We start from the raw sequence: 72089 nt of genomic DNA, 5'->3' as shown, positions 1-72089 counted from the left end.
GCTAGATCTACTGTCTCTATTATATTATGACAGACCAGCTAGATCTACTGTCTCTATTATGTTACGACAGACCAGCTAGATCTACCATCTCTATTATATTATGACAGACCAGCTAGATCTACTGTCTCTATTATATTATGACAGACCAGCTAGATCTACTGTCTCTATTATATTATGACAGACCAGCTAGATCTACTGTCTCTATTATATTATGACAGACCAGCTAGATCTACTGTCTCTATTATATTATGACAGACCAGCTAGATCTACTGTCACTATTATATTACGACAGACCAGCTAGATCTACCATCTCTATTATATTATGACAGACCAGCTAGATCTACTGTCTCTATTATATTATGACAGACCAGCTAGATCTACTGTCTCTATTATATTATGACAGACCAGCTAGATCTACTGTCTCTATTATATTACGACAGACCAGCTAGATCTACCATCTCTATTATATTATGACAGACCAGCTAGATCTACTGTCTTTATTATACTATGACAGACCAGCTAGATCTACTGTCTTTATTATACCATGACAGACCAGCTAGATCTACTGTCTTTATTATACTATGACAGACCAGCTAGATCTACTGTCTCTATAATATGACAGACCAGCTAGATCTACTGTCTCTATTATATTATGACAGACCAGCTATATCTACTGGACCTATTATATTATGACAGACCAGCTAGATCTACTGGCTCTATTATATTATGACAGACCAGCTAGATCTACTGTTTCTATTATATTATCACATTACTGCTCGATCTATCTCTATCTCTATTATATTCTGACAGACCAGCTAGATCTACTGTCTCTATTATATTATGACAGACCAGCTAGATCTATTGTCTCAATTAAATTATGACAGACCAGCTAGATCTACTGTCTCTATTATATTATGACAGACCAGCTAGATCTACCATCTCTATTATATTATGACAGACCAGCTAGTTCTACTGTCTCTATTACATTATGACAGACCAGCTAGATCTATTGTCTTTATATAATATTATGACAGACCAGCTAGATCTACTGTCTCTATTATATTATAACAGACCAGCTCGAACTGTCTTTATTATATTATGACAGACCAGCTAGATCTATTGTCTCTATTATATTATGACAGACCAGCTATATTTATTGTCTCTATTATATTATGACAGACCAGCTATATCTACTGGACCTATTATATTATGACAGACCAGCTAGATCTACTGGCTCTATTATATTATGACAGACCAGCTAGATCTACTGTTTCTATTATATTATCACATTACTGCTCAATCTATTGTCTCTATTATATTATGACAGACCAGCTAGATCTACTGTCTCTATTATATTATGACAGACGAGCTAGATCTACCAGTCTCTATTATATTATGACAGACCAGCTTGATCTACTGTCTCTATTATATTATGACAGACCAGCTAGATCTACCATCTCTATTATATTATGACAGACCAGCTAGATCTACTGTCTCTATTATATTATGACAGACCAGCTAGATCTACCATCTCTATTATATTATGACAGACCAGCTAGATCTACCATCTCAATTAAATTATGACAGACCAGCAAGATCTACTGTCTCTATTATATTATGACAGACCAGCTAGATCTACCATCTCTATTATATTATGACAGACCAGCTAGATCTACTGTCTCTATTATATTATGACAGACCAGCTAGATCTACCATCTCTATTAAATTATGACAGACCAGCTAGATCTATTGTCTATAGACACATGCATACATACATACTGTAACGGCTGTTGGTGGAAGAAGGTGAGGACCAAAGTGTTCGTCATTTATTAAATAGAACAGAACACTAAATACAAAGTAACAAAAAGAACAACCGAAACAGCTCCGTCAAGTGCAAACCAGAAAGCAACTACCCACAAAACCCATGTGGGCAAGAGCTACCTAAGTATGGTTCTCAATCAGAGACAACGATAGACAGCTGTCCCTGATTGAGAACCATACCCGGCCCAAAACAAAGAAACAAAGAAATAGAAAAAGGAACACAGAAAGCCCACCCTAGCCTCTCTATGGCCAGGGTGTGACAGGGTGGGCCTTCTTACGGCGGCGGCTCAGGTGGGGGCGTGGACCGCGCTCCACCTCAGTCTTGGCCCACTTAGGTGGCCCTCTGAGGCGGGGACCCCGGACTGAAGACCCTCCCACTTTTATGACACAAAGTCATTACATTTACATTTTTACATTTAAGTCATTTAGCAGACGCTCTTATCCAGAGCGACTTACAAATTGGTGCATTCACCTTATGACATCCAGTGGAACAGCCACTTTACAATAGTGCATCTAAATCATTTAGGGGGGTGAGAAGGATTACTTATCCTATCCTAGGTATTCCTTAAAGAGGTGGGGTTTCAGGTGTCTCCGGAAGGTGGTGATTGACTCCGCTGTCCTGGCGTCGTGAGGGAGTTTGTTCCACCATTGGGGGCCAGAGCAGCGAACAGTTTTGACTGGGCTGAGCGGGAACTGTACTTCCTCAGTGGTAGGGAGGCGAGCAGGCCAGAGGTGGATGAACAGTGCCCTTGTTTGGGTGTAGGGCCTGATCAGAGCCTGGAGGTACTGAGGTGCCGTTCCCCTCACAGCTCCGTAGGCAAGCACCATGGTCTTGTAGCGGATGTGAGCTTCAACTGGAAGCCAGTGGAGAGAGCGGAGGAGCGGGGTGACGTGAGAGAACTTGGGAAGGTTGAACACCAGACGGGCTGCGGCGTTCTGGATGAGTTGTAGGGGTTTAATGGCACAGGCAGGGAGCCCAGCCAACAGCGAGTTGCAGTAATCCAGACGGGAGATGACAAGTGCCTGGATTAGGACCTGCGCCGCTTCCTATGTGAGGCAGGGTCGTACTCTGTGGATGTTGTAGAGCATGAACCTACAGGAACGGGCCACCGCCTTGATGTTAGTTGAGAAAGACAGGGTGTTGTACAGGATCACGCCAAGGTTCTTAGCGCTCTGGGAGGAGGACACAATGGAGTTGTCAACCGTGATGGCGAGATCATGGAATGGGCAGTCCTTCCCGGGAGGAAGAGCAGCTCCGTCTTGCCGAGGTTCAGCTTGAGGTGGTGATCCGTCATCCACACTGATATGTCTGCCAGACATGCAGAGATGCGATTCGCCACCTGGTCATCAGAAGGGGAAAGGAGAAGATTAATTGTGTGTCGTCTGCATAGCAATGATAGGAGAGACCATGTGAGGTTATGACAGAGCCAAGTGACTTGGTGTATAGCGAGAATAGGAGAGGGCCTAGAACAGAGCCCTGGGGACACCAGTGGTGAGAGCGCGTGGTGAGGAGACAGATTCTCGCCACGCCACCTGGTAGGAGCGACCTGTCAGGTAGGACACAATCCAAGTGTGGGCCGCGCCGGAGATGCCCAACTCGGAGAGGGTGGAGAGGAGGATCTGATGGTTCACAGTATCGAAGGCAGCCGATTAGGTCTAGAAGGATGAGAGCAGAGGAGAGAGAGTTAGCTTTAGCGGTGCGGAGCGCCTCTGTGATACAGAGAAGAGCAGTCTCAGTTGAATGACTAGTCTTGAAAGCTGACTGATTTGGATCAAGAAGGTCATTCTGAGAGAGATAGCAGGAGAGCTGGCCAAGGACGGCACGTTCAAGAGTTTTGGAGAGAAAAGAAAGAAGGGATACTGGTCTGTAGTTGTTGACATCGGAGGGATCGAGTGTAGGTTTTTTCAGAAGGGGTGCAACTCTCGCTCTCTTGAAGACGGAAGGGACGTAGCCAGCGGTCAGGGATGAGTTGATGAGCGAGGTGAGGTAAGGGAGAAGGTCTCCGGAAATGGTCTGGAGAAGAGAGGAGGGGATAGGGTCTGTTGGGCGGCCGGCCGTCACAAGACGCGAGATTTCATCTGGAGAGAGAGGGGAGAAGGAGGTCAGAGCACAGGGTAGGGCAGTGTGAGCAGAACCAGCGGTGTCGTTTGACTTAGCAAACGAGGATCGGATGTCGTCGACCTTCTTTTCAAAATGGTTGACAAAGTCATCTGCAGAGAGGGACGAGGGGGGGAGGGGGAGGAGGATTCAGGAGGGAGGAGAAGGTGGCAAAGAGCTTCCTAGGGTTAGAGGCAGATGCTTGGAATTTAGAGTGGTAGAAAGTGGCTTTAGCAGCAGAGACAGAGGAGGAAAATGTAGAGAGGAGGGAGTGAAAGGATGCCAGGTCCGCAGGGAGGCGAGTTTTCCTCCATTTCCGCTCGGCTGCCCGGAGCCCTGTTCTGTGAGCTCGCAATGAGTCGTCGAGCCACGGAGCGGGAGGGGAGGACCGAGCCGGCCTGGAGGATAGGGGACATAGAGAGTCAAAGGATGCAGAAAGGGAGGAGAGGAGGGTTGAGGAGGCAGAATCAGGAGATAGGATGGAGAAGGTTTGAGCAGGATGGAAGAGGAGAGAGTAGCGGGGGAGAGAGAGCGAAGGTTGGGACGGCGCGATACCATCCGAGTAGGGGCAGTGTGGGAAGTGTTGGATGAGAGCGAGAGGGAAAAGGATACAAGGTAGTGGTCGGAGACCTGGAGGGGAGTTGCAATGAGGTTAGTGGAAGAACAGCATATAGTAAAGATGAGGTCGAGCGTATTGCCTGCCTTGTGAGTAGGGGGAAGGTGAGAGGGTGAGGTCAAAAGAGGAGAGGAGTGAAAAGAAGGAGGCAGAGAGGAATGAGTCAAAGGTAGACGTGGGGAGGTTAAAGTCGCCCAGAACTGTGAGAGGTGAGCCGTCCTCAGGAAAGGAGCTTATCAAGGCATCAAGCTCATTGATGAACTCTCCGAGGGAACCTGGAGGGCGATAAATGATAAGGATGTTAAGCTTGAAAGGGCTGGTAACTGTGACAGCATGGAATTCAAAGGAGGCGATAGACAGATGGGTAAGGGGAGAAAGAGAGAATGACCACTTGGGAGAGATGAGGATCCCGGTGCCACCACCCCGCTGACCAGAAGCTCTCGGGGTGTGCGAGAACACGTGGGCGGACGAAGAGAGAGCAGTAGGAGTAGCAGTGTTATCTGTGGTGATCCATGTTTCCGTCAGTGCCAAGAAGTCGAGGGACTGGAGGGAGGCATAGGCTGAGATGAACTCTGCCTTGTTGGCCGCAGATCGGCAGTTCCAGAGGCTACCGGAGACCTGGAACTCCACGTGGGTCGTGCGCTGGGACCACCAGATTAGGCTGGCCGCGGCCACGCGGTGTGGAGCGTTTGTATGGTCTGTGCAGAGAGGAGAGAACAGGGATAGACAGACACATAGTTGACAGGCTACAGAAGAGGCTACGCTAATGCAAGGAGATTGGAATGACAAGTGGACTACACGTCTCGAATGTTCAGAAAGTTAAGCTTACGTAGCAAGAATCTTATTGACTAAAATGATTAAAATGATACAGTACTGCTGAAGTAGGCTAGCTGGCAGTGGCTGCGTTGTTGACACTACACTAATCAAGTCGTTCTGTTGAGTGTAATAGTTTCTACAGTGCAGCTATTCGGGGGCTAGCTGGCTAGCTCGCAGTGTTGATTACGTTACGTTGCGTTAAAAGAACGACAATAGCTGGCTAGCTAACCTAGAAAATCGCTCTAGACTACACAATTATCTTTGATACAAAGACGGCTATGTAGCTAGCTATGTAGCTAGCTACGATCAAACAAATCAAACCGTTGTGCTGTAATGAAATGAAATGAAAATGTGATACTACCTGTGGAGCGAAGCGGAATGCGACCGGGTTGTTGAGTGGGAAGTTATATTCGGTAGACGTTGGCTAGCTGTTGGCTAGCTAGCAGTGTCTCCTACGTTAAGGACGACAAATAGCTGGCTAGCTAACCTCGGTAAATTAAGATAATCACTCTAAGACTACACACTCTAAACTACACAATTATCTTGGATACGAAGACAGCAAAGACAACTATGTAGCTAGCTAACACTACACTAATCAAGTCGTTCAGTTGAGTGTAATAGTTTCTACAGTGCTGCTATTCGGTAGACGGTGGACGTTAGCTAGCTGGCTAGCTGCTGGGCAGTAGACTACGTTAGGACGACGAAATACGATAATTACGCAATTATCTTTTATACAAAGACGGCTATGTAGCTAGCTAAGAAGAAATTGCTAAGATTAGACAAATCAAACCGTTGTACTATAATGAAATGTAATGAAAAGTAATGAAAAGTAATACTACCTGCGGACCGAAGTGCGAATGCGACCGCTCGCTCCAACCCGGAAGTCCAGGCATAAGTCATAAAAGGTTCACTGGACTGGTCTAGCAGAGTGTATGAATAGTGTATCAAACTAGTGGTTTTAAGCCTCTGGCCTCCACTCTCTTTGTAACATATTGTATGTTCTGTACACAAGGCAGTGCATTTTCCCAACATGTAAGAAACATGGGGGGAAAGACAAGAAACGTTCATTTAGTGTTTTGATAATCAGGCCATTCAGTAACTGTCAACTTTCTCTAAATAATTGAGGGTTTTAACCATGTGTCAAGAATCAATGGTTGTATATATTCAAAAATGGGCCGACTGCAGCTTTAAGATAATGGCATAAAACGAAATCCTGACCACCTTACACAATGAAATACAAGAACAGATCTTGCTGACTTACACAAGACGTAGGACACTTTCTGCAGAATGGTATGTTAGGAAGGAGAAAGACAATACTGGACTTTTCAAACTGGAATGAGCAAAGACATAACAGGTACAGTACATGGGACTATACTATTGGTCCATTAAAGTATGGAATTATTTAAAATAGTACTTTAGCCCAGTTGTGTGTCGGTAAATGGAGTGGTACTCCAAGAAGTAAGGAGCGGAGATACTCACGTTGCAGGGTTGGGTAGGTAGCCAGGTGTAGCACTGCCTCGTTTACCTGAGAGAGAAGCAGGGAATAATGTCAACAAATGCCTCATCAGTGACAAAGCGCTGTTGTGTGTCTTTTTCGTTAGGGAAATCAAGTCATGTGTTACATGTGTGTTACATGTGTGTTACATGTGTGTTACATTAGTATGGTGTATAGTGAGGTGATGTGTTGAGAAGTGGGGGTGGGGGGTATAAAATGTGAGTATTCTCACATTGGAATATAGACAATCAGAATAATGCCTCAAATATATCATTTCAGATTTAGCCTACATAGATTTTTAGATACTCACCTTTAAACAAAAGAGTTGTGGACAAAATGATGCTGCAATGACACAATAACATGACTAAAATGTAAGTTTCTCTCGTGCACTGAACATCTACTAATGTGACTTCCAAGACAAAATAGTTTTGCTATTACATGTTAATTTGCCTGCATGTATTTAACCATCACTACTTTTTAAGTGTTTTATTCCACCTTTATTTAACCAGGTAGGCTAGTTGAGAACACCTTTATTTAACCAGGTAGGCTAGTTGAGAACACCTTTATTTAACCAGGTAGGCTAGTTGAGAACACCTTTATTTAACCAGGTAGGCTAGTTGAGAACACCTTTATTTAACCAGGTAGGCTAGTTGAGAACACCTTTATTTAACCAGGTAGGCTAGTTGAGAACACCTTTATTTAACCAGGTAGGCTAGTTGAGAACACCTTTATTTAACCAGGTAGGCTAGGTGAGAACACCTTTATTTAACCAGGTAGGCTAGTTGAGAACACCTTTATTTAACCAGGTAGGCTAGTTGAGAACACCTTTATTTAACCAGGTAGGCTAGTTGAGAACACCTTTATTTAACCAGGTAGGCCAGTTGAGAACACCTTTATTTAACCAGGTAGGCTAGTTGAGAACACCTTTATTTAACCAGGTAGGCTAGTTGAGAACACCTTTATTTAACCAGGTAGGCTAGTTGAGAACACCTTTATTTAACCAGGTAGGCTAGTTGAGAACACCTTTATTTAACCAGGTAGGCTAGTTGAGAACACCTTTATTTAACCAGGTAGGCTAGTTGAGAACACCTTTATTTAACCAGGTAGGCTAGGTGAGAACACCTTTATTTAACCAGGTAGGCTAGTTGAGAACACCTTTATTTAACCAGGTAGGCTAGTTGAGAACACCTTTATTTAACCAGGTAGGCTAGTTGAGAACACCTTTATTTAACCAGGTAGGCTAGTTGAGAACACCTTTATTTAACCAGGTAGGCTAGTTGAGAACACCTTTATTTAACCAGGTAGGCTAGTTGAGAACACCTTTATTTAACCAGGTAGGCTAGTTGAGAACACCTTTATTTAACCAGGTAGGCTAGTTGAGAACACCTTTATTTAACCAGGTAGGCTAGTTGAGAACACCTTTATTTAACCAGGTAGGCTAGTTGAGAACACCTTTATTTAACCAGGTAGGCTAGTTGAGAACACCTTTATTTAACCAGGTAGGCTAGTTGAGAACAGGGTAGGCTAGTTGAGAACACCTTTATTTAACCAGGTAGGCTAGTTGAGAACACCTTTATTTAACCAGGTAGGCTAGTTGAGAACACCTTTATTTAACCAGGTAGGCTAGTTGAGAACACCTTTATTTAACCAGGTAGGCTAGTTGAGAACACCTTTATTTAACCAGGTAGGCTAGTTGAGAACACCTTTATTTAACCAGGTAGGCCAGTTGAGAACACCTTTATTTAACCAGGTAGGCTAGTTGAGAACACCTTTATTTAACCAGGTAGGCTAGTTGAGAACACCTTTATTTAACCAGGTAGGCTAGTTGAGAACACCTTTATTTAACCAGGTAGGCTAGTTGAGAACACCTTTATTTAACCAGGTAGGCTAGTTGAGAACACCTTTATTTAACCAGGTAGGCTAGTTGAGAACACCTTTATTTAACCAGGTAGGCTAGTTGAGAACACCTTTATTTAACCAGGTAGGCTAGTTGAGAACACCTTTATTTAACCAGGTAGGCTAGTTGAGAACACCTTTATTTAACCAGGTAGGCTAGTTGAGAACACCTTTATTTAACCAGGTAGGCTAGTTGAGAACACCTTTATTTAACCAGGTAGGCCAGTTGAGAACACCTTTATTTAACCAGGTAGGCTAGTTGAGAACACCTTTATTTAACCAGGTAGGCTAGTTGAGAACACCTTTATTTAACCAGGTAGGCTAGTTGAGAACACCTTTATTTAACCAGGTAAGCTAGTTGAGAACACCTTTATTTAACCAGGTAGGCTAGTTGAGAACACCTTTATTTAACCAGGTAGGCTAGTTGAGAACACCTTTATTTAACCAGGTAGGCTAGTTGAGAACACCTTTATTTAACCAGGTAGGCTAGTTGAGAACACCTTTATTTAACCAGGTAGGCTAGTTGAGAACACCTTTATTTAACCAGGTAGGCTAGTTGAGAACACCTTTATTTAACCAGGTAGGCTAGTTGAGAACACCTTTATTTAACCAGGTAGGCTAGTTGAGAACACCTTTATTTAACCAGGTAGGCTAGTTGAGAACACCTTTATTTAACCAGGTAGGCTAGTTGAGAACACCTTTATTTAACCAGGTAGGCTAGTTGAGAACAAGTTCTCATTTGCAACTGCGACCTGGCCAAGATAAAGCGTAGCAGTGTGACACAACACAGAGTTACACATGGAGTAAACAAACATACAGTCAATACAGTCAATACAATCTATATACAGCATCAACAACTGATTTATATAGAATGGTCAACGGTATCTATTAGTATCTCTAATGATCCCAGTGTTTATAGAAAACATATTTTAAACTGCCATTGAAAAAGGACCTCTTCCTGATTTACTAATGCCAGTTCACTAAGACTTGGATGGCTGGTCATGTGACATGGACAAAATGGCCGCTGCCCATCAACATTTTAGCTAATTAGCTCTTAACAAATATTTATAACTTTCATTCAACCAATCTATTGCCATCCATTACATAACACTTCAAAAATGATGCCTCATTTTGAATTAATAGTACTTAACCTACATGGTATTAGTGATATCAGACCTCATGTCACTTTCACCGAAAATAAATGTTTCTCAAGTTTTGTTCTTCGAAGCTAGCTAGCTAATTTGGCAAACAATGTCTGATAGTTAGTGTTGGATTCTGTGTTTTACATTATAGCCATTACCATATATATGATTAAATATGATCTGATGTTGGTTGTGTGAGGTGTCTACATTTGTGCACTGGAGTAATCATTATGAGATTAAACAACTGCTTGCTACTTGCCTGTTTGTGTGTGACAAGAACTGAGTAACATGGTGTGACCTGCATGTTGCAAAACTGTAGATAACAGCCCAGCAGATGCTTTGTCCTTGTGTTTGTATGTAACCATATTGAGCACATGATGTGACTTGCTGTATCTTACAAAGTTGTGATAGGGAGGGGTGGTCATCACGAGGTTTAACTGAGATGGAAAAATACTGAACAACACAATAGCAGGAACTGAGAAACTGTTATAACTAGGGGGTGATACCAGAACAGTAGGGAGGACTCCAAGAAGCGCCAAGAGGCGGGGACCCACCTGAGCGCCTGCGATAGGCTGGGCAAGTTTAAACCACGCCCAGTCTCTACTGTGATAGGCCAACAGACGGGTTGGCCTATGTCCGTCACAGTATAAGAACACTGTTTACATACATCCTGTCAGTTCTCTGTTCTGCCCTGCGTGGTATTACAGAGAGCCCGTATATACGAAAGTTGCATTTGCCATTTATTACTTAGCTAACAAAAAATACATAGTATAAAATCGGTGACTCATTGTTATATTTATCCTGATACCAGATTCGAATTTTTGCAACTCTAACATTAGCTAGCGACCTGGCTCATAAAATGTTTCTACATAGCTACATATCAATTGTATGCTCCCTAAGCACGTCTATATAACATATGTTATGGTTCCGATTTGTTTGTGACTCCTTACCTGTCAAATTGCAATTGTGGCACTGTTGTGTAAAGCTGACTGAACAACAAGGGCCGATTGACCAGTTTGCGTGAACGTTGCTATGGTAACCAACGAAGTCACACGACTGTTTATGCGAGATCTGTGTAAATGGGGGAAGTGATTGCATGTTAAATGGTACAGATAATTTATAACTTTAGTATTTAGTACAGGCAAACATTTTTAAGTCATTGTTGCACTGTTGCCTGCTCCTTAAGGATTTTACAGCCAACTGCCTTCTGCTTAATTGCAGTCTTAAAACATTTTCTGTGGGGTGCTTATGCAAATTTACAGTACATGCATTGGCCTACATGCCATACTCTTTCCGTAACAGCATAGACAATAAGACTATATATCTTTTTTTTGTAATCAGAGTAACATGATAGTATTACCCATATTTTCATTATTATCCTCTTCATTCAGTTTGATGGCACCAAGAAGAACATTACATTTCTGGCATTTCCATAGTGGGTTAACTGCCTGTTCAGGGGTAGAACAACAGATTTGTACTTTGTCAGCTCAGGGATTTGAACTTGCAACCTTTTGGGTCCTAGTCCAACACTCTAACCGCTAGGCTACCCTGCTGCCCCAATGTGAAATGATTTATACTTTTACTTTTAATAGTATATTTTATCAATTGCCTTTACTTTTGATACTTCGGTATATTTAAAACCAAATAATTTTAGACTAGCTGTATTTTACTGGGTGACTTTCCCTTTTACTTGAGTCGTTTTCTATTAAAAGGTACCTTTACTTTTACTCAAGTATGATAATTGGGTACTTTTTACAACATTGCATTTCCGAGACCAACACGGAGGCCATTATCCATTACTTTTCAGACAGATGACCGAGACCAACACGGAGGCCATTATCCATTACTTTTCAGACAGATGACCGAGACCAACACGGAGGCCATTATCCATTACTTTTCAGACAGATGACCGAGACCAACACGGAGGCCATTATCCATTACTTTTCAGACAGATGACCGAGACCAACACGGAGGCCATTATCCATTACTTTTCAGACAGATGACCGAGACCAACACGGAGGCCATTATCCATTATGCATTATTGTTGAATTCACCATTAACTACTACTTGTTGTTGCACATGCCTGCTTGGCACTTCAATCCACTAGATGTCGCCATATACACAAAAATGTATGAATAAAACAATGTTGTAGGCCTGATGTGCATGACAATGTGGCTAGCTAACATACATCATGTTGTAATATCGCTAGAACCTCAGGGGCATTACCAACGTACTTTAGAAGGCAAGCAGCACCCTGCTCAGCTCAACAGGGGCGATCTACCTCCACTGCTGGTGGAAGACATTGTTACTGTTGGGGATGTATCAACTATGATGACATATTCATAACAGATCTCATCATATTACAGTAATATTTTATTTTATTTTATTTTTTCAGGGACAGTGCACATTTATCAATGTTTCAGTAAAAGTGCCGGTTTTAGCCAGCCAGTTAATTTTCAACTGCAGTCCCTGGGCAGGTTATTAAAAACAATTACAATACAGACAATCAATGAGCAGTGAGCACACACAGAACAACATCGGACAAGCAAGACCTAGCATGCAGACAGAGCAACATAGAACAAGCAACACGTAGCATACAGACAGAGCAACATAGAACAAGCAAGACATAGCATACAGACAGAGCAACATAGGACAAGCAAGACATAGCATGCAGACAGAGCAACATAGGACAAGCAAGACATAGCATGCAGACAGAGCAACATAGGACAAGCAAGACATAGCATACAGACAGAGCAACATAGAACAAGCAAGACATAGCATACAGACAGAGCAACATAGGACAAGCAAGACATAGCATACAGACAGAGCAACATAGAACAAGCAAGACGTAGCATACAGACAGATCAACATAGGACAAGCAAGACATAGCATACAGACAGAGCAACATAGAACAAGCAAGACGTAGCATACAGACAGAGCAACATAGGACAAGCAAGACGTAGCATACAGACAGAGCAACATAGAACAAGCAAGACATAGCATACAGACAGAGCAACATATAACAAGCAAGACGTAGCATACAGACAGAGCAACATAGAACAAGCAAGACGTAGCATGCAGACAGAGCAACATAGAACAAGCAAGACGTAGCATACAGACAGAGCAACATAGAACAAGCAAGACGTAGCATGCAGACAGAGCAACATAGAACAAGCAAGACATAGCATGCAGGCATGCAGAGAGAGCAACATAGAACAAGCAAGACGTAGCATACAGACAGAGCAACATAGGACAAGCAAGACATAGCATACAGACAGAGCAACATAGGACAAGCAAGACATAGCATACAGACAGAGCAACATAGGACAAGCAAGACATAGCATACAGACAGAGCAACATAGAACAAAAAGCAACAAAACAAAATCCATTAAAGCAAAGTGTTTCCACACCTCACAAGCTACAGACAACAGCCAACATCCAGCAACACACAGCTAGGGACCATGTTCACAAATCTGATTGACCTTTAGCCATGTCTTCATGCATTTTGTGAAAGTGTGATATGTGATGCAGTTATGTGTGTCTGATGGCAGTGTATTCCAGACATGGGAAGCTCTCACAGAGAAAACGGGTTTACTAAAGGTGCTTTTCCTTAAGGGAACTATACAGTCACCTCTCATTGCAGACCTTGTGGATCAATTTAATGTCAATTGCTATATATATCCTGATGTTCTGATATGAAAATGCAAGTGTTTGCCAAGAGTATATGCTGCAATATGATACTGCTGTTAAACAATGTACTTATTTAAATACATTAAGGTAACATGTATAATGTATTGCTCATTAAGGGTTAGCTAACCCTAACCCTACCCCATTAAGGTAACATGTATAATGTATTGCTCATTAGTAACATGTATAATGTATTGCTCATTAAGGGTTAGCTAACCCTAACCCTACCCCATTAAGGTAACATGTATAATGTATTGCTCATTAAGGGTTAGCTAACCCTAACCCTACCCCATTAAGGTAACAAGTATAATGTATTGCTGGGTTAGCTAACCCTAACCCTAACCCATTAAGGTAACATGTATAATGTATTGCTCATTAAGGGTTAGCTACCCTAACCCTAACCCATTAAGGTAACATGTATAATGTATTGCTCATTAAGGGTTAGCTAACCCTAACCCTACCCCATTAAGGTAACAAGAAACTTGAAAAACAATTGTTACCAGACACGTGTTGATTTCTAATATTTGATGAGACAACACTCTTAGTTGTTTCTTTCATATCTCAGATAGATGTCGTTGTGTGTTTGATTGTTTTATGGTTGAGGTATGTAATTGTGTAGTTGAGGTCAGGAGTTGTGTGGATACGGTCAGTAGTTAAATGTGTGATCAGAAGTTGTGTAGTTTGTGTTAAGCAATTGTGTGGTTGTTGTCACTAGATATGTTAAGCAGTTGTGTGGTTGTTGTCACTAGATATGTTAAGCAATTGTGTGGTTGTTGTCACTAGATATGTTAAGCAGTTGTGTGGTTGCTGTCAGAGGTCGTGTGGTTGTGGATACTAGATGTGGTCAGAAGTTGTGCGGTTGAGGTCAGAAGTTGTGGTCAGTAGTTACGCCAGGGTAGTGGGTTCGATTCCCGGGACCACCCATACGTAGAATGTATGCACACATGACTGTAAGTCGCTTTGGATAAAAGCGTCAGCTAAATGGCATATATTATTATTATTATTATTATTAGTTATGTGGTTCAGTAGTTATGTGGTCAGTAGTTGTGTGGATATAGTCAGTAGTTAAATGTGTGATTAGAAGTTGTGTGGTCAGAAGTTGTGTAGTCGTGGTATGTAATTGTGTGGTTGTTGTCACTAGATAAGGTAAGCAGTTGTGTGGTTGTTGTCAGGAGTTGTAAAGGTGTGGTATGTAATAGTGTTCGTGGTCAAAACAGCAGCTGTTTGGGAAAGTTTCAAAAACATGTGGTAATGCAGTTACAAAAACAGCTGTACCGTAAATTCAGTGTTGAATATTTTGATTGTGGGAACAGCTATGAATAGCAGAGAAGTAGACGAATATTCCATACGCTCTAACTAATTGTCTAACTTGTTGCGCCAGTGGTCAAAACGGATGTTGTTTGCCAAAATGTTACAGAAAATGATGTTGATTCGGTTACTTAAACTGCTGTAACTTTTGATCCGAATGTTATTGTTTGTCCAAATGCCATATTTGAGTAGCAGACAAGTAGACAAAGCTTTTTTTTTTTTGTCTAAGTGGTTGAAAGTGGAATTATTAGCTGATGATTTCACTTACACACAGAATGTCAGTTGGAAGTGATGACGTCATAATAGGGCGCAGTAGAATCGTGTCAAATCCCATGTTAACGGATGGAGTGAGAAAAGTGAAATAACGTAAAAAGTTTAGCAGATATCAAATGTTGTGTACAAGCAACTCGATCCAGACCATTCCGCACGTTGTGAAGTTGGAACGGCGTTTCTAGCATATGTCGAGTATCTAAGCTGCCCCGCCAAACATACATTTTCATGATTTTCTTAACGTTTTTATTTTAACTTTTTAAAAATACTAATATTAATGGACCTTAATACAAAAACATAAACAACAACAAAAAAGATGCAACATTTTATTTGAGCTTTTGGTGCCTTAAATATACTTATTTAGGAAAAATCAATGATAGAGAGGGTCATGATTCATATTTTTTTATTTGATTCAAATTGAGTCAAACATTGAGTCAACACGTCTAGTGTTAAAATAGTCGTCCAACTGTGTGATGGGATGTCAAGTGTATCACTTCGAAACATTGATCATTGGTGTCAGGCCATCTGGTGGATTGGGCTGTCACTTGACTGTTCCTAAGGATTGCCTAAAACCAGTCCCCTGCTCCCACAGACGCTTGTGTTCCAACAGCTGCAGCTGAAGGAAGGGATTCACAGTTTTATCGATGTTCTCTGTTATGGACTAACTTTTCTTGTCCTTGACTGTTTTTTACAATTTGTGTTGTCTTTACATTTGAGAGTGTACTAATAAGAAGCAGATCAGTTACTGGTTCATTTAATGACCACATCAGATTTAAGTCTGTTTATAGTCATCTGGTGCCTCAAATGGCAGCAGACCTGCCAACAAAGCAAAGCTCGCTGAAATCTGTAAAGATATACAATATATTATTTTGACCCAAAAAAAGATTTGCAAAGCTGCTGAAAAACGCACCAGCTGCCCATTGGATACAAGTGTTTCTCCTTGTAAATGTATGACATTAATATTACATTTAGCCCTCCATTGACTTCACACTGCACGCTGAAAGGTTAGGACCTCAAAATCTATACTGTGGACCACAGAGAGATCTTGTGCAGGCCAGCACATTATTTTGACCTTATTAGTCGACCAGGATGTCCTGGCATTGCTGACATTGGCCCCTGTAATAGATCTGCAGCCAGATATGTGACCTGGAAAATAAGCAGAGCTCGTCTGTTGAGTGGATCCATGCCAGAGCATGTGACATTAATTATCATTTTCACATTTAGTTTTAGATTTTAACTGGCTGTTAGCTGTATTGGTATCGTGTAACAAATCCTGACATGAGCCAAGGCATTGGATGTCAGACAAACTCCTGTCTGTGGTGATAAAACTATTTGGCTAGCACAGACGGAGTCATTTAAAGCACTCTTAAATGTATTGGATCAAGTGTTACTGTCCAATCCTCCACCCAAGTCCCTGCCAAAATACTTCAAATATATGCAATGACAGTTTTATAGTGACAGTTTACTCAACTGCTTAATGACATCTGGCAATTATCAGTATATCAATCCCCCCCAGAATAAGTTTGGAGCTTAGAGAAACATGTCCCTCAAATACAAAAATGCAGATCGTATATCATGCAAGATCTTTGAACATTAAAATAACTTGTCATAAACTCTTAGTCTGCATGGTGTGAATGTCTCTCCACCCACAAACATGTAAATATCTTCTGTATTTGATAAATAACTACACATTGAACTGAAATGTAATGAGCTGTTAAACAGTTTAAAGACCCTGTTTCACCAGGGTGATAAATCAAACTAAGCAAAGTATAAGGTAAGGGCCAACTCCTTCAGAAGTATGAGGTAAGGGCCAACTCCTTCAGAAGTATAAGGTAAGGGCCAACCCCTTCAGAAGTATAAGGTAAGGGCCAACTCCTTCAGAAGTATAAGGTAAGGGCCAACTCCTTCAGAAGTATGAGGTAAGGGCCAACTCCTTCAGAAGTATGAGGTAAGGGCCAACTCCTTCAGAAGTATGAGGTAAGGGCCAACTCCTTCAGAAGTATAAGGTAAGGGCCAACTCCTTCAGAAGTATGGTAAGGTTCAGAAGTAGCCAACTCCTTCAGAAGTATGAGGTAAGGGCCAACTCCTTCAGAAGTATGAGGTAAGGGCCAACTCCTTCAGAAGTATGAGGTAAGGGCCAACTCCTTCAGAAGTATGAGGTAAGGGCCAACTCCTTCAGAAGTATGAGGTAAGGGCCAACCCCTTCAGAAGTATAAGGTAACTCCTTCAGGGCCAACTCCTTCAGAAGTATGAGGTAAGGGCCAACTCCTTCAGAAGTATAAGGTAAGGGCCAACTCCTTCAGAAGTATGAGGTAAGGGCCAACTCCTTCAGAAGTATGAGGTAAGGGCCAACTCCTTCAGAAGTATGAGGTAAGAGCCAACTCCTTCAGAAGTATGAGGTAAGGGCCAGAAGTATGAGGTAGCCAACTCCTTCAGAAGTATGAGGTAAGGGCCAACTCCTTCAGAAGTATAAGGTAAGGGCCAACTCCTTCAGAAGTATAAGGTAAGGGCCAACTCCTTCAGAAGTATAAGGTAAGGGCCAACTCCTTCAGAAGTATGAGGTAAGAGCCAACTCCTTCAGAAGTATAAGGTAAGGGCCAACTCCTTCAGAAGTATGAGGTAAGGGCCAACTCCTTCAGAAGTATAAGGTAAGGGCCAACTCCTTCAGAAGTATGAGGTAAGGGCCAACTCCTTCAGAAGTATGAGGTAAGGGCCAACTCCTTCAGAAGTATGAGGTAAGGGCCAACTCCTTCAGAAGTATAAGGTAAGGGCCAACTCCTTCAGAAGTATGAGGTAAGGGCCAACTCCTTCAGAAGTATGAGGTAAGGGCCAACTCCTTCAGAAGTATAAGGTAAGGGCCAACTCCTTCAGAAGTATGAGGTAAGGGCCAACTCCTTCAGAAGTATGAGGTAAGGGCCAACTCCTTCAGAAGTATGAGGTAAGAGCCAACTCCTTCAGAAGTATGAGGTAAGGGCCAACTCCTTCAGAAGTATGAGGTAAGAGCCAACTCCTTCAGAATTATGAGGTAAGGGCCAACTCCTTCAGAAGTATAAGGTAAGGGCCAACTCCGTCAGAAGTATAAGGTAACGGCCAACTCCTTCAGAAGTATGAGATAAGAGCCAACTCCTTCAGAAGTATGAGGTAAGGACCAACTCCTTCAGAAGTATAAGGTAAGGGCCAACCCCTTCAGAAGTATGAGGTAAGGACCAACTCCTTCAGAAGTATGAGGTAAGGGCCAACTCCTTCAGAAGTATGAGGTAAGGGCCAACTCCTTCAGAAGTATGAGGTAAGGGCCAACTCCTTCAGAAGTATAAGGTAAGGGCCAACTCCTTCAGAAGTATGAGGTAAGGGCCAACTCCTTCAGAAGTATGAGGTAAGGGCCAACTCCTTCAGAAGTATGAGGTAAGGGCCAACCCCTTCAGAAGTATGAGGTAAGGACCAACTCCTTCAGAAGTATAAGGTAAGGGCCAACTCCTTCAGAAGTATGAGGTAAGGGCCAACTCCTTCAGAAGTATGAGGTAAGGGCCAACTCCTTCAGAAGTATAAGGTAAGGGCCAACTCCTTCAGAAGTATGAGGTAAGAGCCAACTCTTAGTTCCAGCCTCCTGCTCAACTAGTGCATCCGGCATTTCCCCCCTATGGGACTTCTTATACTGATGTGCTGGGTGGACACTGCATCTGAAACAAACAGGGTGTATTCATTGAGATGAAATGTTCTGAACATTGCTGAAAGAAATGTATTGAATAGATGTCACGATTCCCTATTCTAGGGTAAAGTATTGTTCCCTGGGGTACAAAAATCTCAAAATACAAATAATGTACCAAATAATGTACATGGTACAGTTTGGTAACTTTTAGGGTACATGTGTGGATAAAGAGTATAATGGTACATTTTTAAACCCAATATTTTAAATATCATGGTACAATCATCACACTCGCTCTCAAAAGGTGGAGGTACAATTCTGTTTCCCAGACTACAAACATATTTTGTGCACCCTCAATACCCTCAATACAATAATGCAGCTTTGTCACTGTGGTGTTACCCTAAAATGGCACATTTGTACCATTATCATATTTCCCAGCATGCTCTATTGCAGGTTGATTTAAAAAAATATATATATCTGTGTTTTTCTAAGCTTAATCCAATAATTTTAATTGGATTTATTGCACCCGTTGCTGAAATGATTGTTCCAGTTAAAATGGCTTTAGGTTGTCTCCTTTATCAATGTCCCTAACCCTGACAGTCATTCTGAATGCAAGTTGTGAGTGGCTGGATTAGCAATTACACATCACTTTGCAAGCCAGCATAATGTTACTTGCAGGCCTGATTTGGCATGTAAACCATGAGTGTCATGCCACTGTATTAGTGTAAAACTAGGCCTCAAAAATAATATATATAATATTATCATAATATGTCCTAACAGACAGTCATATCTGTTCTTCACAATACATTTCTGTCGAACATACTGTAGGGTTTTACCCTATTGAACATGAATATAGCATAGAATATTTGAACAACCATTTGAGGTTTTAAAACAGAAAATATATAATAGATCAATTTAGAGTCGTTCTATGTCACTTCAGCAATGACCCACACCATCTCAGAATGTTCTGAAATGGTTTCTGTAGTTAGAAACAGATAAGATTAGCATTTCTGCAAAAGTATTTTGTTGAAATGTAATTTGATCTTTGAGAAATGTAACTAATTGATTGCACCCAAATTGTCCCTTTCCATTTATAGGATTCACATATTAGATAAAAAATATATATATTTAAAAAAGCCACCCACGGACACCCCCACACCCGATGCCCCTCCCAATAAATCACCCAGTATAAACCTGATGCCCCTCCCACTAAAACAATGAGTTTGTAGGTCCTCTGATGGGAGGGTCCTTTCAATTGAAGCTTGTTAATAATAATAATAATACACTGGACCCTTATGATCACTCAGCAAAGCATGCCTCTCCTTAATGTCAATATGCCTTGTCCTTTGCTGTTCTGGTTAGTGTTTATTGTCTTATTTCACTGTAGAGCCTCTAGCCCTGCTCAATATACCTTATTCAACATTTCAGTCCCACCACCCACACATGCGATGACATCACCTGGTTTAAATGATGTTTCTAGAGACAATATCTCCCTCATCATCACTCAATGCCTAGGTTTACCTCCACTGTATTCACATCCTACCATACCTTTGTCTGTACATTATGCCTTGAATCTATGCTATCGAGCCCAGAAACCTGCTCCTTTTACTCTCTGTTCTGGACGTGCTATACGACCAGTCCTTATAGCCTTTAGCCATACCCTTATCCTACTCCTCCTCTGTTCCTCTGGTGATGTAGAGGTTAATCCAGGCCCTACAGTGCAAAGCTCCACTCCTATCCCCCAGGCGATTTCATTTGTTGACTTCTGTAACCGTAAAAGCCTTGGTTTTATGCATGTTAACATTAGAAGCCTCCTTCCTAAGTTTGTTTTATTCACTGCTTTAGCATACTCTGCCAAACCGGATGTCTTAGCCGTGTCTGAATCCTGGCTTAGGAAGACCACCAAAAACCTTGAAATCTCCATCCCTAACTACAACATTTTCAGACAAGATAGAATGGCCAAAGGGGGCGGTGTTGCAATCTACTGCAGAGATAGAACTCTGCAGGCTGTCTTACTATCCCGGTCTGTACCCAAACAATTTGAACTTCTACCTTTAAAAATCCACCTTTCTAGAAACAAGTCTCTCACCGTTGCCGCTTGCAAAAGACCACCTTCTGCCTCCAGCTGTGCTCTGGACACCATATGTGAACTTATTGCCCCCCATTAATCTTCAGAGCTCGTGCTGCTAGGTGACTTAAACTGGGACATGCATAAAACCCCGGCCATCCTACAATCTAAGCTTGATGCCCTCAATCTCACACAAATTATCAATTAACCCACCAGGTACTACCCCAAATCTGTAAACACGGGAACCCTCATAGGTATCATCCTAACCAACTTGCCCTCCAAATACACCTCTGCTGTTTTCAACCAAGATCTCAGCGATCACTGCCTCATTGCATGCATCCGTAATGGGCTTGCGGTCAAACAACCTCCCCTCATCACTGTCAAACGCTCTCTAAAACACTTCAGCGAGCAGGCATTTCTAATTGACCTGGCCCGGGTATCCTGGAAGGATATTGACCTCATCCCGTCAGTAGAGGATGCCTGGTTATTCTTTAAAAGTGCCTTCCTCACCATCTTAAATAAGCATGCCCCATTCAAGAAATTTAGAACCAGGAACAGATATAGCCCTTGGTTCACTCCAGACCTGACTGCCCTTGACCAGCACAAAAACATAATGTGGATTAGTGGATCTGCATTAGCATCGAACAGCCCCAGTGATATGCAACTTTTTGGGGAAGTTGGGAACCAATATACAGGCAGTTAGGAAAGCCAAGGCTAGCTTTTTCAAGCAGACATTTGCTTCCTGTAACACAAACTCAAAAAAGTTCTGGGACACTGTAAAGTCCATGGAGAATAAGAGCACCTCCTCCCAGCTTCCCACTATACTGAGGCTAGGAAACTCTGTCACCACCGATAAATACACTATAATTGAGAATTTCAATAAGCATTTTTCTACGGCTGGCCATGCTTTCCACGTGGCTACCCCGACCCCGGTCAACACCCACCACAGCCCAAGCCTCCCCATTGTCCCCAAATCCAGTTAGCTGATGTTCTGAAAAAGCTGCAAAATCTGGACCCCTACAAATCAGCCGGGCTAGACAATATGGACCGTTCTTTCATAAATTGTTGCAACCCCTATTACTAAGCTTTCGTTCATCTGACCTGTCTTCCCCCTCTTCAAAGGGGGAGACACTGTCATCTCAGATTCCCAAAGACTGGAAAGCAGCTCAGCGGTCATCCCCCGCTCTTCAAAGGGAGACACTCTTGACCCAAACTGCTACAGATCTATCCTACCCTGCCTTTTCTAAGGTCTTCGAGACTCAACAGCCTTGGTTTCTGAAATGTTAACAAACAGATTACCTGACCATTTCGAATCTCAACAGCCTTGTTTCTGACCTTCTCCAGCTATGCAATCTGGTTTTCACGGCAGACTGCCTTGGTTTCTGAAATGATTGCCATGGAGCTGTTCATGGGTGCACCTCAGCTCAACAGCCTTGGTTTCAAATGATTGCCATCGATAAGAGGCATTAAATTGTGATCCTAGACCGCCTTATTCATTGACCAGACCAAGGCTTTCGACTCGGCAGACTCAACAGCCTTGGTTTCTGAAATGATTGCCTCATTACCTGGTTCACCAACTACTTCTCCATCGATAGATTTCAGTGTGTCAAACTCGGAGGCCATCGCTTGTGCTGACCTGGCCAAGGCCTCTGGGCAGACTCTTGGTTTCTCAAGGATTGTGTGGTTTTCCACAGATAGATTTCAGTGTGTCAAATCGGAGGGCTTGCTGTCCAGGCCTCTGGCAGTCTCTATGGGTGTGCCACAGGGTTCAATTATTGGGCCGACTCTCTTCTCTGTATACATCAGTGATGTCGCTCTTACTGCTGGTGAGTCTCTGATCCACCTCTACGCAGACGACACCATTCTGTATACTTCTGGCCCCTCTTTGGACACTGTATTAACTACCCTCCAGACGAGCTTTAACCTCTTGATCTTAGCCATCCCGGATCCGGGATCGTGACTACACCCTCAGGCTCATTACCATAACGCAACATTAACGATTTCTAAAAATCGCAAATGAAATGAAATGAAATGAATATGCCTGTTCTCAAGCTTAGCCTTGTCTTAACAACACTGTCATCTCAGATTTTCAAAATATGCTTTTGAACCATAGAAAATCAATCATTTGTGTAAGAGTATTGATAGCTAGCATACCATTTAGCGTAGCATTTAGCACGCAACATTTTCACAAAAACCAGAAAAGCAATCAAATAAAATGATTTACCTTTGAAGAACTTCGAATGTTTTCAATGAGGAGACTCTCAGTTACATAGCAGATTTTCCTGAAAGATTCTTTTCCGAATTAACTCCATAATATCGACCGAAACATGGCAAACGTTGTTTGAATCAATCCTCAAGGTGTTTTGTCACATATCTCTTCATTAATATGCCGTTCGTGGAAGCATGCTTTCGTCTCAGAATCCCATGGAAAAATACCAGCAGCTGAGTTTTGCGCACCAATTTCCACGCAGGACACTGTGCGGACACTTGGCAAATGTAGTCTCTTATGGTCAATCTTCCAATGATATGCTTGCAAATACGTCACAATGCTGCAGACCCCTTGGGGAAACGATGGAAAGGGCAGGCTCATTCCTGTCGCATTCAGAGCCATATAAGGAGATAATGAAAAACAGAGCCTCAGAAATCCTGTTCATTTCCTGGTTGCAGTTTCATCTTGGTTTTGCCTGAAGCTTCTGTTCTAGGGCACTCACAGTGAATATCTTTGCAGTTCTGGAAACGTCAGAGTGTTTTCTTTCCAAAGCTATCAATTCCATGCATAGTCGAGCATCTTTTTGTGACAAAATATTGCGCTTAAAACGGGCACGTCTTTTTATCCAAAAATTAAATACTGCCCCTAGAGTATGAAGAGGTTAATGCCATACAACTCTCATTCCATGGCCTCCAACTGCTCTTAAATGCAAGTAAAACTAAATCTTCAACCGATCGTTGCCAGCATCACTACTCTGGACGGTTCTGACTTAGATTATGTGGACAACTACAAATACCTAGGTGTCTGGTTAGACTGCAAACTCTCCTTCCAGACTCACATCAAATATCTCCAATTCAAAATTAAATCTAGAATTGGCTTCCTATTTCACAACAAAGCATCCTTCACTCATGCTGCCAAACATACCCTCATAAAACTGACCATCCTACCGATCCTCGACTTTGGCGATGTCATTTACAAAATAGCCTCCAACACTCTACTCAACAAATTGGATACAGTCTATCATAGTGCCATCCGTGTAGTCACCAAAGCCCCATATACTACCCACCACTGCGACCTGTATGCTCTCATTGGCTGGCCCTCGCTTCATACTCGTCGCCAAACCCACTGGCTCCAGGTCACCTACAAGTCCCTGCTAGGTAAAGCCCCGCTTATCTCAGCTCGCTGGTCACCATAGCAGCACCCACCCGTAGCACGCGCTCCAGCAGGTATATCTCACTGGTCACCCCATAGCCATTTCCTCTTTTGGCCGCCTTTCCTTCCAGTTTTCTGCTGCCAATGACTGGAACAAACTGCAAAAATCACTGAAACTGGAGACACTTACCTCCCTCACTAGCTTTAAGCACCAGCTGTCAGAGCAGCTCAAATATCATTGCATCCATCTGTAAATAGCCCAACCAACTACCTCATCCCCTACTGTATTTATTGATTTATCTTGCTCCTTTGCACTCCTTTGTATTTCTACTTAATTAATCTACTGCACATCTACCATTCCAGTGTTTAATTGCTATATTGTAATTATTTTGCCACCATGGCCTATTTATTGCCTTACCTCCCTTGTTTATCTCATTTGCAAACATTGTATATAGATTTGTTTTTCTACTGTATTATTGAATGTATGATTGTTTACTCCATGTGTAACTCTGTGTTGTTCTCAACAACCCCCAGTTGGTGACGGTAGGTAACGACATCTCCACCCCGCTGATCCTCAGCACTGGGGCCCCACAAGGGTGCGTTCTGAACCCTCTCCTGTACTCCCTGTTCACCCACAACTGCGTGGCCATGCACGCCTCCAACTCAATCATCAAGTTTGCGGATGACACTACAGTGGTAGGCTTGATTAGGGTGAGGGCCCTCGGAGTGTGGTGTCAGGAAAATAACCTCACACTCAACGTCAACAAAACAAAGGAGATGATTGTGGACTTCAGGAAACAGCAGAGGGAGCACCCCCCTATCCACATCAACGGGACAGTAGTGGAGAGGGTAGTACTTTTCAAGTTCCTCGGCGTACACATCACAGACAAACTGAATTGGTCCACCCACACAGACAGCATTGTGAAGAAGGCGCAGCAGCGCCTCTTCAACCTCAGGAGGCTGAAGAAATTTGGCTTGTCACCAAAAGCACTAACAAACTTCTACAGATATGCACAATCGAGAGCATCCTGGCAGGCTGTATCACCGCCTGGTATGGAAACTGCTCTGCCCACAACCGTAAGGCTCTCCAGAGGGTAGTGAGGTCTGCACAACGCATCACCGGGGGGAACTACCTGCCCTCCAGGACACCTACACCACCCGATGTCACAGGAAGGCCATAAAGATCATCAAGGACAGGAACCACCCGAGCCGCTGCCTGTTCACCCCGCTATCATCCAGAAGGCGAGGTCAGTACAGGTGCATCAAAGCAGGGACCGGGAGACTGAAAAACAGCTTCTATCTCAAGGCCGTCAGACTGTTAAACAGCCACCACTAACATTGAGTGGCTGCTGCCAACACACTGACTCAACTCCAGCCACTTTAACAATGGAAATTGATGGAAATTGATGTAAAAATGTATCACTAGCCATTTTAAACAATGCAACTTAATATAATGTTTACATAGCCTACATTTCTCATCTCATATGTATATGTATATACTGTACTCATGTAAACTGATGCATCTTGCCATCTTTATGTAATACATGTATCACTGGCCACTTTATGTTTATATACCCTACATTACTCATCTCCTATGTATATACTGTACTCGATACCATCTACTGCATCTTGCCTATGCCGTTCTGTACCATCACTCATTCATATATATTTATGTGCATATTCTTTATCCCTTTACACTTGTGTGTATAAGGTAGTAGTTGTGGAATTGTTAGGTTAGATTACTCGTTGGCTATTACTGCATTGTCGGAACTAGAAGCACAAGCATTTTGCTACGCTCGCGTTCCATTTTTTCTCAAATGCTAAAACACTAAAACCCATTGGCTGAACAAAGTTCCCAGTTGCCTCGACTCATTTAGCTAATTACACAGTCTGTTGTCAATACCTTAAACCATTTCACATGGTAAAACACAATTTGCAGATCTCACTTAGACTTTTCAGCAAAACTCATTCTCATTCTCAAAACACATTCTGCACTCTAATGCACATGTCATCCATACTGGTAACCACAAGTGGCAACAATCAAATACAAATAGAGAACACATGTCATTGATTGAACACAACCACTCAACATGGATTTAACCTGTTTCAAATGATGCGACATAACCAATATAAGCCCGTTCAGAGAGCAAACAGGTTGTTGAAGGTGGGAAGGAGAAAGTCTGAGAATGGATACTGTAGTACAGTGCATTGTAGGCTGTATACTGTAGTACAGTGCATTGTAGGCTGTATACTGTAGTACAGTGCATTGTAGGCTGTATACTGTACAATGGATGAATTGTATGGCCCTGAACATTGTGCTTTCCATTTATTAACAGTACTGACTGCTCAATAGATTTTGACTGGTTGCAGGTTCATGTCAACAAAGAACAAGAATTACAGTATCACAGAGACAAAGGACAAGTTTTACAGGATCACAGAGACAAAGAACAAGAATTAAAGTATCACAGAGACAAAGGACAAGAGTATTACAGGATCACAGAGACAAAGAACAAGAATTACAGTATCACAAGACAAAGGACAAGTTTGTGAGATGCAGGGTAATGTACTGTAAAAATAGGGGTACAAGGAGGAGGAAATGAACAAAAAACAAACTTACAAAAGAGCAAAGCAGAGTAATAATTTCTGATCAATTTTGAGCTACTATGATAGAACATGTTTTCGTTCATCAAAAGACAATGATGGAAAAATATGAATATTTTTTAGATTAAAAATGTACTTCTCCCTGAGAATTGTATGTTTTGAACAATGTGTTTTCTATTCTTCGGTGTATTGTTTACTGACTGCTTGAGAGTGTCTATCATTTGGATCACTTTGTTTATGATTTGAGAGCAGTGTTTGATTTTGAACACAGGTAAAACTGTTTGGACTGTTTGGAGGCGAATGTTTCATTTTGCAGAGGAGTCAGAGGTGATGTAAATAGTGCTTGAAGATGAGGTTTTGTATTTAATGTTTTCAGGAAATGGAGCAACGTTTCAGAAATTGTGTTTTAGCAAATTGAGAAAAACTGTAATATCTGCTAACCATGTGTATGTGACAAATACAATTTGATTTGATTTGAACTTGCCTAGCTGGTTAAATAAAGGTGAAATAAATAAATAATAATAATAATTCCTTACATACAGGTGGTTCATAGGAAGCTTTGCCAAGATGTCTACTATTCCTCACCTCCTCTCCATCATCTTGGTGAACTCTCTCCTCATGAGGAATCCACGGCTGAGAGCCTGGACCATGCCGACCAGAGAGGCCAGCTTCTCATCTCTCATCTCCTCCAGGACCCCCAGCAGACCGGCTTTGAAGAACCCCTGGGCCACAGGTAAACATGGTCAATGGAACCACAGTCAGATGGTAACAGATATAAAGGGTTGGATCAACAGAGGGGAACAACACCACGGACCATGGGATAGTGTGTTCAGTTGAAAGGTATTGGGCAGGGGTAGATGATTTAATGTAAACTGATACAGAACTGCAGCCATACCACTGTAACACATGTGGTAGGAGAATCAGAATTTGCTGAGTAACATAGATCATCTGCATAATATGCGTATATGATTGAACTCTTATTTGAATGTATCCCTTCGGACTCTGGTGTTGGCAGATGCACGTCCTCTCTCAGTCACCTGGGGTCCAGAGAGGGGAGACGTCAGGCTTGTCTACCACATGTCCCTGTTGCTATGCAGAATATCAGAAAGAGAATAGGGCAAAGGAGGTCAGGCGGAAACATTGTTTCCATAAGTGAATATATGAGTAACGGGGAACCAATCAGTTGTCTCCATAGTGTCTGTGCGTCAGTCACCCCCTCCTTTTAGCAAGGTGGAGACTAAGTAACGAAAGGTGTAGTATTACTGAACAAACAAGTTCTTTGTACTGGAGGCCAAGTGCTGGCTGTGTGGGGATGGTGTTTGGAACCATGTCATCTCTGAGGTTGGACCTATCCTGAGACGATATATAACCCAGAGGCTCACTCAGTGGGCTTTCTCTATCCATTTTTGTGTGGTTATTGTGACCAGCTCCCTTATCAGTTAAGTTATTTTAATAAAGTTAATATCCTTATTGGTGAGTGAACCTATTTGAATGCCCTGACACATTCGGCTCACCTTAAACCAGAGACCAGAGACCAGAGACCAGATTCAAAATGGGATATCAAGACTGCCCAAATGTGCCTAATTGTTTTATTCATACATTTTTAAGTTCACTCTCCTCTCTCCTGTGGCACTCTCCTCAAACAATAGCATGGTATACTTTCACTCTAATAGCTACTGTAAATTGGACAGTGCAGTTAGATTAACAAGAATGTAAGCTTTCTGCCCATATCAGATATGTTTGTCCTGGGAATTATTTTTGTTTCTTACAACCTCATGCTAATCACATTAACCTACGTTAGCTCAATCGTCCCGCGGACGGGACACTGACCCTGAATAAGTTAACACTTTTTTTGGTTACTACATGATTCCATATGTCCTATTTCATAGTTTTGATGTCTTCACTATTATTCTACAATGTAAAAAATAGTTTAAAAAAATAAACAAAAACCCTTGAATGCGTATGTGTTTTAAAACTTTTGACCCATAGTGTATAATATTTAACTCAATATTTCTTGTACCTGGAGTCTTTGACTCGTTGGGGATCAGGCAGCGCACAAAGTGAGGATGAGTGCTCCTCAAGTTGGTCATCAGTTTGCCCAAGTTCTCCTGTAAGAGGATTACAAACCAATTTTTAAATAAACAATTTGGGATAATCAATGCACCTTTTGAAGGACTGAATAAACACATTTCAAAAGATCACCCTGAACTGCGAGGACACAGTCTGCATGGAACCACCCTTCTTCTTGCCTCCTTTCTTGCTTGTATCTGTTAAAAAGAGATTCGTATAAACAAGACAATCTCGGGTTAACTTCACATGTATCTTAAAGGTCCAATGCAGCTGGGTTTTTTTTAAATCTCAAAATCTTTTCTGAAAAAAAAAATCATTTCTGGGTAACAATTATGTACCTTACTGTAATTGTTTTCAATTAACATGGATTGGCAGAGAAATTGGAAAGATCTTTCTTATTGGTCTATTAACTCATGTACTGCCTGGTGATGTCATCAGGCACGCCACAAACTCCATCCCACCAAATCAGGCTCTTTTTAAAAAGCTTTTTCACTAAAAGGGCATTGTTATAATTTTTGGAATTTCACAGTATTATTCTAACCTATATAACACGGTTTTAACTGCACTAGACATTGAATGCAAATGCTGCCAATATTAACCCAGTGAATAACCCTGAGAAACATTCCAAGACTTTAAATCATCAGCACTTGAAATAATAACAAAGCAGCGCCCCGGTTTTGGCAAAAAGCTGAAGAAATGTAATCAACCACAAATTCAAAGACGGAGCTTCAGCAAGCGCTGACCATCCATTAAATAACAATTATAGTTTTAACCAGATTTTTAGGCTATATAGTGTTTGTTTATATTCATTTAACATTGTATTCATTTAGCACAGGGTTTCCCAATGGGCACATAAGTCCAAAAATTGATGTAGCAACTGGGGATTGCCCCTTTAAAGAAATGTACGTCTGAGTTGTGACTGGAACTTAATTAAATCTGTTGATGTGATGGCAGCAACATACAAGGCAGACAACAGTTCACTGAGGAAATTCCGTACAGCTGAAGAACAGAGTCGTTCAGGGGGTCCTTGTTTTTGTCCAGCCAGCCAGTAATGTTGTAGTCCACAGTGCCGGCATAGTGCACCAGGGAGAAGTGGGCCTCTGCCTTGCCTTTGGCACGCTTGGGCTTCTCAAACGCCTGGTTTTTGCCAAGATGCTGGTCATAAAGCTTGTTCTTGAAAGTATTGTCTAAAGACTTGGGGAACATGCACTCCTCTTCAAGGATGCAGAAGATATCCATTGGCTTTGGCGCACCTTAAATGACATTTTGGGCAAAAAGGTGAACTCGACTCCATCATTCCTTGAATCAGATAGATTATTCATCACAAAACTCATTGATAATTCCAACTTTAATATTTTTTTTATTGGGAAAATTAGCAAACTTAGGCATGACAATGACAAATTCTGAACCTACACATCCATACGTAATTTACCAAATTATGAAAGGCAAGTGTTGAAATGTTGAATTCCGTAAAGTGAGTGTGGAAGAGGTGAAAGTCAAGAATAGAAAGGGTGGAATGGGTGGCCAGTAATAAACTGGTCCTGAACATCTCTAAAACTCTGAGCATTGTATTTGGTATAATTCTTTCCCTAAGTTCTACATCTCAGCTGAATCTGGTAATGAATTGTGTGGCTGTTGAACATGTTGAGGAGACTAAATTACTTAAGGCGTTACCTTAGATTGTAAACTGTCATGGTCAAAACATATAGATTCAGTGGTTGTAAAGATGGGGGAGGTCAAATGCTCTACTTTTTTGACACCACACTTCAAAAAGCAAGTTTTGCAGGCTCTAGTTTAGTCTAATCTTGATTATTGCCCAGTCGTGTGTGGTCCAGTGCTGTAAGGAAAATGTCATGTCCAGTGGCTAAGAGTTGAGTTAAGACTTTTGGCTAAGAGTTGAGGAGAGACTGACTACATCACTTATTTTTATAAGAAACGTGTTGAAAATCCCAAATTGTTTGCAGTCAACTTACACACAGCTCTGACACACACACTTACCCCACCAGACATGCCACCAGGGGTCTTTTCACACTCCCCAAATCCAGAACAAATTCAAGGAAGCGTACAGTATTATATAGAGCCCTTATTGCATGGAACTTCCTTCCCATCTCATATTGCTCAAATAAACAGCAAATCTGGTTTCAGAAAACAGATTAAGCAACACCTCACAGCACAACGCCTCTCCCCCATTTGATCTAGATAGTTTGTGCATTGATATGTAGGCTACATGTGCCTTTTTAAATATGTATGTTGTTCTGTCCTTGAGCTGTTCTTGTCTATTGATGTTCTGTATTGTCATTCTGTAGAAATGTTTGTGTGGACCCCAGGAAGAGTAGCTGCTGCTTTTGCAACAGATAATGGGGATCCTAATAAAATACCAAATAGCAAAGCACCCTTTACTCACTCAACTTCTTTGAGTGAGATGGTTGAATTACAGAGCAGCAATAAGCTGTTTAAGGGCTAGCCATTGATCATGACTCTCAGTTCAATTACTTTACTCTTCACATTTAACACGCATCACAAGAAAAAAGTTAAATTGATTCACACCTTGATAGGGTTAGGGCTAGTTTTCCCACACGGCCATATCTCCATGTTACAGAGCTTGTTAATGGAAAACAGACAAGAGGTGCCCACTTGTGCTAATTAGCTATCTAACATGCGCCGAATACATGTGTAAATATAAACAGTTGACTGTTATACTCAGTAGACACTAGCTAGCTAAGTTCGCTGTTGACAAACAGACAGACTAAGTTACTAGCTAGCTAGCTGAGACTCTGCCAGTTAGCTAGCAAACTGACACGACATTCTGTGCAGTAACCAGGGCATAAAATTAACATTCACCACCCGTCAAATGCGGATCAATTTAGGTATTGGCGGGTAAGAATGTCTATTTCACCAGCCACATTGGCGGGTGGTCAATTTGCGGGGCTCTACAGTATGAGCATTATATTTGCAAATACAAATAGACAAAAGTCAAGTATGAGCACATGTGAGTTAGGGTTAGGCTGTAGTAGCTGTTTTCAAACTATTTCTGCTATATGGTTTCATAGCTGCTAATTGCTCAAAGAAATACAAATCTTATATCTCACCTCTGATAGATTCATTTCAGGAGGCGCAGGCATAAAAGTTTGTCTAATTTACTTAAGTCCAACATTTTTTTGCTATTTATACTGATGCGTATATATATACGGAACATGTAAAGTGTTGGTCCCATGTTTCATGAGCTGAAATAAAAGATCCCAGAAATGTTCCACACAAAAAGCTTATTTCTCTAAAATGTTGTGCACAACTTTGTTTTTACTTGTGTTTTTTGTGCATTAATTGTTTTTGTCTTTGTTACCCTTGTGTTGATGCTGTTCCTGTCTCATTCCATGTCCATTTTTTAAATGTATTAAATGTTTGACTCCCCGTAACCAGGATGGGCTCATTGAGATTTGAAATCTCTTTTTCAAGAGCTTCCTGGCCAAGATTGGCAGCACTAAATCATTACACAATTACAGACAGACAACATGAAAACTACAGGTAATCTAGTAAAAAAAACATAGATTTCACAAGAGTATAACAAAATCATAACCAGCAAATTAAAAACATTGACAGGTCAAGGAATCCTTCATCAATGATTTGAAACGGCCTAGTCAGATCCCAAATTTCACAGACACACACACACACGACAGGACTCGAGTAGCTTCGTTATCACGGTAGCTTCACATTTTTAAAGGGGCAGCTGAACATTTTGTTTCTGATATTTTGATTAAAAGACTTGGGGTAACCAAAACGTCAATGAAATGTAGCAATATACCACATTACTTCTTAATATGGCGTAGCAGTAAGTCGTCCTGTCGTATCGTGTCCCCTGTATATATCGTTTCTTTTTCGTTTTTACATATTTTTCTTCGCATATCTCTTTAAAAACATTTTGATAAACCTAAGCTTCCAAATACTCTCCTATAACCCACCTCACCCAATGTAGCTATTTTTCCTAAAGTATTTATATTTACTTCGGAACCGGAACCCCTCAACTGAAGCTAGCTAGCTAACCACCAGCTATGCTAGCGGTCTTCAGCTAACCGGTCATCAGCTAACCTTTAGCTCGGAAAGCTCTCGCCAGTTCGAACAACGCGACTCTAACCAGAGCATAACGGACCTATTTATTTTTCATCCCCGGATTCCCTCCGCAAACGGAACATTTTTCAGCTGGATCTTCACAACTAGCTATCTAGCTAAACCGCAACCCCGGATGATTACTCCTGGCTAGCGTTTCCACCCACTTAGCTTGAAGCTAGCCTGGCCAGAGCACCTGTGCTACCACCGTAGCATACTCCTGGGCTACAATACCCGGGCCCACGACCGGTCTATCCATGTCACCGCATGAAGAGGAATAAACAGACTCACCCCATCGCAACGTCCCCCGAAGGCTAACTCTCTAGCCCTTGCTATCTCCTTGCTTGCTAATTCGGCCTGCTAACTGCTAGCTTGTTTAGCTCCGGTCCGCTAACTGCTACCTTGTTTTGCCCCGGCCTACGAACTGTTAGCTTGTTAGCACAGGCCTGCTAACCGTCTGAATCGCCGCGTCCCAAACACTCACTCGACCCATATTTACTTTCTATCTCTTTTAGATTTTTTATTTGTTTATACCTTCTGGAAACCTGCCTCACCCAATGTGATACGGAACCGCTATTATTTTTAATTTCTAGAACACACTCAAGAACCTCCAGAAGCTAACCAGCTAACTAGCTACAAGCTATTTAGTCATTGTTAGTTTTTTTTTTACCTGGATAACACTCGCCAGTCCAGCTTCCCTACCCCTGATACCTCCTTTGTCCCACCTCCCACACATGCGGTGACCTCACCCATTACAACCAGCATGTCCAGAGATACAACCTCTCTCATCATCACCCAGTGCCTGGGCTTACCTCCGCTGTACCCGCACCCCACCATACCCCTGTCTGCGCATTATGCCCTGAATATATTCTACCATGCCCAGAAACCTGCTCCTCTTATTCTCTGTCCCCAACGCTCTAGGCGACCAGTTTTGATAGCCTTTAGCCGCACCCTCATACTACTCCTTCTCTGTTCCGCGGGTGATGTGGAGGTAAACCCAGGCCCTGCATGTCCCCAGGCACCCTCATTTGTTGACTTCTGTGATCGAAAAAGCCTTGGTTTCATGCATATCAACATCAGAAGCCTCCTCCCTAAGTTTGTTTTACTCACTGCTTTAGCACACTCTGCTAACCCTGATGTCCTTGCGGTGTCTGAATCCTGGCTCAGGAAGGCTACCAAAAATTCAGAGATTTCCATACCCAACTATAACATCTTCCGTCAAGATAGAACTGCCAAAGGGGGAGGAGTTGCAGTCTATAGCTCCAACTCCAAAAAGTTCTGGGACACTGTGAAGTCCATGGAGAACAAGAGCACCTCCTCCCAGCTGCCCACTGCACTGAGGCTAGGGAACACGGTCACCACCGATAAATCCATGATTGGCGACTCCAACCTCGGCCAACAGCTCCGCCCCCCCGCAGCTCCTCGCCCAAGCCTCTCCAGGTTCTCCTTTACCCAAATCCAGATAGCAGATGTTCTGAAAGAGCTGCAAAACCTGGACCCATACAAATCAGCTGGGCTTGACAATCTGGACCCTCTATTTCTGAAACTATCCGCCGCCATTGTCGCAACCCCTATTACCAGCCTGTTCAACCTCTCTTTCATATCATCTGAGATCCCCAAGGATTGGAAAGCTGCCACAGTCATCCCCCTCTTCAAGGGGGAGACACCCTGGACCCAAACTGTTACAGACCTATATCCATCCTGCCCTGCCTATCTAAGGTCTTCGAAAGCCAAGTCAACAAACAGGTCACTGACCATCTCGAATCCCACCGTACCTTCTCCGCTGTGCAATCTTGTTTCCGAGCCGGTCACGGGTGCACCTCAGCCACACTCAAGGTACTAAACGATATCATAACCGCCATCGATAAAAGACAGTACTGTGCAGCCGTCTTCATCGACCTTGCCAAGGCTTTCGACTTTGTCAATCACCATATTCTTATCGGCAGACTCAGTAGCCTCTGTTTTTCGGATGACTGCCTTGCCTGGTTCACCAATTACTTTGCAGACAGAGTTCAGTGTGTCAAATCGGAGGGTATGCTGTCCGGTCCTCTGGAAGTCTCTATGGGGGTGCCACAGGGTTCAATTCTCGGGCCGACTATTTTCTCTGTATATATCAATGATGTTGCTCTTGCTGCGGGCGATTCCCTGATCCACCTCTACGCAGACGACACCATTCTATATACTTTCGGCCCGTCATTGGACACTGTGCTATCTAACCTCCAAACGAGCTTCAATGCCATACAACACTCCTTCCGTGGCCTCCAACTGCTCTTAAACGCTAGTAAAACCAAATGCATGCTTTTCAACCGATCGCTGCCTGCACCCGCATGCCCGACTAGCATCACCACCCTGGATGGTTCCGACCTTGAATATGTGGACATCTATAAGTACCTAGGTGTCTGGCTAGACTGCAAACTCTCCTTCCAGATTCGTTATTAAACATCTCCAATCGAAAATCAAATCAAGAGTCGGCTTTCTATTCCGCAACAAAGCCTCCTTCACTCACGCCGCCAAGCTTACCCTAGTAAAACTGACTATCCTACCGATCCTCGACTTCGGCGATGTCATCTACAAAATGGCTTACAACACTCTACTCAGCAAACTGGATGCAGTTTATCACAGTGCCATCCGTTTTTGTCACTAAAGCACCTTATACCACCCACCACTGCGACTTGTATGCTCTAGTCGGCTGGCCCTCGCTACATATTCGTCGCCAGACCCACTGGCTCCAGGTCATCTACAAGTCCATGCTAGATAAAGCTCCGCCTTATCTCAGTTCACTGGTCACGATGGCAACACCCATCCGTAGCACGCGCTCCAGCAGGTGTATCTCACTGATCATTCCTAAAGCCAACACCTCATTTGGCCGCCTTTCGTTCCAGTACTCTGCTGCCTGTGACTGGAATGAATTGCAAAAATCGCTGAAGTTGGAGACTTTTATCTCCCTCACCAACTTCAAACATGAGCTATCTGAGCAGCTAACCGATCGCTGCAGCTGCACATAGTCTATTGGTAAATAGCCCACCCATTTTCACCTACCTCATCCCCGTACTGTTTTTATTTATTTACTTTTCTGCTCTTTTGCACACCAATATCTCTACCTGTACATGACCATCTGATCATTTATCACTCCAGTGTTAATCTGCAAAATTGTCATTATTCCCCTACCTCCTCATGCCTTTTGCACACATTGTATATAGACTCCCCTTTTTTTCTACTGTGTTATTGACTTGTTAATTGTTTACTCCATGTGTAACTCTGTGTTGTCTGTTCACACTGCTATGCTTTATCTTGGCCAGGTCGCAGTTGCAAATGAGAACTTGTTATCAACTAGCCTACCTGGTTAAATAAAGGTGAAATAAAAAAATTAAAAAAAGAAATAACAAAAATAATACATTTCCTGTTTTAGAAACATTACAAAGCACGGTCATCTGTTTTTTGACTAGTAAGTAATCTGAGTGGCTGGTAGATTTTTATTTATTTTAATCTTCCTGCCACAGTGGCTGGTGGACCAAAAAGTTCCTTTTAGCAGTAACCTACAGTATACAATAGTTTGTTTATGAGGGTTTAATATGTATCTTGCTAGATATGTCTAGCTACTTTGATAAGTTATCATTGCTAATAATGGACCAAATGGTCTGTCTGCTTGTGATAACGTTACCTACCTAGCTAACGTTAGCTAGCTAACTAGCTACTGTGTGCATCTATAGCTAACAATTTTACAACACTAGCGAGAAATAGCACCACATAGCCCGTAGCGTCTCTGGAACTACAGTATTCATTGCTGAAAGTCGTGAATTTCATGAAACACCTGAAGTTATTTAATCCCACAACTCCACTCGATTCTGCGTTCAGCTTTTTTTTTTATTTGTTATGATTTTTTAAATTTATTCTGCCTTCAGCTAACACGCGAGATTGCACAATATTGACGTCAGAAGCTTCTTCTTCTGTGGTGTTCATTGAGTGTGTCAACCAACTTTAATGGCTCATTACCGCCAACTACTTGGCTAGTGTACTCACCAGTAGTCAAGAGTCAAGGTCAAAGGCTGAGTTTATTTTCTAAACACGGATGATAACATGTATTTACTCACACACATGTTTTACTAAACTAATGCTGTTGATCATGTAGTGGTTCTACTGAGTTCATGTTGACGAGGGTTGATCAGTGATCCGGGTAGATCAGTGTGGACAACATTGTTATCAGAGCACATCTCCTTGATACCTCCGATTTGTAGAAGAAAGGTCCTGATATGGAGACAGCAGCCTATCTATCAGTAGGAGAAAGGTCCTGATATGGAGAGCAGCTTACTCAGCAGTTTAGGTCCAACAGTCCTTTGGATTAGGAGGAAGTGTGTGCTGGAGAGCAAAGGAGTATTGGAGTCACAGAAGACAGAGAGAGAACGATTGGTAATGTACTCTCTAGTTTAACTGACTGGTAATGTACTCTCTAGTTTAACTGACTGGTAATGTACTCTCTAGTTTAACTGAATGGTAATGTACTCTCTAGTTTAACTGAATGGTAATGTACTCTCTAGTTTAACTGACTGGTAATGTACTCTCTAGTTTAACTGACTGGTAATGTACTCTCTAGTTTAACTGACTGGTAATGTACTCTCTAGTTTAACTGAATGGTAATGTACTCTCTAGTTTAACTGACTGGTAATGTACTCTCTAGTTTAACTGACTGGTAATGTACTCTCTAGTTTAACTGACTGGTAATGTACTCTGGTCTGTAGTTTAACTGACTGGTAATGTACTCTAGTTTAACTGACTGGTAGTACTTAGTTTAACTGACTGGTAATGTACTGGTAATGTACTCTAGTTTAACTAGTTTAAACTGACTGGTCATGTACTCTCTAGTTTAACTGACTGGTAATGTACTCTCTAGTTTAACTGACTGGTAATGTACTCTAGTTTAACTGAGTTTAACTGTTTAACTGGTAATGTACTCTCTAGTTTAACTGACTGGTAATGTACTCTCTAGTTTAACTGACTGGTAATGTACTCTCTAGTTTAACTCTGGTCATGTAGTTTAACTGACTGGTAATGTACTCTCTAGTTTAACTGACTGGTAATGTACTCTCTAGTTTAACTGACTGGTAATGTACTCTCTAGTTTAACTGACTGGTAATGTACTAGTTTAACTGACTGGTAGTACTTAAACTGACTGGTAATGTACTCTGGTAAGTTTAACTGAACTGACTGTAATGTACTCTCTAGTTTAACTGACTGGTAATGTTTAACTGACTGGTCTAGTTTAACTGACTGGTAATGTACTCTCTAGTTTAACTGACTGGTAATGTACTCTCTAGTTTAACTGACTGGTAATGTACTCTAGTTTAACTGACTGGTCATGTACTCTCTGAGTTTAACTGACTGGTAATGTACTCTGGCTGGCAGTTTAAACTGACTGGTCATGTACTCTCTAGTTTAACTGACTGGTAATGTACTCTAGTTTAACTGACTGGTAATGTACTCTCTAGTTTAACTGACTGGTAATGTAACTGACTGGTAATGTACTCTCTAGTTTAACTGACTGGTAATGTACTCTCTAGTTTAACTGACTGGTAATGTACTCTCTAGTTTAACTGACTGGTAATGTACTCTCTAGTTTAACTGACTGGTAATGTACTCTCTAGTTTAACTGACTGGTAATGTACTCTCTAGTTTAACTGACTGGTCATGTACTCTCTAGTTTAACTGACTGGTCATGTACTCTCTAGTTTAACTGACTGGTAATGTACTCTCTAGTTTAACTGACTGGTAATGTACTCTCTAGTTTAACTGACTGGTAATGTACTCTCTAGTTTAACTGACTGGTAATGTACTCTCTAGTTTAACTGACTGGTAATGTACTCTCTAGTTTAACTGACTGGTAATGTACTCTCTAGTTTAACTGACTGGTCATGTACTCTCTAGTTTAACTGACTGGTAATACTGTATACTCTCTAACTTAACTGGAATAATAACAATAACAATAATAGTAATAATAATAATACATTGTAAATATACAAAGAGGTCCAAAAATATTTGGACCGTTTTGGCCCTGTACTTTGGATTTGAAACAACTGAGGTTAAAGGCCCAGTGCTGTCAAAAACTTGAATTTCTTTTGTATTATATATACAGGGCATTCAGAAAGTATTCAGACCCCTTGACTTTTTCTACATTTTGATACCTTACAGCCTTATTCTAAAATGGATTAAATAGTTTTCCCCCCTCATCAATCTACACACAATACCCCATAATGACATCACAATACCCCATAATGACATCACAATACCCCATAATGACATCACAATACCCCATAATGACAAAGCAAAAAGAGGTTTTTAGAAATGTTTGCAAATCTATTGTCGTGACGTGGCCTTTTCTGGGTATAGATCATGGCATCCCTCTCTCCCTCCTACACCCATGTTCTATTATCTCAGGTCGTAAATTCCTGGAGGAGACTCTCTCCCCCTGGCCATGCATAAAGAGAGACACATAGAGAGAACAAAGGAGTTCACATGGTGAACTCCTAAATCCCAAAATGGGAATTTGATACAAAGGTCCACTTGTGAGAAGGTGGAGATGGTTCTCTCTAGTGGACACTTAAGGAATTGGTATGACGAGTGTATTTCATTTGGTGACCTCAGAGAGGACAGGAAACACATAACTATATCTCTGAATATGTTTTTTATAATATATTAATATAATAATATTTCTCCATTATGGGGTTTGCATCTAATTCTTGTAGAAAATGAATGAGTAAAGATGAAACTATTTGTGAAATGATGTAAGGTGATATTAAACCTTTAATGAAAGATAATTGTATTCCATTCAAAGTTTAACTAAGTCATTGGCCCGCCCTCGTGAGCATAGACATGACCTGGCGTCATAGACCCGCCTTTTCTATTGTTATGAATAAAAACCCCTCCTGAGGAAATCCTCTTTAGCCCACTTGTACCTCGATGGACACTGAGGGGGCACAGGTTGAGTTTAGACCACAAAAATCTCCGTTTAAGCTAAGGTTGCAATGGCTGTTGAATTCCTAACCATACCATGTGGAGCATTGGCTCCACGGCGGGAAATGGTTGAACTCTGAGACTATCGATCCTGACAGAATAAGAGAAAATCTTAGATACTGATTACTAGTCTGCAGCTATAAATTATGTCAACCTGGGATGCGAAGACCGACACCGCCGAAACATCTAATCTATGAGAACATTTCTGAATGGTACTCTGAAGTATCCATTCTAACCAGGAAACTGACTCCAACAACTGACGATTCCAACAGAGATCACGACGACACAGTGGGCGTAAATATACGTTGATTGCAGTTATTCCCGAATGAGTGAGCGTTCATGTGCAAAGGATTAGCATCTCAATTAATATAATTATCAACTGTGTGTAGTGAGCCCTCTGTTCTTTCCCGCCTGTTTTCAGTCCACACCCACTTCCCTCTGTCCACCAAGCCGTCATATCAGCTTAGCCCACTAGGGAACCTCCCCTATCATTTCCTTGTAACCATATCTACTGTTTGTTTATGCATTTCTGTGATTGTTTAGTTAGTTAGTAAATAAATGATTAAGACAATTGGTGTATGGATGATTCATAGTAAAGGCTGGGTTCGTGCAGATAACCAACAATATACGATGTTTGGAATGAGACTAACGTGAGGTAAAGAATCATTCATTAATTAGAAGACTAATTGATCAGATATTAAAAGTATAACTTTGTAATCTGAAGATGTTCCTTGGTGCCCCGACTTCCTAGTTAATTGCATTTACATGATTAGTTTAATCACGTAATAATAATTACAGAGAATTGATTTGATAAAATAACAGTCTTAAATTTAATGATGCCAAAGACACGACCGTATAATAAAATAATTTAATAAAAAAATATCACATTTACATAACTTTTCAGACCCTTTACTCAGTAGTTTGTTGAAGCACCTTTGGCAGCGATTACAGCCTTGAGTCTTCTTGGGTATGACGCTACAAGCCCGGCACACTTGTATTTGGGGAGTTTCACCCATCCTTCTCTTCAGATCCTCTGTCAGGTTGGATGGGGAGAGTCGCTGCACAGCTATTTTCAAGTCTCTCCAGAGATGTCCGATCGGGTTCAAGTCCGGGCTCTGGCTGGGCCACTCAAGGACATTCAGAAATTTGTGCCGAAGCCACACCTGCGTTGTCTTGGCTGTGTGCTGAGGGTCGTAGTCCTGTTGGAAGGTGAACCCTTGCCCAGGCCTAAGGTCCTGAGCGCTCTGGAGCAGGTTTTCATCAAGGATCGCTTTGTACTATGCTCCAATCATCTTTCCCTCGATCCTGACAGCATGATGCTGCCACCAACATGCTTCACCATAGGGATGGTGCCAGGTTTCCTCCAGACGCGATGCTTGGCATTCAGGCCAAAGAGTTCAATATTGGTTTCATCAGACCAGAGAATCTTGTTTCTCTTGGCCTGAGAGTCCTTTAGGTGTCTTTTGGCGAACTCCAAGCGGGCTGTCATGTGCTTTTTACTGGGGAGTGGCATCCGTCTGGCCACTCTACCATAAAGACCTGATTGGTGGAGTTCTTCAGAGATGATTGTCCTTCTGGAAGTTTCACCCATCTCCACAGAGGAACTCTGGAGCTCTGTCAGAGTGACCATCGGGTTATTGGTCACCTGCCTGGCCAAGGCTCTTCTCCCCTGATTGCTCAGTTTGACCAGGCTGCCAGCTCTAGGAAGAGTCTTGGTGGAACCAAACGTTTTCCATTTAAGAAAGATGGAGGCCACTGTGTTCTTGGGGACCTTCAATGCAGAATTGTTTTGGTAAAATTCCCCAGATCTGTGCCACGACACAATCCTGTCTCGGAGCTTGGTTTTGCTCTGACATGCAATGTCAACTGTGGGACCTTATAGAGACAGGTGTGTGCCTTTCGTAATTATGTCCAATCAATTGAATGTACCACAGGTGGACTCCAATCAAGTTGTAGAAACATCTCACAGATGGTCAATGGAAACAGGATGCACAATTTGACCTCAATTTCGTGTCTCATAGCAAAGGGTCTGAATAATTTTGTAAATAATTACATTTACATTTACATTTAAGTCATTTAGCAGACGCTCTTATCCAGAGCGACTTACAAATTGGTGCATTCACCTTATGACATCCAGTAGAACAGTCACTTTACAATAGTGCATTGTTTATTTTATTGCAAATATTAAAAAAATATTTAAAAAAAAAAACTGTTTTCAGTTGATCATTAGGGGGTTTTGTGTGTAGATTGATGAGGAAAACATGTATTTAATCATTTTTAGAATAAGACTAACGTAACAAAATGTGGAAAACTGAAGGGGTCTGAATACTTTCCGAATGCACTGTAAGCAGCCAATGAAAGCTCTTACAATATTCAATGATTATATTTCTCTATAACAGGCTATAGGCTACATGTGCAGCACCAAGTCAGAACAAATTATTAGGGTGAGGAACATGAGCTGCAAACAGCTTACTACACAACATACACTTAGTATTACTTTCTTAGCTACAGTCACATCTCCCTGGCATATTACATCACTTATGCAGCAGCATACAAGACGTTTTTGGACTCACCTTGTTGTACTGTGCTTGAACAGGAAGGTGGCGCGGCGGTCCTTTGTGGGAAAATTTCATAATCAACTTTTGTCATCATAGTCTGGCATTCTCTGGATGTATGGTGCTTTCAAGACAACTGGGAACCGAAAAAAAAACAAGGTTGAATCATGGCGTCAGTGATCTTCAGGTCAGAGCTCTAGAAAGAGGCCCGAGTTCCCGACTTGCAATTCTGAGTTGGATGACCGTCAGAACGTATTTTTCCAGTCGGAGCTCGTTCCCAGAACAAGTTGTCTTGAACTCACTGAAGTCAGATTTCCCAGTTCTGAGTTTCCATTTGTTTTGAGCTCGGTAGAAGTCGTGCTGGATTGACAGCAAGGCCAATGTTGAATGTTTATCCGTTTAAGCTTGGAAAACAGACCCTTAAACCCAGACTTGGCACCAAAGACCCACTCCACTGAATAGCAGGCTAGTGATTGCTTTGCCATGCTTGCAGTTAGCCACTGATTCCTTCCAAACCACTCATTGTTGAACTAACGATTTCCAACTTGTTGTGTAATGTTTGTCCAATGGCCGTTGAGCACCGATATGTTTTATCTATAATTTCTCATCATTAATTCTCTTCATATGACAAGGATTGAAAAGGATTTTTATTGGCCAGTCTGAGATATGTCTTTTTCTTTGAAACTCTGCCTAGAATGCCAGCATCCCGGAGTCGCCTCTTCACTGTTGACGTTGAGAATTATGTTTTGCTGGTACTATTTTTAATGAAGCTGCCAGTTGAGGACTTGTGAGGCGTCTGTTTCTCAAACTAGACACTCTAATGTACTTGTCCTCTTGCTCAGTTGTGCACCGGGGCCTCCCACTCCTCTTTCTATTCCGGTTAGAGCCAGTTTGCGCTGTTCTGTGAAGGGAGTAGTACACATCATTTTACGAGATCTTCAGTTTCTTGGAAATTTCTCACATGGAATAGCGTTCATTTCTCAGAACAAGAAAAGACTGACAAGTTTCAGAAGAAAGTTATTTGTTTCTGGCCATTTTGAGCCTGCAATTGAACCCACAAATGCTGATGCTCCAGATACTCAACTAGTCTAAAGAAGGCCAGTTGTATTGCTTCTTTAATCAGGACAACTGTTTTCAGCAGTTAACATAATTGCAAAAGGGTTTTCTAATGATGAATTAGCCTTTTTAAATGATAAACTTGGATTAGCTAACACAACGTGCCATTGGAACACAGGAGTGATGGTTGCTGATAATGGGCCTCTGTACACCTATGCAAATATTCCATAGGAAAAAAATGCCATTTCCAGCTAGAATAGTCATTTTCAACATTAACAATGTCTACACTGTATTTCTGATCAATTTGATGTTAATTTATGGACAAAAAATGCTTCTTTAATGGACAAAAAATGCTTTCTAAGTGACCCCAAACGAACGGTAGTATATACTGTACATATGATGGGATGTATAGACATTATAGACAGTATGTGGATATAATATGTTGTATATCTGTAGAATATGTAGGACAGAATAGTATATGTACAGCAATAGTTAAATAGAATACAGTATATACATATGAAATGAGTAGAACAACGTGTAAACATTATTAAAGTGACCTGTGTTCCATGTAAATAGGGCGGCAGCCTCTAAAGGTGCATGGTAGAGTAACCAGGTGGTAGCCGGCGAGTGACAGTGACTAAATTCAGGTCAGAGTACTGGGCAGAGGCTGGCTAGTGGTGACTATTTAACAGTCTGATGGCCTTGAGATAGCAGCTGTTTTTCTCAGTATCATTATTCATGTTTACTGGCTACTTGTACTGTCTAGTTTGAATGGAGCTGGTGGTCTAAGCCAATAATGATTATATACTGTATGTGGTCTATCTCTGTTGTGATTGGCCTCTGTGACTTAATGCTGTCTTCCCAGAACAAACTATTAGGTCTGTTATTACATTGCCGTTGTGTTACCACTGTATTAACACTGTCTGTCTCTCTCCCTCTCTCTCAGAGGGAGGAATGCTATGGCGGTGTCTCGGTGTAGTGTTAGTACGTGGAGCAGTAAGCAGGTGTCTGGCTGGCTGAAGCAGGAGGGGTTTGGGCAGTATGTGGAGCTGCTGTGTTCTAAACATCGTGTGGATGGGCCCAGCCTGCTGACTCTAAGGGAGGCTGACCTGCGTGAACCCCCTCTGAGCCTCACTGTGCTGGGGGACATCAAGAGGCTGGCCCTGGCCCTGCGGAGGCTCCAAATACAGAACCAGAAGCAAATGGAGGAGCTGGGGATAGGGTTAGGGGGATTAGGGGCTGCTGCTGGGGGGGACAGGGCCTGTCACGGGGAAGACTGGGAGGATCACAGGGCTGACAGGCGGTGTAATAGAGGGGATCGTGTGTGTAACGGGGCAGGGCGCCGTCAGGTGGACTGTGGGGTCTCAGGGTCATGGTCAGGGTCGCGACCCCGGTCAGGGATGGCGTTAGAAGAAGACCAGTGCCACATTCACTCCACTGGGGACAGGAAGTGCCTTTTAGGGTGTCTGGACCCAGAGCTGTGGAAGACAGTAGTCAGCTCTGTTTACGTCATGCTCGTCTTCGGATTTACCTCCTTCGTCATGGTGATCGTCCACGACCGCGTTCCCGATATGACAATTTACCCGCCACTGCCCGACATCTTCCTGGATAGGTGAGTCTGACCTTTAACCTCTAACCCCGGAACTCTAATCCCACTGCCAGACATTTTCCTGGATAGGTGAGTCTGACCTTTAACCTCTAACCCCGGAACTCTAATCCCACTGCCAGACATTTTCCTGAATAGGTGAGTCTGACCTTTAACCTCTAACCCCGGAACTCTAATCCCACTGCCAGACATTTTCCTGAATAGGTGAGCTAGACCTCTAACCTCTGGCCTCACATTATTATTCCAACATTATTATTCTCTTTTTCTCTAACAGTGTACCCAGAATCCCTTGGGCTTTTGCGATGGCGGAGGCTTGTGGTTTAATCCTAGTTTACATCTTCCTGTTGGTGCTACTACTACACAAACACAGGTACTACTGCACTACTACTACTACTACTACTACTACAACTAGACAAACATGTGTACTACTGCAATACTACTACTACTACTACTTCAGCTCCTACTACTGCTACTTCAGCTACTACTACTACTGCTGCTACTACTACTACTACTACTACTCAGCTACAAACATGTGTACTACTGCAGTACTCTACTACTACTACTCAGTTACTACTCAGCTACTACTACTACTGCTGCTACTACTACTACTAGTACTAGCTACTACTGCTAGTTACTACTGCTACTGCTACTACTACTACTAGTACTACTACTGCTACTACTGCTACTGCTACTACTGCTACTTCAGCTACTACTACTACTGCTACTTCAGCTTCTACTACTACTACTTCTGCTACTACTACTATTGCTACTTCAGCTACAACTACTGCTGTACTTCTCTCTCTCTAGGTCTATCATATTGAGGTCTCTCTCTCTCTAGGTCTATCATATTGAGGTCTCTCGCTCTCTCTCTTGGTCTATTGTATTGAGGTCTCTCTCTCTCTCTCTCTCTAGGTCTATCATATTGAGGTCTCTCTCTCTCTCTCTCTCTCTAGGTCTATCATATTGAGGTCTCTCTCTCTCTCTAGGTCTATCATATTGAGGTCTCTCTCTCTCTCTCTCTCTATCATATTGAGGTCTCTCTGTCTCTCTCTCTCTCTAGGTCTATCATATTGAGGTCTCTCTCTTTCTCTAGGTCTATCATATTGAGGTATCTCTCTCTCTCTCTCTCTCTCTCTCTCTCTGTCTATCATATTGAGGTCTCTCTCTCTAGTCTATCATATTAGGTCTCTCTCTCTCTCTAGGTCTATCATATTGAGGTCTCTCTCTCTCTCTCTCTCTAGGTCTATCATATTGAGGTCTCTCTCTCTCTATCATATCTACTCTTTCTCTAGGTCTATAATATTGAGGTCTCTCTCTCTCTCTAGGTTTATCATATTGAGGTCTCTCTCTCTCTCTCGGTCTATCATATTGAGGTCTCTCTCTCTCTCTCTCTCTCTCTCTAGGTTTATCATATTGAGGTCTCTCTCTCTCTCTCTCTCTCTAGGTCTATCATATTGAGGTCTCTCTCTCTCTCTAGGTCTATCATATTGAGGTGTCTCTCTCTCTCTACGTCTATAATATGTCTTTCTCTCTCTCTAGGTCTATCATATTGAGGTATCTCTCTCTCTCTCTAGGTCTATCATATTGAGGTGTCTCTCTCTATCTACGTCTATAATATGTCTTTCTCTCTCTCTCTAGGTCTATCATATTGAGGTATCTCTCTCTCTCTCTAGGTCTATCATATTGAGGTCTCTCTCTCTCTCTCTAGGTCTATCATATTGAGGTGTCTCTCTCTATCTACGTCTATAATATGTCTTTCTCTCTCTCTCTAGGTCTGTCATATTGAGGTCTCTCTCTCTCTCTCTAGGTCTATCATATTGAGGTGTCTCTCTCTATCTACATCTATAATATTTCTTTCTCTCTCTCTGGGTCTATCATATTGAGGTCTCTCTCTCTCTCTCTCTCTCTCTAGGTCTATCATATTGAGGTCTCTCTCTCTCTCTCTCTCTCTAGGTCTATCATATTGAGGTCTCTCTTTCTCTCTCTCTCTAGGTCTATCATATTGAGGTCTCCCTCTCTCTCTCTCGGTCTATCATATTGAGGTGTCTCTCTCTATCTACGTCTATAATATGTCTTTCTCTCTCTCTCTAGGTCTATCATATTGAGGTATCTCTCTCTCTCTAGATCTATCATATTGAGGTGTCTCTCTCTATCTACGTCTATAATATGTCTTTCTCTCTCTCTCTAGGTCTATCATATTGAGGTCTCTCTCTCTCTCTAGGTGTATCATATTGAGGTCTCTCTCTCTCCATCTCTCTAGGTCTATCATATTGAGGTCTCTCTCTCTCTCTCTCTCTCTCTATCATATTGAGGTCTCTCTCTCTCTCTCTAGGTCTATCATATTGAGGTCTCTCTCTCTCTCTCTAGGTCTATCATATTGAGGTCTCTCTCTATCATATTGAGGTCTCTCTCTCTCTAGGTCTATCATATTGAGGTCTCTCTCTCTCTCTATAATATGTCTCTAGGTCTATCATATTGAGGTCTCTCTTTCTCTCTCTCTCTAGGTCTATCATATTGAGGTCTCTCCTCTACATCTATAATATTTCTTTCTCTCTCTCTGGGTCTATCATATTGAGGTGTCTCTCTCTATCTACGTCTATAATATGTATTTCTCTCTCTCTCTAGGTCTATCATATTGAGGTGTCTCTCTCTATCTATGTCTATAATATGTCTTTCTCTCTCTCTCTAGGTCTATCATATTGAGGTGTCTCTCTCTCTCTCTAGATCTATCATATTGAGGTGTATCTCTCTATCTACGTCTATAATATGTCTTTCTCTCTCTCTCTAGGTCTATCATATTGAGGTGTCTCTCTCTATCTATGTCTATAATATGTCTTTCTCTCTCTCTCTAGGTCTATCATATTGCGGCGTCTGTGTTCTCTGATTGGAACAGTGTTTCTGCTGCGTTGCGTCACCATGTTTGTTACCTCCCTCTCTGTACCTGGACAACATCTACAGTGCTCCAGTAAGGTGGGATACACATACTAACACACCCAGACTACCTGATGACTGGGTGATTATAGGGCAGAGTCTGATGACTGGGTGATTATAGGGCAGAGTCTGATGACTGGGTGATTATAGGGCAGAGTCTGATGACTGGGTGATTATAGGGCAGAGTCTGATGACTGGGTGATTATAGGGCAGAGTCTGATGACTGGGTGATTACTGGACACAATGTTCAGATCATTGCTAACTGTGTGTGTGTGTGTGTGTGTTTGTGTGTGTGTGTATATATATATACATATATAGATGTATGGTGATACGTGGTCTAAGGTCCAGAGGGTGTTTGCTATATGGAGTGGCTTTGGCATGACGCTGAATGGAGTGGATACCTGTGGAGATTACATGTTCTCTGGTCACACTGTGGTACTCACCATACTCAACTTCTTCATCACAGAGTGTGAGTCGTACTCTGTGTGTGTGTGTGTGCAACAAAAACATTTGTCACAAGTGCTGATTAACAACATGCCCTACTAGAGATCAGAGAGGGGTATTATAATGCCTGATTATATCCTGTATATTTCCTGTAGATACTCCTCGTAGCTGGCACCTGCTCCATACCATCTCCTGGGTACTGAATCTGTTTGGTATCTTCTTCATCCTGGCGGCTCATGAGCACTACTCCATAGATGTGTTCATAGCTTTCTACATCACCACCAGACTGTTCCTGTATTACCACACTCTGGCCAACACCAGGGCCTTCCAACACAGCCGCCGTGCTCGGATCTGGTTTCCCATGTTCTCCTTCTTCGAGTGTAACGTCACCGGTCCTGTTCATAACCAGTACAACTGGCCCTTCAGTGGGCCTGCCTGTATGAAGACACTGATTGGATAACACAACTGGCCCTTCAGTGGGCCTGCCTGTATGAAGACACTGATTGGATAACACAACTGGCCCTTCAGTGGGCCTGCCTGTATGAAGACACTGATTGGATAACACAACTGGCCCTTCAGTGGGCCTGCCTGTATGAAGACACTGATTGGATAACACAACTGGCCCTTCAGTGGGCCTGCCTGTATGAAGACACTGATTGGATAACACAACTGGCCCTTCAGTGGGCCTGCCTGTATGAAGACACTGATTGGATAACACAACTGGCCCTTCAGTGGGCCTGCCTGTATGAAGACACTGATTGATAACACAACTGGCCCTTCAGTGGGCCTGCCTGTACTGAAGACACTGATTGGATAATTAACTGGCCCTTCAGTGGGCCTGCCTGTATGAAGACACTGATTGGATAACACAACTGGCTACTTCAGTGGGCCTGCCTGTATGAAGACACTGATTGGATAACACAACTGGCCCTTCAGTGGGCCTGCCTGTATGAAGACACTGATTGGCTAGCAGTAGATTCAGTGAGCTGTGTATGAAGACACTGATTGGATAACAGCAACTGGCCCTTCAGTGGGCCTGCCTGTATGAAGACACTGATTGGATAACACAACTGGCCCTTCAGTGGGCCTGCCTGTATGAAGACACTGATTGGATAACACAACTGGCCCTTCAGTGGGCCTGCCTGTATGAAGACACTGATTGGATAACACAACTGGCCCTTCAGTGGGCCTGCCTGTATGAAGACACTGATTGGATAACACAACTGGCCCTTCAGTGGGCCTGCCTGTATGAAGACACTGATTGGATAACACAACGCAGCACACACACACACAGGTAGGGTTAGGCTTTAGTTAGTGTCAGGGTTCAATTGGCCAGACTTGAACTCCAACCTGGGGAATTAACTATGTTCTAGATTCTAAAGAATTGCATATTATACTTTCAGTAATATACAGATAATGTATGGCTAGCAGTAGATATTGAGCTATGTATAATGTATGGCTAGCAGTAGATATTGAGCTGTATTTAATGTATGGCTAGCAGTAGATATTGAGCTATGTATAATGTATGGCTAGCAGTAGATATTGAGCTGTATTTAATGTATGGCTAGCAGTAGATATTGAGCTATGTATAATGTATGGCTAGCAGTAGATATTGAGCTGTATTTAATGTATGGCTAGCAGTAGATATTGAGCTGTGTTTAATGTATGGCTAGCAGTAGATATTGAGCTATGTATAATGTATGGCTAGCAGTAGATATTGAGCTGTGTTTAATGTATGGCTAGCAGTAGATATTGAGCTATGTATAATGTATGGCTAGCAGTAGATATTGAGCTATGTATAATGTATGGCTAGCAGTAGATATTGAGCTATGTATAATGTATGGCTAGCAGTAGATATTGAGCTATGTATAATGTATGGCTAGCAGTAGATATTGAGCTGTGTTTAATGTATGGCTAGCAGTAGATATTGAGCTATGTATAATGTATGGCTAGCAGTAGATATTGAGCTGTGTATAATGTATGGCTAGCAGTAGATATTGAGCTATGTATAATGTATGGCTAGCAGTAGATATTGAGCTGTATTTAATGTATGGCTAGCAGTAGATATTGAGCTATGTATAATGTATGGCTAGCAGTAGATATTGAGCTATGTATAATGTATGGCTAGCAGTAGATATTGAGCTGTGTTTAATGTATGGCTAGCAGTAGATATTGAGCTGTGTTTAATGTATGGCTAGCAGTAGATATTGAGCTGTGTATAATGTATGGCTAGCAGTATATATTGAGCTGTATTTAATGTATGGCTAGCAGTAGATATTGAGCTGTGTATAATGTATGGCTAGCAGTAGATATTGAGCTGTGTATAATGTATGGCTAGCAGTAGATATTGAGCTGTGTATAATGTATGGCTAGCAGTAGATATTGAGCTGTGTATAATGTATGGCTAGCAGTATATATTGAGCTGTATTTAATGTATGGCTAGCAGTAGATATTGAGCTATGTATAATGTATGGCTAGCAGTATATATTGAGCTGTATTTAATGTATGGCTAGCAGTATATATTGAGCTATGTATAATGTATGGCTAGCAGTAGATATTGAGCTGTATTTAATGTATGGCTAGCAGGAGATATTGAGCTATGTATAATGTATGTTGTTTATTGATGAGTTTAATCAGTTAGTTGTGTGGTAGTGTATGTAGCTGGTCATATTTAATGTATGGCTAGCAGTAGATATTGAGCTATGTATAATGTATGGCTAGCAGTAGATATTGAGCTGTGTATAATGTATGTTGTTTATTGATGAGTTTAATCAGTTAGTTGTGTGGTAGTGTATGTAGCTGGTCATATTTAATGCATTGGAATCTGTGCTTCATTAACATCATGTATGTACACTGAGTGTACTAGACATCAGGACTCTTTCCACGACATAGACTGACCAGGTGAATCAAGGTGAAAGTATTGATGTATTGATGTCACTTGTTAAATCCACTTCAATTATTGTAGATGAAGGAGAGGAGACAGGTTAAAGAAGGATTTTTAAGCCTTGAGACAATTGAGACATGGAATATGTATGTGTGCCATTGAGGGTGAATGGGCAAGACAAAATATTTAAGTGCCTTTGAATAGGGTATGGTAGTAGGTGCCAGGCGCACTGGTTTGAGTGTGTCAAGAACTGCAACGCTGCTGGGTTTTTCACACTCAACAGTCCTACCACCCAAAGAACATTCAGCCAATGGGTCATTGATGAAAGAGGACAGAGAAAGCTGTGCAGAGCAACAGATGGGCTACAGTTAGTCAGCTGACAGTCCAGTACAGCTGCCCAAAGACCCATATAATAATGCACAACTTGTCGTACCTTGACACAACCTTACAGAGTTCCAATTCTTTTAAAAAAAGAAAATGCGTTTGCAGTGATCTAAGGAACGAAAACGCTGGACACTGGAGAATTGGAAAAACATTTCCTGGTCTGATGAATCCCTGTTCCTGCTGTTTCACTCTGATGGGAGGACTAGGGTATGGAGGCGCAGGCACTTTGTCCAGACAAAAACTCGAAACGTTCCGTTACAGTCCTTTAGAAACATGTCCAACGATGTATGGAATCAATCGTTAGGATGTTTTTAACAGAAAACATCAATAATGTTCCAACCAGAGAATTCCTATGTCTGAAGAAAAGCACTGGAACGAGAGATATCTCTGTCGGGAGCGTGCGTCATGAGACCAAGGCACTCTGCCAGACCACTGACTCAAAGAGCTCTCATGAGCCCCTCCTTTATAGTAGAATCCTCATTCAAGTTTCTAAAGACGGTTGACATCTAGTGGAAGGCGTAGGAAGTGAAACTTTATCCATATCCCACTGTGTATTCGGTAGGCCAAGCTTTGAAAAACTACGATCCTCAGATGTCCCACTTTTTGGTTGGATTTGTCTCAGGTTTTCGCCTGCCATATGAGTTCTGTTATACTCACAGACATCATTCAAACAGATTTAGAATCTTCAGAGTGTTTTCTATCCAATACTACTAATAATATGCATATATTAGCATCTGGGACAGAGGAGGAGGCAGTTCACTCTGGGCACGCTATTCATCCAGAAGTGAAAATGCTGCCCCCTATCCCAAAAGAGTTTTCAGTGTTTCTAAAATTCCTATGGGAAAAATGAATGGTGGAAAAAGTGATTGGAACCATTTCCCTGTTTGACCTCTAGGTTTTATGGGTATTATAACACCTCCATTCTATAGGAATGAATGGAATTTTACAGCATTTCATTTAAATGTTTCAATGACAAAATGACATGTTTTTAAGTCGTTTTCTGTAGTAGGGACAGTAACATTAGTATTTAAAAAATATATACATACTTTATGTTGGAAAATGTTTGTATATTTTCTTTAAATGTTTAGCTCACGTAATATTTTAAAGTAATAAGGTGTCTGTAATATAATGAGCGAGGCAAAAACAATTGTAGACATTAGTAAATGCATTTCTTTATCTCCCAATGATGGGGAATGCAAAGATGGAGGCGCGGCGGCTATAAAAAAAGCACCCTCTGCTCATCATCTAGTGTATATATAAATTATTGTTTGCTACCCGTGGAAACAGCTTGGAAGACGATGACCACAAATGTAAAATCCTCAAAAGTTTCAGCGATAAAGCAGCACTGCTCTGTCAACAGAACTTATTATCCGATGTATTAGGGTATGAAATCTGTCTTTTTGTATATAATGTTAATATGTTTGAGAAAGACCCCACTGAACGATTCAGAACATGAATAATTCTATTTGTATTGATAAAATGTATTGTATAACATAAGGAAGTGAAATGTCATCACCAAATCGAATTTTCACCCTGCAGAGTGGGTGGACAGCCTGAGTACTGTAGAACCAGTATATTGTATTTCCATTTGGTTTCACTCATCTACTTCAAAGTGTTTGTGTCGCCTACTGAAATAACAAACTAATTATGTTGATTTGAAACGGAGCCTTAGTTCCTTGGTCAATAAAGGAGGAGTTGATGCACAAGTCGTGTAGAAATGTTTGTTGGGCTGGCATAGAGTAGTTTATTAAACACACAACAGATTTAGCCAGGGACACAGCCTGTGATTTACTCTGTCCATTAATGCTGTTTTGAACAGTGTTGCTTTGCAGTAACATGCCTATAGGTCAGCCATAGCTAATCACAGTAAGACACCTACAGTTTGGACCAGAGAACTATAGACTTGATTCAAATAGAGAACCCTTGAACCCAGTATGGCGCTCCGAGTTTGAACTCTGACGCCATCTAGCGGTTAAACATAGGACTAAACGCTGTTCAGACCGTTAGGATAGAGAATAGAGTTAGTGGTTAGCTCTGACTGTGGTCCAAACAAACTATTTGTCTTCTCAAAAAGCTGTCAATAGAAACCAAAGTGACACAGTGAGCAGCTACAGTGACAAGGTGAGGGAGAGCTGCAGTACAGTGAGCAGCTACAGTGACAAGGTGGGGGAGAGCTGCAGTACAGTGAGCAGCTACAGTGACAAGGTGAGGGAGAGCTGCAGTACAGTGAGCAGCTACAGTGACAAGGTGAGGGAGAGCTGCAGTACAGTGAGCAGCTACAGTGACAAGGTGAGGGAGAGCTGCGGTACAGTGAGCAGCTACAGTGACAAGGTGAGGGAGAGCTGCGGTACAGTGAGCAGCTACAGTGACAAGGTGAGGGAGAGCTGCAGTACAGTGAGCAGCTACAGTGACAAGGTGAGGGAGAGCTGCAGTACAGTGAGCAGCTACAGTGACAAGGTGAGGGAGAGCTGCGGTACAGTGAGCAGCTACAGTGACAAGGTGAGGGAGAGCTGCAGTACAGTGAGCAGCTACAGTGACAAGGTGAGGGAGAGCTGCAGTACAGTGAGCAGCTACAGTGACAAGGTGAGGGAGAGCTGCGGTACAGTGAGCAGCTACAGTGACAAGGTGAGGGAGAGCTGCGGTACAGTGAGCAGCTACAGTGACAAGGTGAGGGAGAGCTGCGGTACAGTGAGCAGCTACAGTGACAAGGTGAGGGAAAGCTGCAGTACAGTGAGCAGCTACAGTGACAAGGTGAGGGAGAGCTGCAGTACAGTGAGCAGCTACAGTAAGACAAGGTGAGGGAGAGCTGCAGTACAGTGAGCAGCTACAGTAAGACAAGGTGAGGGAGAGCTGCAGTACAGTGAGCAGCTACAGTGACAAGGTGAGGGAGAGCTGCAGTACAGTGAGCAGCTACAGTAAGACAAGGTGAGGGAGAGCTGCAGTACAGTGAGCAGCTACAGTGACAAGGTGAGGGAGAGACTGCAGTACAGTGAGCAGCTACAGTGACAAGGTGAGGGAGAGCTGCAGTACAGTGAGCAGCTACAGTAAGACAAGGTGAGGGAGAGCTGCAGTACAGTGAGCAGCTACAGTGACAAGGTGAGGGAGAGCTGCAGTACAGTGAGCAGCTACAGTGACAAGGTGAGGGAGAGCTGCAGTACAGTGAGCAGCTACAGTGACAAGGTGAAGAGCTGCAGTACAGTGAGCAGCTACAGTAAGACAAGGTGAGGGAGAGCTGCGGTACAGTGAGCAGCTACAGTGACAAGGTGAGGAGAGCTGCAGTACAGTGAGCAGCTACAGTGACAAGGTGAGGGAGAGCTGCAGTACAGTGAGCAGCTACAGTAAGACAAGGTGAGGGAGAGCTGCGGTACAGTGAGCAGCTACAGTGACAAAGGTGAGGTTGCTGCAGTACAGTGAGCAGCTACAGTGACAAGGTGAGGGAGAGCTGCAGTACAGTGAGCAGCTACAGTAAGACAAGGTGAGGGAGAGCTGCAGTACAGTGAGCAGCTACAGTAAGACAAGGTGAGGGAGAGCTGCAGTACAGTGAGCAGCTACAGTGACAAGGTGAGGGAGAGCTGCAGTACAGTGAGCAGCTACAGTAAGACAAGGTGAGGGAGAGCTGCAGTACAGTGAGCAGCTACAGTGACAAGGTAGGGAGAGCTGCAGTACAGTGAGCAGCTACAGTGACAAGGTGAGGGAGAGCTGCAGTACAGTGAGCAGCTACAGTGACAAGGTGAGGGAGAGCTGCAGTACAGTGAGCAGCTACAGTGACAAGGTGAGGGAGAGCTGCAGTACAGTGAGCAGCTACAGTGACAAGGTGAGGGAGAGCTGCAGTACAGTGAGCAGCTACAGTGACAAGGTGAGGGAGAGCTGCAGTACAGTGAGCAGCTACAGTGACAAGGTGAGGGAGAGCTGCGGTACAGTGAGCAGCTACAGTGACAAGGTGAGGGAGAGCTGCAGTACAGTGAGCAGCTACAGTGACAAGGTGAGGGAGAGCTGCGGTATAGTGAGGAGCTACAGTGACAAGGTGAGGGAGAGCTGCAGTACAGTGAGCAGCTACAGTGACAAGGTGAGGGAGAGCTGCGGTATAGTGAGGAGCTACAGTGACAAGGTGAGGGAGAGCTGCAGTACAGTGAGCAGCTACAGTGACAAGGTGAGGGAGAGCTGCGGTATAGTGAGGAGCTACAGTGACAAGGTGAGGGAGAGCTGCAGTACAGTGAGCAGCTACAGTGACAAGGTGAGGGAGAGCTGCAGTACAGTGAGCAGCTACAGTAAGACAAGGTGAGGGAGAGCTGCGGTACAGTGAGCAGCTACAGTGACAAGGCGAGGGAGAGCTGCAGTACTGAGCAGCTACAGTGACAAGGTGAGGGAGAGCTGCGGTACAGTGAGAGCAGCTACAGTGACAAGGTGAGGGAAAGCTGCAGTACAGTGAGCAGCTACAGTGACAAGGTGAGGGAGAGCTGCAGTACAGTGAGCAGCTACAGTAAGACAAGGTGAGGGAGAGCTGCAGTACAGTGAGCAGCTACAGTAAGACAAGGTGAGGGAGAGCTGCAGTACAGTGAGCAGCTACAGTGACAAGGTGAGGGAGAGCTGCAGTACAGTGAGCAGCTACAGTAAGACAAGGTGAGGGAGAGCTGCAGTACAGTGAGCAGCTACAGTGACAAGGTGAGGGAGAGCTGCAGTACAGTGAGCAGCTACAGTGACAAGGTGAGGGAGAGCTGCAGTACAGTGAGCAGCTACAGTAATACAAGGTGAGGGAGAGCTGCAGTACAGTGAGCAGCTACAGTGACAAGGTGAGGGAGAGCTGCAGTACAGTGAGCAGCTACAGTAAGACAAGGTGAGGGAGAGCTGCAGTACAGTGAGCAGCTACAGTGACAAGGTGAGGGAGAGCTGCAGTACAGTGAGCAGCTACAGTGACAAGGTGAGGGAGAGCTGCAGTACAGTGAGCAGCTACAGTGACAAGGTGAGGAGAGCTGCAGTACAGTGAGCAGCTACAGTAAGACAAGGTGAGGGAGAGCTGCGGTACAGTGAGCAGCTACAGTGACAATGTAAGGGAGAGCTGCAGTACAGTGAGCAGCTACAGTGACAAGGTGAGGGAGAGCTGCAGTACAGTGAGCAGCTACAGTAAGACAAGGTGAGGGAGAGCTGCGGTACAGTGAGCAGCTACAGTGACAAGGTGAGGGAAAGCTGCAGTACAGTGAGCAGCTACAGTGACAAGGTGAGGGAGAGCTGCAGTACAGTGAGCAGCTACAGTAAGACAAGGTGAGGGAGAGCTGCAGTACAGTGAGCAGCTACAGTAAGACAAGGTGAGGGAGAGCTGCAGTACAGTGAGCAGCTACAGTGACAAGGTGAGGGAGAGCTGCAGTACAGTGAGCAGCTACAGTAAGACAAGGTGAGGGAGAGCTGCAGTACAGTGAGCAGCTACAGTGACAAGGTGAGGGAGACTGCAGTACAGTGAGCAGCTACAGTGACAAGGTGAGGGAGAGCTGCAGTACAGTGAGCAGCTACAGTAAGACAAGGTGAGGGAGAGCTGCAGTACAGTGAGCAGCTACAGTGACAAGGTGAGGGAGAGCTGCAGTACAGTGAGCAGCTACAGTGACAAGGTGAGGGAGAGCTGCAGTACAGTGAGCAGCTACAGTAAGACAAGGTGAGGGAGAGCTGCAGTACAGTGAGCAGCTACAGTAAGACAAGGTGAGGGAGAGCTGCAGTACAGTGAGCAGCTACAGTGACAAGGTGAGGGAGAGCTGCAGTACAGTGAGCAGCTACAGTAAGACAAGGTGAGGGAGAGCTGCAGTACAGTGAGCAGCTACAGTGACAAGGTGAGGGAGAGCTGCAGTACAGTGAGCAGCTACAGTGACAAGGTGAGGGAGAGCTGCAGTACAGTGAGCAGCTACAGTAAGACAAGGTGAGGGAGAGCTGCAGTACAGTGAGCAGCTACAGTGACAAGGTGAGGGAGAGCTGCAGTACAGTGAGCAGCTACAGTGACAAGGTGAGGGAGAGCTGCAGTACAGTGAGCAGCTACAGTGACAAGGTGAGGGAGAGCTGCAGTACAGTGAGCAGCTACAGTAAGACAAGGTGAGGGAGAGCTGCGGTACAGTGAGCAGCTACAGTGACAAGGTGAGGGAGAGCTGCAGTACAGTGAGCAGCTACAGTGACAAGGTGAGGGAGAGCTGCAGTACAGTGAGCAGCTACAGTAAGACAAGGTGAGGGAGAGCTGCGGTACAGTGAGCAGCTACAGTGACAAGGTGAGGGAAAGCTGCAGTACAGTGAGCAGCTACAGTGACAAGGTGAGGGAGAGCTGCAGTACAGTGAGCAGCTACAGTAAGACAAGGTGAGGGAGAGCTGCAGTACAGTGAGCAGCTACAGTAAGACAAGGTGAGGGAGAGCTGCAGTACAGTGAGCAGCTACAGTGACAAGGTGAGGGAGAGCTGCAGTACAGTGAGCAGCTACAGTAAGACAAGGTGAGGGAGAGCTGCAGTACAGTGAGCAGCTACAGTGACAAGGTGAGGGAGAGCTGCAGTACAGTGAGCAGCTACAGTGACAAGGTGAGGGAGAGCTGCAGTACAGTGAGCAGCTACAGTAAGACACAGGTGAGGGAGAGCTGCAGTACAGTGAGCAGCTACAGTGACAAGGTGAGGGAGAGCTGCAGTACAGTGAGCAGCTACAGTGACAAGGTGAGGGAGAGCTGCAGTACAGTGAGCAGCTACAGTGACAAGGTGAGGGAGAGCTGCAGTACAGTGAGCAGTTACAGTGACAAGGTGAGGGAGAGCTGCGGTACAGTGAGCAGCTACACTGACAAGGTGAGGGAGAGCTGCAGTACAGTGAGCAGCTACAGTGACAAGGTGAGGGAGAGCTGCGGTATAGTGAGGAGCTACAGTGACAAGGTGAGGGAGAGCTGCAGTACAGTGAGCAGCTACAGTGACAAGGTGAGGGAGAGCTGCGGTATAGTGAGGAGCTACAGTGACAAGGTGAGGGAGAGCTGCAGTACAGTGAGCAGCTCCAGTGACAAGGTGAGGGAGAGCTGCGGTATAGTGAGGAGCTACAGTGACAAGGTGAGGGAGAGCTGCAGTACAGTGAGCAGCTACAGTGACAAGGTGAGGGAGAGCTGCAGTACAGTGAGCAGCTACAGTAAGACAAGGTGAGGGAGAGCTGCGGTACAGTGAGCAGCTACAGTGACAAGGCGAGGGAGAGCTGCAGTACAGTGAGCAGCTACAGTGACATGAGGGAGAGCTGCGGTACAGTGAGCAGCTACAGTGACATGAGGGAAAGCTGCAGTACAGTGAGCAGCTACAGTGACAAGGTGAGGGAGAGCTGCAGTACAGTGAGCAGCTACAGTAAGACAAGGTGAGGGAGAGCTGCAGTACAGTGAGCAGCTACAGTAAGACAAGGTGAGGGAGAGCTGCAGTACAGTGAGCAGCTACAGTGACAAGGTGAGGGAGAGCTGCAGTACAGTGAGCAGCTACAGTAAGACAAGGTGAGGGAGAGCTGCAGTACAGTGAGCAGCTACAGTGACAAGGTGAGGGAGAGCTGCAGTACAGTGAGCAGCTACAGTGACAAGGTGAGGGAGAGCTGCAGTACAGTGAGCAGCTACAGTAAGACAAGGTGAGGGAGAGCTGCAGTACAGTGAGCAGCTACAGTGACAAGGTGAGGGAGAGCTGCAGTACAGTGAGCAGCTACAGTAAGACTCCTGAGGGAGAGCTGCAGTACAGTGAGCAGCTACAGTGACAAGGTGAGGGAGAGCTGCAGTACAGTGAGCAGCTACAGTGACAAGGTGAGGGAGAGCTGCAGTACAGTGAGCAGCTACAGTGACAAGGTGAGGGAGAGCTGCAGTACAGTGAGCAGCTACAGTAAGACAAGGTGAGGGAGAGCTGCGGTACAGTGAGCAGCTACAGTGACAATGTAAGGGAGAGCTGCAGTACAGTGAGCAGCTACAGTGACAAGGTGAGGGAGAGCTGCAGTACAGTGAGCAGCTACAGTAAGACAAGGTGAGGAGAGCTGCGGTACAGTGAGCAGCTACAGTGACAAGGTGAGGGAAAGCTGCAGTACAGTGAGCAGCTACAGTGACAAGGTGAGGGAGAGCTGCAGTACAGTGAGCAGCTACAGTAAGACAAGGTGAGGGAGAGCTGCAGTACAGTGAGCAGCTACAGTAAGACAAGGTGAGGAGAGCTGCAGTACAGTGAGCAGCTACAGTGACAAGGTGAGGGAGAGCTGCAGTACAGTGAGCAGCTACAGTAAGACAAGGTGAGGGAGAGCTGCAGTACAGTGAGCAGCTCCAGTGACAAGGTGAGGGAGAACTGCAGTACAGTGAGCAGCTACAGTGACAAGGTGAGGGAGAGCTGCAGTACAGTGAGCAGCTCAAGGTGAGGGAGAGCTGCAGTACAGTGAGCAGCTACAGTGACAAGGTGAGGGAGAGCTGCAGTACAGTGAGCAGCTACAGTGACAAGGTGAGGGAGAGCTGCAGTACAGTGAGCAGCTACAGTGACAAGGTGAGGGAGAGCTGCAGTACAGTGAGCAGCTACAGTGACAAGGTGAGGGAGAGCTGCGGTACAGTGAGCAGCTACACTGACAAGGTGAGGGAGAGCTGCAGTACAGTGAGCAGCTACAGTGACAAGGTGAGGGAGAGCTGCGGTATAGTGAGGAGCTACAGTGACAAGGTGAGGGAGAGCTGCAGTACAGTGAGCAGCTACAGTGACAAGGTGAGGGAGAGCTGCGGTATAGTGAGGAGCTACAGTGACAAGGTGAGGGAGAGCTGCGGTACAGTGAGCAGCTACAGTGACAAGGTGAGGGAGAGCTGCGGTACAGTGAGCAGCTACAGTGACAAGGTGAGGGAGAGCTGCGGTACAGTGAGCAGCTACAGTGACAAGGTGAGGGAGAGCTGCGGTACAGTGAGCAGCTACAGTGACAAGAGCAGCTACAGTGACAAGGTGAGGGAGAGCTGCAGTACAGTGAGCAGCTACAGTGACAAGGTGAGGGATAGCTTGTAATACCCATAGCACAATATTAGTAGACATCTCCACAGGCAGCAAGATAACAAATAATGTGTCAAATGTCATGTCAGCAGCTTTCAGTCCGTCCTTCACCTCGGGACTTACTATCTTGTCTCATCGCTACAACTCCCGTACGGGCTCGGGAGAGACGAAGGTTGAAAGTCATGTGTCCTCCGATACACAACCCAACCAAGCTGCACTGCTTCTTAACACAGCGCGCATCCAACCCGGAAGCCAGCTGCACCAATGTGTCGGAGGAAACACTGTACACCTGGTAACCTTGGTTTAGCACGCACTGCGCCCGGCCCGCCACTGGAGTTGCTGGTGCGCGATGAGTCAAGGATATTCCTACCGGCCAAACCCTCCCTAACCCAGACGACGCTAGGCCAATTGTGCGTCGCCCCACGGACCTCCCGGTCGCGGCCGGTTGCAACAGAGCCTGGGCGCAAACCCAGAGTCTCTGGTGGCACAGCTGGTGCTGCAGTACAGCGCCTTTAACCACTGCACCACCCGGGAGGCTTTGGATAAAAATGTTTTTGATCTTAAGAAATGTCTCTATCTGCCGTTTCCATTACATATGTCTCCTCTATCTGCCGTTTCCATTACATATGTCTCCTCTATCTGCCGTTTCCATTACATATGTCTCCTCTATCTGCCGTTTCCATTACATATGTCTCCTCTATCTGCCGTTTCCATTACATATGTCTCCTCTATCTGCCGTTTCCATTACATATTTCTCCTCTATCTGCCGTTTCCATTACATATTTCTCCTCTATCTGCCGTTTCCATTACATATGTCTCCTCTATCTGCCGTTTCCATTACATATGTCTCCTCTATCTGCCGTTTCCATTACATATGTCTCCTCTATCTGCCGTTTCCATTACATATGTCTCCTCTATCTGCCGTTTCCATTACATATGTCTTCTCTATCTGCCGTTTCCATTACATATGTCTTCTCTATCTGCCGTTTCCATTACATATGTCTTCTCTATCTGCCGTTTCCATTACATATGTCTTCTCTATCTGCCGTTTCCATTACATATGTCTTCTCTATCTGCCGTTTCCATTACATATGTCTCCTCTATCTGCCGTTTCCATTACATATGTCTCCTCTATCTGCCGTTTCCATTACATATGTCTCCTCTATCTGCCGTTTCCATTACATATGTCTCCTCTATCTGCCGTTTCCATTACATATGTCTCCTCTATCTGCCGTTTCCATTACATATGTCTCCTCTATCTGCCGTTTCCATTACATATGTCTCCTCTATCTGCCGTTTCCATTACATATGTCTCCTCTATCTGCCGTTTCCATTACATATGTCTCCTCTATCTGCCGTTTCCATTACATATGTCTCCTCTATCTGCCGTTTCCATTACATATGTCTCCTCTATCTGCCGTTTCCATTACATATGTCTCCTCTATCTGCCGTTTCCATTACATATGTCTCCTCTATCTGCCGTTTCCATTACATATGTCTCCTCTATCTGCCGTTTCCATTACATATGTCTCCTCTATCTGCCGTTTCCATTACATATGCCTCCTCTATCTGCCGTTTCCATTACATATGTCTCCTCTATCTGCCGTTTCCATTACATATGTCTCCTCTATCTGCCGTTTCCATTACATATGTCTCCTCTATCTGCCGTTTCCATTACATATGTCTCCTCTATCTGCCGTTTCCATTACATATGTCTCCTCTATCTGCCGTTTCCATTACATATGTCTCCTCTATCTGCCGTTTCCATTACATATGTCTTCTCTATCTGCCGTTTCCATTACATATGTCTTCTCTATCTGCCGTTTCCATTACATATGTCTCCTCTATCTGCCGTTTCCATTACATATGTCTTCTCTATCTGCCGTTTCCATTACATATGTCTCCTCTATCTGCCGTTTCCATTACATATGTCTCCTCTATCTGCCGTTTCCATTACATATGCCTCCTCTATCTGCCGTTTCCATTACATATGCCTCCTCTATCTGCCGTTTCCATTACATATGTCTCCTCTATCTGCCGTTTCCATTACATATGTCTCCTCTATCTGCCGTTTCCATTACATATGCCTCCTCTATCTGCCGTTTCCATTACATATGCCTCCTCTATCTGCCGTTTCCATTACATATGTCTCCTCTATCTGCCATTACATATGTTTCCATTACATATGTCTCCTCTATCTGCCATTTCCATTACATATGTCTCCTCTATCTGCCGTTTCCATTACATATGTCTCCTCTATCTGCCGTTTCCATTACATATGTCTCCTCTATCTGCCGTTTCCATTACATATGTCTCCTCTATCTGCCGTTTCCATTACATATGTCTCCTCTATCTGCCGTTTCCATTACATATGTCTCCTCTATCTGCCGTTTCCATTACATATGTCTCCTCTATCTGCCGTTTCCATTACATATGTCTTCTCTATCTGCCGTTTCCATTACATATGTCTCCTCTATCTGCCGTTTCCATTACATATGTCTCCTCTATCTGCCGTTTCCATTACATATGTCTCCTCTATCTGCCGTTTCCATTACATATGTCTCCTCTATCTGCCGTTTCCATTACATATGTCTCCTCTATCTGCCGTTTCCATTACACATGTCTCCCCTATCTGCCGTTTCCATTACATATGTCTCCTCTATCTGCCGTTTCCATTACATATGTCTCCTCTATCTGCCGTTTCCATTACATATGTCTTCTCTATCTGCCGTTTCCATTACATATGTCTCAATGTGTTTTTTTTGCGACACTGATTTTGTGGAATAAATTAAATGGAAACCTGTCTCATGATGGGCCAATGGAAACCTGCCTCCTGATGGGCCAATGGAAACCTGCCTCCTGATGGGCCAATTGCCTCCTGATGGCCAATGATTGTCTCATGATGGAATAAACCTGCCTCCTGAAATGGAAACCTGCCTCCTTATGGGCCAATGGAAACCTGTCTCATGATGGGCCAATGGAAACCTGCCTCCTGATGGGCCAATGGAAACCTGCCTCATGATGGGCCAATGGAAACCTGTCTCATGATGGGCCAATGGAAAGCTGCCTCCTGATGGGCCAATGGAAACCTGTCTCATGATGGGCCAATGGAAACCTGTCTCATGATGGGCCAATGGAAACCTGCCTCCTGATGGGCCAATGGAAACCTGTCTCATGATGGGCCAATGGAAACCTGTCTCAAACCAATGTGCCTCATGATGGGCCAATGGAAACCTGTCTCCTGATGGGCCAATGGAAACCTGTCTCATGATGGGCCAATGGAAACCTGCCAATGGGCCAATGGAAACCTGTCTCATGATGGGCCAATGGAAACCTGTCTCATGATGGGCCAATGGAAACCTGCCTCCTGATGGGCCAATGGAAACCTGTCTCATGATGGGCCAATGGAAACCTGTCTCATGATGGGCCAATGGAAACCTGCCTCCTGATGGGCCAATGGAAACCTGTCTCATGATGGGCCAATGGAAACCTGCCTCCTGATGGGCCAATGGAAACCTGCCTCCTGATGGGCCAATGGAAACCTGCCTCCTGATGGGCCAATGGAAACCTGCCTCCTGATGGGCCAATGGAAACCTGTCTCCTGATGGGCCAATGGAAACCTGTCTCCTGATGGGCCAATGGAAACCTGTCTCCTGATGGGCCAATGGAAACCTGCCTCCTGATGGGCCAATGGAAACCTGTCTCATGATGGGCCAAAACCTGGAAAAACCTGTCTCATGATGGGCCAATGGAAACCTGTCTCATGATGGGCCAATGGAAACCTGTCTCCTGATGGGCCAATGGAAACCTGCCTCCTGATGGGCCAATGGAAACCTGCCTCCTGATGGGCCAATGGAAACCTGCCTCCTGATGGGCCAATGGATGGGCCAATGGAAACCTGTCTCCTGATGGGCCAATGGAAACCTGCCTCCTGATGGGCCAATGGAAACCTGCCTCCTGATGGGCCAATGGAAACCTGCCTCCTGATGGGCCAATGGAAACCTGCCTCCTGATGGGCCAATGGAAACCTGCCTCCTGATGGGCCAATGGAAACCTGCCTCCTGATGGGCCAATGGAAACCTGCCTCCTGATGGGCCAATGGAAACCTGCCTCCTGATGGGCCAATGGAAACCTGCCTCCTGATGGGCCAATGGAAACCTGTCTCATGATGGGCCAATGGAAACCTGTCTCATGATGGGCCAATGGAAACCTGCCTCCTGATGGGCCAATGGAAACCTGCCTCCTGATGGGCCAATGGAAACCTGTCTCCTGATGGGCCCAGGCAAGCACATTCATACGGCTTTGTCAGGACAAGATCAGCTTTAAAACACATCTCTGCCTGTTCTTCTCATTCACGAGATACAGCTAGTTATTGTGATCATATCTTGTCTTGTAGCTTTTTTATTTTGTCATAACTAAGATATCACATCACAATCATATTTTATGCGTTTTAATAACTTGCATTTTAAAAATTAGAAAACCAATTGCAAAAATACTTTCCTTTTGTACAATTACATCCAACCAAGCAGCATTTTATCAAAACAACATATGTATTCTAGACAAATGTACTGAATAATGGTTACCAATGGTTACAAACAAAGAGTTTTCAGTAGCACAACTTGTAGACAAACACGGGAATGAAACAATATGTATAACAGTCATCTCTACCAATAAATACACGCACTTACTAAACAGTAGTTTCAGGCTAGGAATGAATGTAGTGGCATTACTGAGGTAGTTACTTCATTATCTTTTTAACACCTATGGGTGTTTCTCAAATGGCACCCTATATCTCCATAGGGCTCTGGTCAAAAGTAGTGCACTATAAAGGGAATAGGGTTCCATAGGGCTCTGGTCAACAGTAGTGCACTATACAGGGAATAGGGTTCCATAGGGCTCTGGTCAACAGTAGTGCACTATACAGGGAATAGTGTGTCATTTGGGTCGCGTTTTAGAATCTACTATTCAGCTTCAACCTCCTCTGGGAGGAGGTCTCCACGTCGCGTGGAGCTCAAACACATCCAGAAAGTGCTCAGTAGTAAATCATCATCACGGTCCCTCGACATTCACAGAAACATCAATTCTACATATCTGATCGTCAGTTTTCTAGATGGTAACAGTGCAGTACAATGCTACCAGAATCAGGACAACATCATCATCAACACAGATGGTGAATTACAGCAGTCAACAGGTATCAATATAGTTAACACAACACCAAAATAGTAACAAGTTCCTCAGCAGTTTGGTTCACTGGATAAGATTCACTTCCTCTCATCACAATTTAATTTAAAAAAATAATAGATATTTGGGAAACATGCTCCCTTGAAAAGTACCAACTACTAAATATTGTAGAAGTCTTTAAAAGGTATTTATTATTTCAAAAGTCTTCATTTTGGACTCTGGCTGGAAGACTTGGTAGTTATGACAATATGCCATACGAGGGCTAGTACTGTAAGTCTATTTAGACTCACATCAGTACATGGATTCTTCAACAAGCCCATCTGAAATAGAATGGTAACGTCATGTTAGTGTCATTTCAATCAACTCAAGGATTTACTCAAATAAGAGTCAGTCAGACAACACACAGGAATGACTCATCCCCCCCCCAAGCACAACTACCATGTTAAAATAATTCCTGTCATTATTGGTATTAATACATGCATGTTATTATATCATGTGTATAATGTGTGATAATGCTTCAGGTTGAGCTGTGTATAATGTGTTATAAATCACCTTGATGGAGACTGTGGGGCAGGTTGAGTTGATGCAACTCAGAGGTCTGATTATGACAGCTTGTCCTCAGAGAGAAGGGATCCAGGTTAGGGTGAAATGGGTCCAGGGGGAGGGAGAGAGAGAGGGATGAGGGGTGTTGCAGGGGGAGGGAGAGAGAGAGGGATGAGGGGTGTTGCATGGGGAGGGAGAGAGAGAGGGATGAGGGGTGTTGCAGGGGGAGGGAGAGAGAGAGGGATGAGGGGTGTTGCATGGGGAGGGAGAGAGAGAGGGATGAGGGGTGTTGCAGGGGGAGGGAGAGAGAGCGGGATGACTGCTGCATGGATAGAGGGTCCACTAGAGAAGACAAAGCCAGGGTGGAAGGGTCCTGAGGTTGGTAGCAGTGAGACAGACTCCCAGGTCCCTGAACCATGCTCAGATCCTTCAGGAGACTATCAAACACTCCCTTATCCAGGACCAGCTCTGGCTTGATGCGGAGGGGGACAGGGGAGTGACCTGGGAGCTGTGCCCAGGGAAGGGGTTCTGAGCTCGGCTGACGTGGGGTCTGGATGGGGCTCAGGGTGTTGAACAGGTCGAAGCTGGAGGCCAGAGAGGAGATCTGCTGGGCTAGGATACTGATCTCTACCTTGTCTCTGTCACTGTAGAGGAAGGAGAGGTCGGAGGTCGGGGAGGGGTTAGGGGTCAGCAGGCCTCCAATAGGAGGAGCGACAGTCTGAGGTATATGGTGGCTCTGGTATGTCCTGGTGGCACCACCTTGTGGCTGAACCGAGAGGCTGTATGGACTGGTGGCACCCCCTTGTGGCTGAACCGAGAGGCTGTATGGACTGGTGGCATCACCTAGAGGCTGAACCGAGAGGCTGTATGGACTGGTGGCATCACCTTGAGGCTGAACCGAGAGGCTGTATGGACTGGTGGCATCACCTTGTGGCTGAACCGAGAGGCTGTATGGACTGGTGGCACCACCTAGAGGCTGAACCGAGAGGCTATATGGACTGGTGGCATCACCTAGAGGCTGAACCGAGAGGCTGTATGGACTGGTGGCACCACCTTGTGGCTGAACCGAGAGGCTGTATGGACTGGTGGCATCACCTTGTGGCTGAATCGAGAGGCTGTAGTCTTCAGTATGGATGGTGATGGGGCAGTCTGCTGAACTCTCTAACAGGTCTGATACAGATAGACAGTCAGGGACCAGCCGGGCATCAGCAGGGCATGCTGGGCAATCATGCTGGGGAGAAGAAGGGCAGGACTGAGGAGAGAATGCGTCAGTCTGGCTGAAGATACTCTGGTGGAAGGACTGCTCCGAGCCGGGCTGGAAGGACCTAGAGGGGGAGAGGAGGCAAGAAGGCCCACTCCCTACCTCAGTCCCTCCCTCAGGGCAATGGTAGTAGTAGGTTAAGTTCTCTGTGTAGCCAAACACATCCAACAGAGAGTCAGAGCTGGTGTCGTCCTGCTGTGCTGGAGAGAGGGAGGAGTTGTAGTGGGAGGAGGTGGGGCTGTAGGGAGGGGTGGAGAAGGCGGCGACAGGTGAGGCCTGAGAGGAGGAGCTACATGATGTCATGTAGAACACAGCATTAGACTCTGCTCTCTGTCTCCTACTGGTCTTAGACCTGTTCTCAGTCTCAGATATACTACTGCACTGGCTGAATTCTCTCTGTCTCTTTAGGTCCCTGGTGGGGCAACAGCTCTGGGTCAGCTGGGGGGTGGGAGAGGGGCAGTAGGGCTGAGGAGGAGAGGCTCTGAAAGCATCGCTGTGGATGTTTTTCCTCAGATACATGGCTTCTGTTTCACTGTGAAGGAAAGAATACAAGTTACTCCAGTCTCTCAGAGCAAAGTTACTCAATGCAGGCAACTACAATTATTACTACACATCTCTTTTTATTATTTACTTTTTATTATTTACAGACAAAAAATTAATCAAACTGTACATACACAGACATATTCTGAAGACTGCAGTTAAAGAGCATCTATTACCTGATAATGTAGTTACAGCAGCTCACTTCCTGGTTCCCAGGAAGCTTAGCGGCTCTAGTGTAGATCCAGGACCATGAGAGGTCGCTGTGTTGGAGCCTCAGAACCATCTCCATCTGCCTACCCTCGTCTGCCTGCACTGGGTGAGGAGAGGACAGAAAAGCATTACTATAATGTCCACTATATTTCTCTAGCATCTTACACTAAGGAAGACTACTGTTCATACATAACAACGTGAGATTCTTCCATTTGGGTTCGTCATTGTTATTTGATATAATATGATAGAATATAGCATAACGGGTATAATGTAGTATTATATAAACTCAGCAAAAAAATAAACGTTCCTTTTTCAGAACCCTGTCTTTCAAAGATAATTAGTAAAAATCCAAATAACTTCACAGATCTTCATTGTAAAGGGTTTAAACACTGTTTCCCAGGCTTGTTCAATGAACCATAAACAATTAATGAACATGCACCTGTGGAACGCTCGTTAAGACACTAACAGCTAACAGATGGTAGGCAATTAAGGTCACAATTATGAAAACCTAGGACACTAAAGAGGCCTTTCTACTGACACTGAAAAACACAAAGAGAAAGATGCCCAGGGTCCCTGCTCATCTGCTTGAACGTGCCTTAGGCATGCTGCAAGGGCAATAAATTGCAATGTCTGTACTGTGAAATGCCTAAGACAGTGCTACAGGGAGACAGGACGGACAGCTGATCATCCTCGCAGTGGCAGACCACGTGTAACAACACCTGCACAGGATCCATAGATTCAAACATCACACCTGCGGGACAGGTACAGGATAGCAACAAAAACTGCCCGAGTTACACCAGGAATACACAATCCCTCCATCAGTGCTCAGTCTGTCCGCAATAGGCTGCTAGAGGCTGGACTGAGGGCTTGTAGGCCTGTTGTAAGGCAGGTCCTCACCAGACATCACCGGCAACAACTTCGCCTATGGGCACAAACCCACCGTCGCTGGACCAGACAGGACTGGCATTAAGTGCTGATGAGTCACGGTTTTGTCTCACCAGGGGTGATGGTCGGATTCACGTTTATCGTCGAAGGATTGAGCGTTACACCGAGGCCTGTATTCTGGAGCGGGATAGATTTGAGGTGGAGTGTCTGTCATGTTCTGGGGCGGTGTGTCACAGCATCATCGGACTGAGCTTATTGTCATTGCAGGCAATCTCAAAGCTGTGCGTTACAGGGAAGACCTCCTCCTCCCTTATGTGGTACCCTTCCTGCAGACTCATCCTGACATTACCCTCCAGCATGACAATGCCACCTGCCATACTGCTCGTTCTGTCCGTGATTTCCTGCAAGACAGGAATGTCAGTGTTCTGCCATTCTGCCATGGCCAGCGAAAAGCCCGGATCTCAATCCCATTGAGCACGTCTGGGACCTGTTGGATCAGAGGGTGAGGGTGAGGGCCATTTCCCCCAGAAATGTCCAGGAACTTGCAGGTGCCTTGGTGGAAGAGTGGGGTAACATCTCACAGCAAGAACTGGCAAATTTGGTGCAGTCCTAGAGAAGGAGATGCACTGCAGTACTTAATGCAGCTGGTGGCCACACAAAATACTGACTGTTACTTTTGACCCTTCCCCCTTTGTTCAAGGACACATTATTCCATTTCTGTTAGTCACATGTCTGTGGAACTTGTTCAGTTTATGTCTCAGTTGTTGAGTCTTGTTCTGTTCATACAAATATTTACATATGTTAAGCTAGCTGAAAATAAACGCAGTTGACAGTGAGAGGACGTTTCTTTTTTTGCTGAGTATAGTATCAAGGGTAGTTTTAATGTTTTTCTACTTACTCAGACTCTTATGTGAGTAGGCACTCAAGGAGAGGTCTTCAGGGTGGAGGAGGCTGTACCACGATCGACCAATCAGCTCCTCCGATGAGTAGCCCAAGTAAAACACAACACTTTCGTCCAGGTGACTGAAGCTCATGTCTGGTCTATGGAGGCTGGTGAAGGAGGAGGAGCAGGAGGAGAAGATGCTGTTGCCCAGGTGGTTCACTGTGGGTGTGCAGAGAGCCAAGAACACCATCTCCACAGGGGAGCCAGATCGGCCACGGTCTGGGGAGGATGTGGGGGTGGACTGGGGGGATTGTGGGATGGTCTGGTAGCGTCCTCGGACCATTATAGAACAGCAGTTACCGTACTCTTGTCTGAAGGCCTTGGAGGTGTGCATCTGACACACAAAACTCCTCTCTGCTGGGGAACAGAACAATAACATGAGATCAGTCTCGTCCTCCATTGGGTTTCATGAGCTCTTAAATCTGTTCATTTTATTTGATTTTCCTTTAGATAGTATAGTCTCTTACCAGTTGACGTTGTGTTGTCTGTCTCCAGGTTAGATCTAACTGTCTCCACATCCTGACTCTCCACCAGGTCATAGAATGTGTCTCCCTGAAGAACATCAACCTATAAGAGAGAAGAAGAAAGGATCAACTTTAGTGACTAACACCCTGCCCTACACAGCATTCAGTAACACAGCAGATGTGATGTTACACAACCACAGAAAAACAATGTTCTATTTCCTATACAATTCCATATATTTTGGACGCCAGGTCTTCATCAGGTTGGTACTCACCATGGAGAGCCCCAGGTAATCAGAGACGTTCTCAGAGACGTAGACCAGCCTGCCCCGGGAGGAGAGGATCAGAATGAAACCATGCACGGCTGGGAGGAAGGTCTCGTACAGAGGATAGGAGGAGGAAGAGGAGAGACGACTCTGATCAGCTGATAATCCTGGAAGCGGAAGAAATACAACTCAGGATTAGTTTCATCACAGCATCAAAGAGAACTCAGTAGGTATGGATCCATCACAACATCACAGAGAACTCAGTAGGTATGGATCCATCACAACATCACAGAGAACTCAGTAGGTATGGATCCATCACATCACAGAGAACTAGAACTCAGAGAACTAGGTATGGATCCATCACAACATCACAGAGAACTCAGTAGGTATGGATCCATCACAACATCACAGGTATGGATCCATCACAACATCACAGAGAACTCAGTAGGTATGGATCCATCACAGAGAACTCATCCATCACAACATCACAGAGAACTCAGTAGGTATGGATCCATCACAACATCACAGAGAACTCAGTAGGTATGGATCCATCACAACATCACAGAGAACTCAGTAGGTATGGATCCATCACAACATCACAGAGAACTCAGTAGGTATGGATCCATCACAACATCACAGAGAACTCAGTAGGTATGGATCCATCACAACATCACAGAGAACTCAGTAGGTATGGATCCATCACAACATCACAGAGAACTCAGTAGGTATGGATCCATCACAACATCACAGAGAACTCAGTAGGTATGGATCCATCACAACATCACAGAGAACTCAGTGGTATGGATCCATCACAACATCACAGAGAACTCAGTAGGTATGGATCCATCACAACATCACAGAGAACTCAGTAGGTATGGATCCATCACAACATCACAGAGAACTCAGTAGGTATGGATCCATCACAACATCACAGAGAACTCAGTGGATCCATCACAACATCACAGGTATGGATCC

The 72089-nt window shown here is 43.8% G+C and overlaps 2 protein-coding genes and 1 pseudogene across 5 annotated transcripts in view; 1 reads left to right on the top strand and 2 right to left on the bottom strand.

Moving 5' to 3' along the window:
- Window positions 1–27407: 27407 nt before the first annotated feature.
- On the bottom strand, window positions 27408–30131 carry LOC118378030 (myosin-4-like; annotated as a pseudogene).
- Window positions 30132–37320: 7189 nt separating this feature from the next.
- On the top strand, window positions 37321–49345 carry LOC118378031 (sphingomyelin synthase-related protein 1-like). The gene is made up of 6 exons (XM_052509909.1): window positions 37321–37400; window positions 44556–45221; window positions 45490–45585; window positions 48068–48185; window positions 48465–48615; window positions 48746–49345. Exons 2-6 carry the CDS (start codon window positions 44569–44571, stop codon window positions 49048–49050), a joined length of 1323 nt encoding a protein of 440 aa, XP_052365869.1. The 5' UTR covers window positions 37321–37400; window positions 44556–44568; the 3' UTR covers window positions 49051–49345.
- A 15723-nt stretch (window positions 49346–65068) lies between these two features.
- npas4l (neuronal PAS domain protein 4 like) overlaps window positions 65069–72089 on the bottom strand; it is a 12491-nt gene continuing 5470 nt past the window's right edge. The window contains exons 4-10 of one of the 4 annotated variants that reach the window (XM_052509912.1): window positions 71124–71281; window positions 70855–70954; window positions 70343–70744; window positions 68526–68661; window positions 67392–68341; window positions 66558–67349; window positions 65069–66325 (exon numbers count right to left, since the gene is read on the bottom strand). In XM_052509912.1, coding sequence (XP_052365872.1) covers window positions 66297–66325; window positions 66558–67349; window positions 67392–68341; window positions 68526–68661; window positions 70343–70744; window positions 70855–70954; window positions 71124–71281 — 2567 coding nt within the window. In that variant the 3' untranslated portion in view covers window positions 65069–66296. Of the gene's footprint in view, window positions 66326–66557; window positions 68342–68525; window positions 68662–70342; window positions 70745–70854; window positions 70955–71123; window positions 71282–72089 lie in introns of all 4 variants that reach the window. The other 3 variants (XM_052509911.1, XM_052509913.1, XM_052509910.1) reach the window with 3 other exon arrangements.

Source organism: Oncorhynchus keta, unplaced genomic scaffold (genome assembly GCF_023373465.1).
Source record: "Oncorhynchus keta strain PuntledgeMale-10-30-2019 unplaced genomic scaffold, Oket_V2 Un_contig_5119_pilon_pilon, whole genome shotgun sequence".
In the NCBI taxonomy this organism is placed as follows: Eukaryota; Metazoa; Chordata; class Actinopteri; order Salmoniformes; family Salmonidae; genus Oncorhynchus; species Oncorhynchus keta.
Note: the sequence above shows the minus strand (reverse complement) of the source record. Positions and strands in the feature narration are given on the sequence as shown.

Bases quoted from the DNA above. Each gene is read 5' to 3' on its own strand.
- LOC118378031 (XM_052509909.1), top strand. From the start codon at position 44,569: ATGGCGGTGTCTCGGTGTAGTGTTAGTACGTGGAGCAGTAAGCAGGTG. The intron at 45,586-48,067 runs GTACTACTGCAC...CTCTCTCTCTAG, and splicing joins CTACTACTACACAAACACAG to GTCTATCATATTGCGGCGTC. The intron at 48,616-48,745 runs GTGAGTCGTACT...TATTTCCTGTAG, and splicing joins CAACTTCTTCATCACAGAGT to ATACTCCTCGTAGCTGGCAC.